The following is a 72,089-nucleotide window of genomic DNA, read 5'->3' on the forward strand; positions in this document are numbered from 1 at the left end:
GCAGTAACCTTTTGTGTGGCACCTTGTCAAATGCCTTTTGGAATTCCAAATACACCACAACCACTGGTTCCCCTTTATCCACACTGTTTGTTACATCCTGAAAGAATTCAAGCAAATTTGTCAAACATGACTTCCCCTTCATGAAACCATGCTGACTCTGTCCGATTAAATTATGCTTATCCAAATGTCCTGTTACTGCTTCCTTAATAATGGACTCCAACATTTTACTAACCACAGATGTTAGGCTAACTGGTCTATATTTTCCTGCCTTATGTCTACCTCCCTTTTTAAATAAGGGCGTTACATTAGCAGTTTTCCAATCTGCTGGAACCTTTCCTGAATCCAGGGAGTTTTGGATTATTACCACCAATTCGTCCGCAATCCCTACCGCTACTTCTCTAAAGACCCGAGGATGTAAACCATCAGGTCCAGGGGATTTGTCCACCTTAAGTCCCATTATCTTACCGAGTACCATCTCCTTTGTGATTGTAATCGTGTTTAGCTCCACCACCCCTATAGCCCCCTGTTTGTCCAGTTTTGGGATAGTTTTTGTGTCCTCTACTGTAATGATTGATACAAAATATTTGTTCAGCGTTTCTGCCATCTCCATGTTCGCCAACACTAATTTCGCGGTCTTGTCCTCTAAGGGACCAACATTCACTTTAGCCACACTTTTTCTTTTTATATAACTGTAGATACACTTGTAATCTGTATTTATATTTTTTGCTAGTTTAATTTCATAATCTATCTTCCCTTTATTAATTAATCTCTTAGTTATTCTTTGCTGGCTTTTAAATGCTTCCCAATCTTCTCTCCTCCCAGTAGATTTGGCTACTTTATATGCCCTTGTTTACAGTCGGATACTATCCATTATTCCTTTCCTTAGCCATGGATGGCTGTCTTTTCTTTTATGCCCCTTTTTCCTCAGTGGAACATATTTTTCTTGAAAGTTGTGAAATATCTCCTTGAATGTACACCACTGCTCACGTACCGTCTTACACCTTAATCTGTTTTCCCAGTCCGCTTTAGTCAACTCTGCTCTCATACCTTCATAGTCTCCTTTACTTAAGCATAGTACGCTGGTTTGAGCTCCAAATGTCTCACCCTCCAACTGAATTTGGAATTCAACCATGTTATGGTCAGTCATTCCAAGGGGATCCTTTACTAGGACATTTTTTATTAATCCTGTCTCATTACACAGGACCAGATCTAAGATTGCCTGCACCCTGGTTGTTTCAGTAACATACTGCTCAAGGAACCCGTCCCTAATACACTCTATGAAATATTCCTCAAGGCTGCCCTGCCCAATTTGATTTGTCCAGTCATTATGAAAGTTAAAATCTCCCATGATTATAGCTGTTCCCTTATTACAAGCCCAAACTATTTCCTGATTTATACTCCGACCAATAGAGATCCCACTGTTAGGAGGCCTATAGACTACGCCCACTAGTGACTTTTTCTCCTTATTATTCCTTATCTCCACCCAAACCGTTCCACTATCCTGAACATTTGACCGAATATCATTTCTCACTATTGCAGTGATTCCATCTTTATTAACACAGCCACCCCACCTCCCTTTTATTCCTGTCTGTCCTTCCTAATAGTCAAGTGCCCCTGGATGTTTAGCTCCCAGTCTTGGTCAACCTGCAGCCATGTCTCCGTAATGGCCAGGAGAACATACCCATGTGTAATTATTTGTACTGTCAACTCGTCTATTTTATTACGAATGCTGCATGCATTCAGATAAAGAACGTTTAAATATGCTTTGTGACAATTTATTCCTGCTTTTACCCCCTTTACCACTTTACCTTTATCTTTATATATTCTGTCCCTTCCTGACACGATCTGGTTTTTAATTCCCCCACTGCTACCTTGCTCTATTGCCTTCTCCGTTGACATTTTTATTTTTCACTCTCTTGAAACATCCCTCCCCCCACTAATTAGTTTAAAGCCCTCTCTGCAGCCCTAGTTTTTCGATTCGCCAGGATTCTAGTACCAGCACTGGCCAAGTGAAGTCCATCCCAACGGAAAAGCTCTATCCTGTCCCAGTACTAGTGCCAGTGTCCTAAGAAGCAAAACCCATTTCTCCCACACCAGTCTTGTAGCCACGCTTTTAACTCTCTGATTTTATTTACCCAAGCCAAATTTGCTCGTGGCTCAGGTAGTAATCCAGAGATTATTACCCTTCTGGTTCTGCTTTTTAATTTGGCCCCTAGCTGCTCATACTCCCTCAGCAGAACCTCTTTCCTTGTCCTATTTATGTCGTTGGTACCAACATGGACCACGACAACTGGATTCTCCCCCTCCCACTCCAAGTTTCTCTCCAGCCCAGAGGAGATGTCCTTAACCCTGGCACTGGGCAGGCAACACAACCTTTGGGGCTCTCGCTCTCGGCTGCAAAGAACCCTGTCTATCCTCCTAATGATGCTATCCCCTACCACTACAACATTTCTATTTACTCCCCCCACTTGAATGGCCCCTCATTCCACGGTGCTGTGGCTAGGTTGCTCATCCTCCCTGCAGTCCCCGTTCCCGTCCTCACAGGGAGTAAGAGCCTCGAACCTGTTGGACAAGAGCAAGGACTGTGGCTCGTCCAGCACTATCTCCTGGTTCCCCGTCCCTGCCTCAATCATAGTCACACCATCCTGCCCGGACCACGGACTACATCTGAAATTGTTAAACTAATTGGTGTGACTACTTCCAGGAAAACAGAGTCCATGTAACTCTCCCCCTCCCTGATGTGTCACAGTGTTTGAAGCTCCACCTCCAGCTCATCAACACGGAGCCAGAACTCCTCGAGCAGCCAGCACTTACTTCAAATGTGATCACTTTGAACATCAATGCTGTCCACCAGCTCCCACATATTGCAGCAGTAACACATCACCTGCTCTCCCATTCTATGTAATTAATTACATTTAAAAATATTATTTTTAAATACCCTCTGCCCCGATTCTAGATGATGAATATCACACCTCTATTTAATTGAACTTATCAACTTATAAAGGTTTCTAAGGGAAGGAAAAGTACTCACGAACCAGCCAATCACCTACCAGCTTGGCTGTGATGTCACTTTTGAATTCTGACGTCCCCTTGGTCTGTTGCCTTTGGAGCCTTTTTAGGCTGCTTCGCCTCGCTGCTCCGACTCGACTCAACACCCACTGTTGCTACCGGCTGCCTCGACTGGGCCTCACCTTGCTGCTCCGCCTCCACGATGTCTGCTAATCCTGAGACTGGCAGGAAAAACAGGGCCAGAAACAAAACAGAAACAGCACCTCACACCCCAATTACCCTAACTCTCTCACTTACCCAATCTCTCACAGCACACTCTGCTGCTCGCACTAGCACTGGCCTTTTTATACTGTTTGTTTGTAGCCAATTGAGTCACCCCTGCTGATTGGTTAGAGCACTGGTTTTCTCTGCCTGCCAATTAACCTTGTTTTACTCTTCTTAAACCAACCGAATCTCAAATATTTAACATTTCCCCTTTACTTAAACTGCTTAAGTAATCTTATCAACAATCTAATGGCAATTGCCACTAACAATTTGCACCACTCCAAATGATTTCAAGAGAAATAACCATTAAAGTACTCTCTCACTTACCCAAACTCTCACAGCACGCTCTGCTACTCGCACTGATCTTTTTATACTGTTTGTTTGTAACCAATTGAATCACCCCTGCTGATTCGTTAGAGAACTGGTTTTCACTGCCTGCCAATTAACTCTGACTGCACTGTTACCTTGCATTACTCTTCTTAAATTAACAGAATCTCAAATATTTAACTTTTCCCCATTACTTAAACTGCTTAAGTAATCTTATCAAGATACGACTGGCAAATGCCACTAACAATTTGCACCACTCCAAATGATTTAAAGAGAAATAACCATTAAAGAACTGTGTCATTTACCCAAACTTTCACAGCACTCTCTGCAACTCGCACTCATTTTGCGCATCTGTACCGAATGATGCACTGCTGATTGTTGAGGCAACAGCAGCGGTGTGGAAAGTTGAAAGGTTCAGAGGTGCATGCAATTTTTCTCACGGTTGCTTTGAATGCTGGTATTACAAACAGCCGAAAAATGCACTGTTCTCTGACCGCGAATGGAACCCGTGCCGCGGCGGTGAAAGCGTCGAATCCTAACCACTAGACCACCAGGGAAGCGTCCTGCCAGCAAGCAGAACAATGCAGTCTTTCCTCCTTGCTGCTTTGAAATTCAGGTCACTTTCACGCCAGGCAAACTTTTCGCACAAGAGGACATTTTTTAGGCGAGATCACAAAGGACATGTTCACGAAACCACAGCATCAAATGCGGGGAGGCGTCCACCTGAAATCTATTTGCTTCTATGCTTTTCTCAGAGACACACAGTCAGTGAAAACCCTTCGGGATATTGAATAATCAGGACTAAAATATCAAGGACAATATAGAGGAAATAGTAATGCAGTGCTTGAGGCAAAGAATCAAACACATACACGAAAATAGATGTGTGCCTCTTTGTGTGCGTATGTCTCAGATATCCTTATGATTCATGGAGGCTTGCAGCACTGTGTGAGGCCATTCGGCCAATCGTGCCAGTGCTGTCTCCTTGAAAGAGCAGACGTGTTTCTTCTGCTGTTATCTACATTTCCCTATCCTCTCTCCTTCTGCAGTACCCCGCACAAAAGACAAGCAGAAAGCGAACACTAACGAGGAATTGATGCAGGAAGTTGTTATTCAGTTCTCAGCCGTTTAAAATTATTTTAGGTTCATTTTTATTCTGTTCTTCTTTTCCAAGGAGCACTTTAATGTGCTGCCCAAAGGTTTAAAATCGGGAATGTTAAAATTCCTCCCCGTTGGGGAATGTAACCCCGGTCTCCCGCGTGACAAGCGGGGATACTCACAACTAATCTAACGGTGAAGTGAGCAATGTTATCTCTGCCAGAGTAAGGATCGAGCCAGTTACACAATAACAGGATGCCATTCAGCCCCTCAAACCTGTTGCACAGGAACAGGAGCAGATCATTCATACCCTTGACCCAGTTGCACAGGTACAGCTAATATATTATTAATGCTTGATGTGATGTGTTTGCTATGAAATAAATTGTTAAAAAAATTACGCTGCATTGACCAGGAATCGAACACAGGTTTTTCGCGTGGCAGTGCGAGAATTCTACCCCTGAAGCACCAATGCACGCAGAGTCAGCGGATTCCATTTTCTGGTAGCTACAATTTAATTTTGATTTTTGTTAATACAAGCGAGGACACTGCATTAACATAAAAAGCAAAATGCAGCAGATGCTGGATCTGGAATTGTTGATTAAATGCTGGAAACACTCCGACGGTCCTGGAAGATCTGTGGACAGAGAAACACAGGGTTAATCTTTCAGGACCATGAGCTCTCGGCAGAGCTAAGATTTTGCGGTTTTGTAGTTCCCGTGTGAGTTTCCATCCAAAGCTTTTAAGCTGCTCAAAAATTAGATAATTAAGAAACTAACCTTCCCCAAAAGAATAAAGAGGTGCAGGATTGGGCCATTCGGCCCCTCGAGCCTAACCCACCATTTAATAAGTTCATGGTTGATGAGATCTCCGACATAACGCCACTTTGCCACCCACTCCCCATAAAGCTTGACTCCCCTGTAGCTGAAATATATGTCTATCTCCTCCAGATATACAGAGCCCGTTTGATCTCTTACAGAGTGGCCCGAGGGATAAGCGACTTCAGTTTTGTTGATAGTGTGGAGAAGCTGGGACTGCTTTCCTCTGAAGGCTAAGAGGAAATGTAATAGAAGCTTGCAAAATTACAAGGGGTTTTGATAGATGAAATAAAAGGAAACGCTTTCCAGTGGCAGGAGGGTTTGTATGCAGAGGGAGAATTGTCCTATGCAGCAAGTGTTAAGGCCTAATAAATATGTGGATAAGTTATCACGGCCCAGGTATTCTCTCATTCCACTCTTGCACACGATGCTAATTTTTCACACTGGCAATGAGTTGACTCACAGCCGTGCTGTGATCAGCTAAGTTTGTTAGGGAGATGCAGTCGGCAAGATAAAACATGGAAGAGGGATAATAACCGTGACTGTTCTGACACAGTTAAATGTGGGCATTTAAAGTGTCTTCTTCCCAATGTCATTTCCTGCTGACTTTGAAACAACAGGCAAGGCAGGAAGTGAATGTTGCACCTCTGTACCGAATGATGTGCTGCTGTCGGTTGAGGCAACAGCAGCGGTGTGAAAAGTTGACGAGGTGCAAGCATTGCTTCGCGCAGGTGCTTTGATTACAAGCATTTCAAACAGCCTGAAAATGCACTTTTTCCTGACCGAGAATCGAACCCGGGTCGCGGACAGTGAAAGGGCCGAATCCTAACCACGAGACGACCAGGGAAGCTGTGGAAAGCGTCCTGCCAACAAGCAGAACAATGCAGTCTTTCCTCCTTGCTGCTTTGAAATTCAGGTCACTTTCACGCCAGGGAAACTTTTCGTACAAGATGACATTTTTTAGGCGAGATCACAATGGACATGTTCGCAAAACCACAGCACAGCACAGTGTGAGGCCAATCGGCCAGTCGTGCCAGTGCTGTCTCCTTGAAAGAGCAGATGTGCTTTCTCCCGCTGTTATCTACATTTCCCTGTCCTCTATCCTTCCACAGTGCCCCGCACAAGAGACAAACAGAAGGAGAACACTAACGAGGAATTGATGCAGGAAGATGTTATACAGTTCTTCACCGTTTAAAATTATTTTAGATTCATTTTTTTTCTGTTCTTCTTTTCCAAGGAGCACTTTGATGTGCTGCACAAAGGTTTAAAATTGGGGATGTTAAAATTCCTCCCCGTCGGGGAATTTAACCCCGGTCCCCCGCGGGACGGGTGGGGATACTCACCACTATTCTAACGAGGAAGTGAGCAATGTAATCTCTGTCAGAGTAAGAATCGAGCTTGTTACACAGGAACAGGACGCCATTCAGCCCCTTAAACTTGTTGCACAGGAACAGGAGCAGTACATTCATACCATTGACCAGTTGCACAGGTACAGCTAATATATTATTAATGCTTCATGTGATGTGTTTGATATGAAATAAATTGTTAAAAAATCTTACCCTGCATTGACCGGAAATCTAACCCGGGTCTCCCACATGGAAGGTGAGAATTCTACCCCTGAACCACCAATGCTCGCATTGACGAAAAATTCCATTTTCTGGTAGCTACAATTTAATTTTGACTTTTGTTAATACAAGCAGGGACACTGCGTTAACATAAAAAGCAAAAGGAAGCAGATGCTGGATATGGAATTGTTGATTAAATGCTGGAAACCCTCCGAAGGTCCTGGAACATCTGTGGACAGAGAAACACAAGGTTAACCTTTCAGGTCCATGAGCTCTCAGCAGAGCTAAGATTTTGCAGTTTTGAAGGTCCCGTGTGAGTTTCCATCCAAAGTTGTTAAGCTGCTCAGAAATTACATAATTAAGAAACTAACCTTCCCCAAAAGAATAAATAGGTGCAGGATTGGGCCATTCGGCCCCTCGAGCCTAACCCGTCATTTAATAAGTTCATGGCTGATGAGATCTCCGACACAACGCCACTTTGCCGCCCGCTCCCCAAAGAGCTTGACTCCCCTGTAGCTGAAATATATGTCTATCTCCGCCAGACATACAGAGCCCGTTTGACGTCTTACAGAGTGGCCCAAGGGATAAGCGACTTCAGTTATGTTGATAGTGTGGAGAAGCTGGGATTGCTTTCCTCTGAACGCTAAGAGGAAATTTAATAGAGGCTTGCAAAATTACAAGGGGTTTTGATAGATGAAATAAAGGCAAACGATTTCCAGTGGCAGGAGGGATGGTAAGCAGAGGGAGAATTGTCTTATGCAGCAAGTGTTAAGGCCTAATAAATATCAGGATAAGTTATCACGGCCCAGGTATTCTCTCACACGTTGCTAATTTTTCACACTGGCAATGAGTTGACTGATAGCCGTGCTGTGCTCAGCTAAGTTTGTTAGGGAGATGCAGTCGGCATGATAACACATGGAAGACGGATAATAACCGTGACTGTTCTGACACTGTGAGGTACAGTTAAATGTGGGCATTTAAAGTGTCTTGTTCCCAATGTCATTTCCTGCTGACTTTGAAACAACAAGCATTTTACAGAAGGCAAGGAAGTGAATGTTGCACCTCTGTACCGAATGATGCGCTGCTGACTGTTTGTCGAGGAAATTAATTATCAGACGGAGACTTCTACGTTCGCTTTAGGAATTTATTACGTGATATCACAGAGAGTCTGCAGCAGTCCCTACTGCCCACCAGCACTCTAAATTACTAATGTTCAGCGCTCATATTTATACAGCAAGGTTAACAACTTCAGGTGATTAGCTTACATTACATTTCAACATAAGGTTTCATAGGTTCCATTGTTCTGAAGAAACAGATTAACATGTTCACATTTTATCACCAGATGTCCTAAGCCAAAATGTCAGCTTGACCTCATTATGGCAGTCAGCATTTCTTTTAGTTTTAACTAGTTTAGTGTCCTTTGTTCAATTAGTAAAGTGTTCAAGTATCCCAGCATGCCTTAATGTTTAATACGTTTTCTCCCACAATTCCCTCCTTGTTGATCTTTACTGATCAACACTGCTTTACGGCATTGTATTCAGTTCGTTTTCATAGGGAGGATAATATCCCTTTGGGAAAGGACGCATTTTTAGACAATCTTCTTCATCATATTCATCCTGGTTTGCTCTTTTTCTTTCCTTTCCCTCTAGTACTTTCGTAGCTCTTTTTACAGATGCTACTGATTCTACTGTTTGCGCTAGCAGATATCTCACTCTTATCCACATTATACAAATTAATATAAATAAAACACCTGTCACTACACAAAATATAACCTTCGGGTGAACAAACAATTCCAGCACTGCGGATGCTTTAGGTGACCATCCTTTAAACACATCCCACCAGTGGTGTACCGTCAAATCTGTTATTTGTGTAGCTATTTGAATCAAACCTTGCTCATCATAATCCATCACTGCTTTTAAATGGTGCAGATCTCTTCCTCTTTTCGCTAAGGATTCTGCTATCTTTTCATTGTTTTTTCAAAAATTTCGTCAGATTAGCCAAATTAACTGTAGGGGGGGCATTTTCTATCCCCAATACAGTTCTTCTTTGCATTACCGTCGCCCATTTTCCCAACTGATATGTTTTGTTGGTATGTGGGTCAAACACAGTATAAACATCTTTTATGCAAGTGTTTAAACGGGGCCGTTTCAAAATCCCGTCGACATATATAGTCCAGGCACTGCTAATACACAGATAGTTCTGGCCTATCTCATGCAAGGTAGTATCATTACAAGGTTTTAAATTCCAAATACATGTACCTCTACTATGTTGCAATGAACAAGGTTCATATATAGGGGTATGCAATGGGCATACTTTTCCAAACGGCCAATCTTGGCAATCCGAGGAATCGTGGGTCTTATTCCCCTGATCTATCCATTTACCATGAAATTCGGGATACCAAAAGTTTTCTCCAAACAGTTGGGGCAATACCAAGAACTGACACCAGGTTTTGGCCTTTGTCACATTTACCACTTTCATTGTAAAATTACATCCCATAAGGTCACATTTAGTATATCTTCGATCAGGTTTTACTTCTAGATTATTTCCTTCAAATCCGAAAATTCTCATCCAACTAGGAGCATGTCCTGACATAGCGATTCGCTCTAGCTCAGCCCTCAGTGACTGCTTGGTAATTTCTTTAAACATACATTGAGTATGATTATTGACTTTCTCTTGTCCTTTTGCAACATTCTCTTGTTCCTTTTCTACCTTATTTACTTGCTTCCAACTCATTGTATCTGATATCCACTGTGTTAACATCGCTGCTGTCAGTCCATTGTCCCAAGCATTTCTTAATTTTATAGCATCTCCTCTCAGCCCTCCTACTTGCTGTATTTTATTCTGCAATGTTTCAATATCTATTGCATTAAGGGCTCCCATACCAGTTCCTACTCCTCCCAAGACCGTTGCTAAGTCCCTTCTCCTTCTCCCGATCCTAACTCTCTTCTTCAATTTGGCTTGTATAGTAGTAATATTACATCCAGTATCTTTTTTATCCTCATATTGTACCTGTACTGTCAAATTTAGAGTATATGGGGAGATCAGGACCAGGGTACAGGTAGAATGCAATCTTTGCAAATGGTCCATAGGACTTTCTATCTGTTTCGTTTTCTTTGCGAAGAATGTTTCCCCATACCAGTGAGGTCTTCCTTCTATAAGAGTTGCATTTATGCATCCGTACGCCTGACCGTCTTTCAAATATATCGGTTGTTCCATGTCTCCGGTTCTTGTGTCATTTTTATACCATTTCCATCATTTAGTATGATTGTTTAATATGTCAGTGTCATTCTCTATCCTACAACTTATGTTCACTCCTTTTTCCCATTTTATACTTAGAGTTATATTAGATCCTTGGTTAAATACTATTTTATCCATCCCAGATTTCATTTCGAACATCCCACAGGCTTCGCAATTAATCGTCCAATTAGCAATTACACAAATGGTGCCATTGTTACAAGTGTAAGTTCCCTGCGATTGGTTACTGTCTCTCGCCTTCCATCCTAACTGGCCTGCCCATTCTGTTTTTTCAGCAGGCAGGATTGTCCAGGCGGCTGTCCTGATTACACTTAGGCCGATTATTATTATCTGGTTTAACATATTTCCTGATTTATCCTAGAAATCTTTAAATTATCCTAATTATTGTTATACAGCATTAAATATAAACATATATAGCAATCCGAAAGTAATCAGTCCTTCAATGGAGTGCCAAATTATGGTGGGCACGGATCTTTTCCCGTTTCTGAAGTGGTGTCTGGTGCAGTATGTTTATACTCCACCTCCGGTGTTTCCTCCGGATGATGCAACTTGCACCTTGTAGCGTGTACCCAATCAGGTTTTTCTTTCAATTTGAGAGCTGTTCGAGTTGCAAGCAGCACCAAATATGGTCCTTTCCACCTAGGAGAAAAAGATTCTTTATTTAGCGCTTTCACATAAACTTGATCTCCGGGTTTAAAGGGGTTCATGTTTCCATCTGTGGGGCGCGTCTGGGCCTGTCTCACTTTCTCATGTATTCTTCCTGCTGTTTCACACATGGCCTGAGCATATTTTAACGATTTTTCATCATTCCAAATTAATGCCACCTTCTCTGGAGTCATGGGTGGGCGTGTGCCTGTTGTCATAGGCCGGCCCATCAAGATCTCATGTGGTGTCAGACCTGTGTTTCTATTTTTCTGATTTCTCAGGGCATACATTACTACTGGCACAGCATCCGACCATTGCAACCCATTTTGCTGGCATACTTTGGTTAGGGCGGCCTTGATTTCCCCATTCAGTCTTTCCACTATTCCTGAGGATTGTGGCTGGTAAGGTATGTGCAATTTCCATTGAAATCCAAGGGCTTCATTTAAGTTTTTTATCTGTTTGCTGGTGAAATGAGTTCCTCTGTCACTGTTTATTCCCATAGGTATTCCAAATCTAGGTATTATTTCTTTTAGCAGATTGCGTACTACTGTTCTGGCATCATCCCTCCGAGTGGGGTATGCCTCTACCCATCTGGAGAACACATCTACTATTACCAGTATATATTTAAATTCTTTTACTGCGGGCATATGTGCAAAATCTATCTGTAGATTCTCAAAGGGCAGCTCTGGTTGGGGTAGGTGATCAAAATTTGTGGGCGATTTCCCTCTATTGTTCTGCTGACATACTAAACACATTATGGCAACTTTTTCAATTGTTACCGTTATTCCTGGTGCATACCATTGTTGGGAAAATGCATGTGCCATCCCTCCTTTGCCCATGTGAGCCTGTCCATGTGCCAGGCGAGACAGAGGCAAAAACAAGCTTCGTGGGCAAACCACTCGGCCATCAGGATGCATCAATATATCATGATCTTGATAGCAACCAGCCTTACTCCAAGTACGTTTTTCTTTGACTGTTGCCTGACTTTGGGCCTGTCGTAGTAGATCAGCATCAATGCTACTAGGAAGTTCTGCTGGAAAGTTACTAACGGTATTTTTGGCGGCTTGAAGCTGTGGGGCCTGCCTCAGTGCGAACTCTTTATCCGCACTATCAGCAAACCTATTTCCACACGCGACTTCATCATCTGCCATGGTGTGGGCCTCACATTTTAGTACTGCAATTTTACTTGGCAACTGAATAGCCTCCAACAAATTTAACATCATTTGCGCATGCTTAATAGATTTTCCTGAGGATGTAATAAAACCTCTGTTTTTCCATAATTGTCCAAAATCATGCACTACCCCAAATGCATAACGGGATTCAGTATAGATATTGATGCTTTGATCTTTAGCCAAAATATAGACTCTGGTTAATGCATATAGTTCAGTTGCTTGTGCAGATGTGTCAGGTGGCAACGTTTAAGCTTCCAATAATTCATGAGGAGTCACCACCGCATAACCTGCTAATAGTTGATCATCACTAGGTCGATGCGAAGAACCATCTGTGAAGAGGATCAAGTCAGGATTATCAATAGGATCACTTAGCAAATCTGGCCTGGGTGTAGTGGTGGCTTCAACAGTTAACAAGCAGTCCTGTTCTGGTTCACCTGGATGTTCTGTTGTTATTGGCACAAAGGTCACCGGGTTGACAGCTGGTGATCTCTGGTAGATATAATTAGAGTGTGACAAGAGGATTATCTCATACCCAGTCCTTCTTGCCGCCGTAAAGTGCTGAGTAGCTGCCGAATTTAATAATAGCAGCACTGCGTGGGGAACAATTACCACACAAGGGTGATCAAGCACAATAAGGATGGATTTTTCCACTATTGTGGCGGTTGCAGCAACGGCTCGTAAGCAGGCTGGCATGCCTCTCACTACGGCTGGTAAGGCTACAGAGTAATATGCTACAGGCCTTTTTCCTCCACCAGGTTCTTGTGCCAATACTTCTGTTGCCAAGCCTTCTCTTTCATTGACGTATAACTGAAAAGGCTTATTATACTTACGTAGTCCTAACGCGGGAGCACTGACCATAGCTTTTTTAAGATCACTGAATGCCTTATCTCGTTCTGGCGTCCATTCAACTATGGGGGGCTCTGTCTGCAGCGTAGCTGATCGTAAGACCGCATCCATTTCTCTGTAGTCATATATCCATTGTCGACAAAAACCCTCCATTCCCAGAAACGACAAAATGTCCTTCTTTGTTCACGGGATCAGCACTTTATCCACTGCTCTTATCCTTTCCAGTCCCAATCTTCGCTGTCCATACTCCAAATGAAAACCCAAATACTGGACAGATGTTTGGCAAAACTGCAACTTCTCAGAGGACACCCTGTGTCCCCTGCTAGCTAGATGCTGGAGCAATTTTATAGTATCTTCTTGGCAGTCTGGCCCCGTTCGGGAGGCAACCAAAAGGTCATCTGCGTACTGGATTAAGGTGGACTGATCCGATAACTGACATTCCTCCAAGTCATTTTTAACCGCTGCCACATACACCGCAGGACTTTCAGTATACCTCTGTGGCAACGTGGTCCAGGTATATTGCTGATTTTTATAAGTAAAGGCAAACAGATATTGACTGCCCTTATGCAGTGGTATGGAGAAGAAAGCAGAACACAAATCGATAACCGAAAAGGTAGTTGCATCAGCTGGTATAGAGGAGAGGATGCTGTTGGTATCTGGCACCAAGGAAGCAATGGGAATGACTATTTTATTGATCGCCCGGAGATCTTGCACAAAACGCCAGTCATTTGGTCTTCCTACTTTCGGGATGGGCACAATAGGAGTATTGCAGGGGCTCTGTGTTTTGACTAAAACCCCTTGCTGCAGTAAAGAATGTATAACCGCTGCTATTCCTTCCTCGGCCTCTGGGGCCAACCGGTACTGCTTTAGACAGCGCAAAACAGCATCCTTCTGTAGCTGGACCCTATGTTCAGCTGCCGAATGCACCTTTCCCACATGATTCTTGTGCTTTGCACATAATTCAGAAGTTACTTTAGTCAATGCCCATGGTAACAATTGTGGATTTTCCTTAGGGGGCTGCTGTCTTTCAAAAATAGTATCCCATTCTTTTCTTAACCAGCGAATTTTTCCCTCTGTTTCATTAAAGTATTCTATCTCCACCTTTCCAGCTTGGATTGGCAACGTGATGGAATAGACTGGCTTGTGGTGTTGTATTCTTTTTATCATCTCCCCCACTTCCTTCGCCTTAGCTGGGGCTCTGACTGCTATATTCAGGTGGGGTTCGGATGTGTGATGCATCCTAAATCTTTCTTTTTGTTCGTGTGTAAGGTGAACCAACATTCCCAGGCCTTTATCTCCAAAGAATAAATAAGGTGAAATCTGCAGCAATTGTGGCTGGTTTAGGTATGAGCAAACCAATTCTTGATAATTGGATGTTTCTTTATGCGTGTACCATGCCGTACAATGGGTCCGTTTCTTTTCTCTACTGGTTTCAATTAGATATTGTAAATACTGCCCCTGAGGATCTTCCAATTCCTGCAAGGATTGGAATACATTTTTTAACAATTGGCCATAAGGATTGCTATTCAGCTGCCAACACTACAAAATGGGGGCTCCTTCTACTTGCTTTTCCTCTATCATTAAATTAATTAGCTGATGAGTTTGTATTTGAGGCAGTTCCATGAACATGCCGTCTCGAGTGCAGTATATAACTGCTCCCAATTTACATAAAGCCTGTCTTCCCAACATAGGGAGAGGGGCGGTCTGAGAAATTATGAGGGTGTCTGTGACGGATTGCCCGTGCACTTGAATTTCGGTAGGTTTGGAGAGGGGTTCTAACATAGGGATACCGGCTACTCCCATGCTTACAACGTTAAATTGACTGGAGGGTATACACACGGAGGGGGTTACAGAGGACATTGTTGCACCGGTATCGACCAGAAGGTCCAAATGGCTATTTCCTATTTTAACTGTAGCCATAGGCTGTTCTTTCATGGATTTGGACAATCTGATCACAGCCGCCTGTACCACCGCTTCTCCGTGGCACCCCTATGCGGATGCATTAGGGTTACTGAAAGAAAAGGAAGTTCCTTCTGCCCCTGGAGCTGGATACCCTCCTTGTTGGGCGTATTCCTGCTGTGGCCTTGTGGGGCATTGGCAATCTCTAGCCCAATGTCCTCTTTTCCCACATTTCCGACATTCATCCTGTGATCTATCTCTCATTTGCCATTGTCCTCTTCCCCTTCCTCTGCCTCTACCATAACCTCCTCTTCGTGCAAATTCTCTTCTATTCTGCTGGAAATATTGTCCCGCTGTTTTTGGCTTTTGCTCTTTCGACTGAGTAAAGAGTCCTTCCCTACCCATATTTACCAGAGCAGTAACTACGTCCACCCAGCGCTGAGTCTGCCAATTTAGATTAATCATTTTAAAGACTTGAGCTTGAAAGGGTAACATGCAGTTTAGCAATGTTTGTACTGCCAAAGGTCCATTGTCTGCTAACGGAACTCCCGCATGTTCCTCCCACTTGCTTTTAAATCGAGCTACAAAATCAGGAATTGTCTCCTCCTTTCTTTGCAGACATCGAGTAACTTCTCCTATGTCACTAGTCTTCTTGGCTCCTCTCATTATAGCCTCTTTACCTCTATGTTCTAACCAGTGAGCAACAGACTCATTTCCCTGGTCCAGTTGTGCATCATCTTGTCGCCAATCTCCATTTTCTCCCGGGGGAACAGAAAATCCGTCCCTTAGGGTCGACCATGAGGACCCATACGCACATTTTAGCAGCATGAGCACATCCCCAGGAAGAGGGCTGTAAATGGTACATATTTGTTCTAGCCAATTATGAAAGGCAGTGGGCTTCTTTAAGGGGACTGGTGCCTCGGCTATCATAGCTCTAGCTTCCGCTGGGGACCATGGATTTAACACTGGCACCTCTCCTATCATGACTCGAGGAAGTTGATGGGTAGTAGTGTCAGGTTGTGTTTGTGACCCAGTTGTAGGTCCGTTACGTGAGGTTAGGTCCTGTACATTACTACGAGGCAGTGCAGCAGCTCCTGCTCCGAGTGCCTCTGCTGGAGGAGGAGTTTCAATTACGGGTTCATCTGCGGGTGGGGGTGGATTGTATGGAGGCAGCGCCGGAAATCGTGCCGGTTGCTGTCTTAGAGCAGCCGCTATCATTAGTAAATTATTTAACTCTTCCCCCATCTCAAGCGGATCTCCTGCTGGGGTTCGGGGATACATTCCCACAACAGGAGCCTTAGGCAGCACCTCTTCCTTTTTCTCACTATCCTCTGCCTCTTCCTGTTTCCCCTTCTTCTTTGGGGGTTGGTGTCTTTTTGCTACTTCCATCCACCGAGCAAAGCACCATAACATATAGGGGGTGTCCCACTCAGGATCCCCTCCTTCATTTCTAGTAATTTCTTCCCATTCTTTTATTAAAGGTATTTTAAAACTTCCCCCAAAAGACCAATCTCCACCCGACCATACATACAGATCACTAATAAAAGTTACCGCATACCGATCGTCTCCTGTTTCTTTTTTTACATTTTCGGCTGGCGAACCCGGTGGAACGATGGGATCTCCTACCTTTTTTCGATGTTGCACGAGCTTTTTTATTCTGTCATTCGTTCTTTTACATATCTTGATTTTATCATTTGCAGCCTCCTGTTCTAGCTTGCCTCGGGCTCCTTTCTTGGCAGGCTTGGATGAATCAGCTCGACTGCCGTTATTTCCCATCTTTTCCTTACTCCTGTAACTTAGTTTTAAACTTACTGGTTATACAACCGCGGGTTATTTTATATACACAAAATACAATGAGCGCTCACCGGTTTTTTCCGCGAGTCTCGAAGTCAACACTTTATTTTCTTTGTAGCTACTTAATTCGGTGCCATAGTATTTTCTCTCTTCTCAGCAGTCTTGCCTCAGCCTGACGGGCTTCTTGGCTCAGCATGAGTCACCGGCCGGATAACTGGGCAACCGTGCGCCCTCCCCCTTTCAGCTGGGACGCGCTAGGTGCTCTCCCCCTTTCAGCTGGGAGGCACCGGGCATTTTCCTTTTATTTTTAGGAGAGTCCCTTTTTAAACTTCCTTTGTCTAATTGGAGCCTAAGTGGGCCAAGTGATATATAAGGTCGACGCTATACCCAACTAAGACCTTCTTAGTTCTTTTGGATCCCGTTGTTAGGGACCCTGCCTGACTACGCCAAATTCTGTCGAGGAAATTAATTATTAGATGGAGACTTCGAGGTTCGCTTTAGGAATTTATTACATGATATTACGGAGAGTCTGCAGCAGTCCCTACTGCCCACCAGCACTCTAAATTACTAATGTACAGCGCTCATAGTTATACAGCAAGTTAAACAGCTTCAGGTGATTAGCTTACATTACATTTCAACATAAGGTTTCATAGGTTCCCTTGCATCTCAAGAAACAGATTAACATGTTCACATTTTATCACCAGATGCCCAAAGCCGAAAGGTCAGCTTGACTTCATTATGGCAGTCAGCAGTTCTTTTAGTTTTAACTAGTTTAGTGTTCTTTGTTCAATTAGTAAAGTGGTTAAGTATCCCAGCATGTCTTCATGTTTAATACGTTTTTCCCACACTGTTGAGGCACAAGCAGCGGCGTGGAAAGTTGATGAGGTGTAAGCGTTTATTTCGCGCGGGTGCTTTGATTGCTGGCATTTCAAACAGCCAGAAAACGCACTGGTTCCACTGACCAAGCATCGAACACAGACCACGGGGGTGAAAGCGCTGAATCCTAACCACGAGACCACCAGGAAAGCTATCGGAAACATCCTGCCAGCAAGCAGAACAATGCAGTCTTTCCTCCTTGCTGCTTTGAAATTCATATCACATTCACGCCAGGCAAACTTTTCGTACAAGATGACATTTTTTATGCGAGATCACATAGGACATGTTCAGGAAACCACAGCATCAAGTGTGGGTAGGCGTCCACCTGAAATTTATTTGCTTCTGCGCTTTTCTCAGAGATACACAGTCAGAGAAAAGCCGTTGGGATATTGAATAATCAGCACCAAATATTAAGGACAATACAGAGGAAATAGTAATGCACTGCTTGAGACAAAGACACAAACACATACACGAACACAGATGTGTGCTCACTTTGTGTGGGTATGTCTCAGATATCCATATGTTTCATGGAGGCTTGCAGCACAGTTTGAGGCCATTCGGCCAATCGTGCCAGTGCTGTCCGCTTAAAAGTTCAGACGTGCTTTCTCCCGCTGTTATCTGCATTTCCTGTCCTCTCTCGTTCTGCAGTGCCCCGCACAAAGGACAAACAGAAGGAGAACACTGTGCTAACGAGGAATTGATGCAGGAGGTTTTTATGCAGTTCCTCACCGTTTAAAATTATTTTAGGTTCAATTTTTCGCTGTTGATCTTTTCCAAGGAGCGCATTAAGGTGCTGCCCAAAGGTTTAAAATTGGGGATGTAAAAATACCTCCCCGTCGGGGAATTTCACCCCGGTCTCCCGCGTGACAGGCGGGGATACTCACAACTATACTAACGAGGAAGTGAGCAATGTAATGTCTGTCAGAGTAAGAATCAAGCCTCTTACACAGGAACAGGATGCCATTCAGCCCCTCAAAGCTGTTGCACAGGAACAGGAGCAGAACATTCATACCCTTTATCCAGTTGCAAAGGTACAGCTAATATATTATTTATGCTCATGTGATGTGTTTGCTGTGAAATGAATTGTTAAAAAAATTAACCTGCCTTGCCCGGGAATAGAACCCGGGTTTCCCGCGTGGGAGGTGAGAATTCTACCCCTGAACCACCAATGCATGCCGAGATCGCAGATTCCATTTCCTCTTTGCTACTACTCATTTTTGACTTTTGTTAATACAAGCGGGGACACTGCTTTAACATAAAAAGCAAAATGCAGCAGATACTGCATCTGGAATTGTTGATTAAATGCTGGAAACACTTAGAATGTCCTGAAAGATCTGTGGACAGAGAAATAAAGGGTTAACCTGTCAGGTGCCTGAGCTCTCGGCAGAGCTAAGATTTTGCACTTTTCTAGGTCCCGTGGGAGTTTCCTTCCAACGTTGTTTAGCAGCTCAAAAATTACATGATTAAGAAACTAACCTTCCGCAAAAGAATAAATAGGAGCAGAATTGGGCCATTCGGCCCCTCGAGCCCCGCCATTTAATGAGTTCGTGGCTGATGAGAACTTCGACACAACGCAACTTTGCCGCCCATTTCCCATAACCTTTGACTCCCCTGTAGCTGAAATATATGTCTATGAGACATACAGAACCCGTTTGATGTCTTACAGTCTGGCCCGAGGGATAGTGTGGAGAAGCTGGGATTGCTTTCCTCTGGAGGCTAAGAGGAAATTTAATAGAGGCTTGCAAAATTACAATGGGTTTTGATATTGGAAATAAAGACAAACGCTTTCCAATGGCAGGAGGGATGGTAACCAGAGGTAGAATTGTCTTATGCAGCGAATGTTAAGGCCTCATGAATATCAGGATAAGTTATCACGGCCCAGTTACTCTGTCATTCGAGTCTTGCACACGTTGCTAATGTGGCATTTTTCACACTGGCAATGAGTTGACTGATAGCCGTGCTGTGATCAGCTAAGTTTGTTAGGGAGATGCAGTCGGCAAAATAATACATGGAAGACGGATAATAACCGTGACTGTTCTGACACTGTGAGGTACACATTGTGGTAAACCACTGTTATTGTTATTCACTGTTGTTGTTGTGGCACACTGTTGTACCTATGCATGCCTCAGCATGTCTCGGCTGGCTCCACCCACAGGCCCAGGTATAAAGGTGATTGACTGATTGACCTGCAGCCCCCTGCCTTCTTGGAACCCTGTCAACCACGAGAGGCATGCTCTTTTCTTTGCTAATAAAAGCATTTAGTTACTCTCCTAACTCTCCGTCTTTTATGAGTAATTGATAGCGCATCAATTTTATTAGCAAAAACAAAATGTCGACAAACGCTGAACAGCAGGCTGCTGCACCATCGCTGAACAGCAGGCTGCAGCACCAAACGCTGAGCAGCAGGAGCTGCTGCGAGCCCTCAGAACAAATTGCCTGGACCTAGACCCCCAAGAAGCGGGTTCGGCTACCAAATTCGCGCATTGGCTGCGTTGCTTCGAGGCCTACCTGCAAGCGTCAACTGTGACCCTGGACGAAAACAAGTTGGAAATCCTGGCCTCAAAGTTGAGCCACCAAGTTTATACAATAATCCAGGACGCGACGACCTACGCGGTGGCTATCGATCTGCTAAAAGGGCAATACGCACGCCCGGTAAATACGGTCTATGCCCGGCACCTCTTAAGATCCTGCAGACAACATCCCGGGGAATCGGTGGAGGCCTTCCTACGGGCACAACGGATACTCGGCCGAGACTGCGGTTGCAAAGAAGTATCAGCCGCAGCACACACAGAGGGACTGATCCGAGATGCTTTCGTTGTGGGTCTAAGGTCCGACTACTCCCGGCAGAGACTGTTGGAAAAGGGAGAAATGGACCTGAGAAAGGCAGTGTCCCTCGCGCTCTCGCTCGATGCGGCCCACAGGAATATGGACGCCTTCTCCCCTAACCGCTCCGCAACGTGGATGCCACAACCTTGGGTCATGGGACCGCCACATTCAACTGCTGCTGCGATGTCCAAGGCACAGAAATGTTATTTTTGTGGCCAGGCAAAACACCCCAGAGCACGCTGCCCGGCGAGAAACGCTACCTGCTCCGGCTGCGGGAAGAACGGACACTATGTCAGCGCCTGCAAAGGTAAAACCGCTAACGCCAGCAGCGCCGCGTGTGAACCATGGGGGCAGCCATCTTGTCTGCCATCTTGGGCTCCCCCAGCCGCGTGGGGATCGGGACCATGGGCGCCGCCATTTTGTTTGCCATCTCGGACGTCTCCAACTTCAACCACGGGGGACCCGGACTCAACCACCGCCTCATCTGACGACCACATCGACTCGCTCGACCATACGCTGGCCTCCGTGATGCTGGACCAATCTCTCCCTCATCAACTGTCCAGGTCCATGATGGACTTTACGGTAAACGGCCACGCCACTACCTGCCTTTTTGACAGCGGGAGCAGGGAAAGCTTTATCCACCCCGACACGGTGCGCAGTTACTCTCTCCCAGTCCTGCCGACGCGACATCGGATCTCTTTGGCTTCCAAAGCCCAGTCAGTGGATGTCGGTGGCTACTGTGTAGTGACCCTTTCAGTAAGGGGCACAGAATACAAAAATTTTAAACTCCTGGTCCTGCCCCATCTTTGCGCTGCCGTTCTACTGGGGTTGGATTTTCACTGCCACCTTAAGAGTGTCACATTAGCATACGATGGACTCCTCCCCCCACTCACAGTCTGCAGCCAGCAGCATTTAAATTGCCCGCCACGCACCATTTGCAGCCTCTCCACCCTTAAAGATCCCCCCTCCTTGTTCGCTAACCTCACCCGCGACTGTAAGCCCATCGCTACCAAAAGCAGGCGTTACAGTGCCGGGGATAGGAGCTTCATTAAATCCGAGGTAGCAAGACTCCTGAAGGAAGGGATTATTGAAAGTAGCACCAGCCCATGGCGAGCACAAGTGGTGGTAGTGAAGACTGGCGAAAAACAGCGCCTAGTTATTGACAACAGCCGGACGATCAATCGCTACACCCAGCTAGATGCATACCCACTCCCCTGCATATCTGACATGGTCAATCAGATAGCACAATACCGGGTGTTCTCGACGATTGATCCGAAGTCGGCATACCACCAGCTCCCCATCAGGGCTGAGGACCACCAGTACACAGCTTTTGAAGCTGACGGTCGTCTCTGCCACTTCCTCAGAGTTCCCTTCGGCGTCACCAACGGGGTTTCAGTCTTCCAACGGGAGATGGAATGGATGGTTGACCAGAACGCGCTCCAGGCCACTTTCCCTTATCTAGACAACGTCACCATCTGCGGCCGCGAGCAGCAGGACCATGATGTTAATCTAGATAAATTCCTCCATACGGCCCAGCGGCTGAACCTAACATACAACAAGGACATGTTTTGTACCAAGCGCCTTGCCATTCTTGGCTGTGTAGTGGAGAACGGAGTCATCGGCTCCGACCCCGACAGGATGTGCCCCCTTATGGAGCTCCCCCTCCCCCACTGCCAAAAAGCACTGAAGAGATGCCTAGGGTTTTTCTCGTACTATGCTCAGTGGGTGCCCAACTATGCAGACAAAGCCAGACCCCTCATCAAGTCCACCTCCTTCCCCCTGACAGCAGAGGCCTGTGCAGCCTTCACTCTCATAAAAGGAGATATTGCGAAGGCCACAATGCACGCAGTGGATGAGTCCATCCCTTTCCAAGTGGAGAGCAATGCATCCGACTTTGCCCTAGCTGCAACCCTTAACCAGGCGGGGAGACCCGTGGCCTTTTTCTCAAGGACCCCCCAGGGACCCGAGATTCGACACTCCTCTGTCGAAATGGAGGCCCAGGCCATTGTGGAAGCTGTGCGACATTGGAGGCATTACCTGGCCGGAAAACGATTTACCCTGCTCACAGAACAGCGTTCAGTAGCTTTTATGTTTAATAATAAGCAGAGGGGCAAAATCAAGAACGACAAGATCTTGAGGTGGAGAATGGAACTCTCCACCTACAATTACGATATCTTGTACCGGCCCGGGAAACTCAATGAGCCCCCATATGCCCTATCACGTGGTACATTCGCCAACGCGCAGGTCGATAGACTGAAGACCCTTCACAATGACCCCTGCCACCCGGGGGTCACCAGGTTTTTTCACTTCATCAAATCCCGTAACCTGCCCGACTCCATCGAGGAGGTCAGGACCATGACCAGGAACTGCCAAATCTGTGCCGAGTGCAAACCGCATTTTTATAGGCCAGACAGAGCAAGCCTGATCAAAGCCACGCGCCCCTTTGAAAGGCTGAGCGTCGATTTTATAGGGCCCCTCCCCTCCTCCGACCGCAATGTGTACTTCCTCAACATAATTGATGAGTACTCCCGTTTCCCATCCCTTGCTCAGACTTGACCAGTACCACGGTCATTAAATGTCTGAACTACTCTTCGCATTGTTCGCTTTCCCCAGCTGTATTCATAGCGACAGGGGCTCATCCTTTATGAGCGACGAACTCCGGCAGTACCTGCTCTCGAGAGGTATCGCTACAAGCAGGACCACCAGCTACATCCCCCGGGGGAATGGCCAGGTGGAAAGGAAGAATGCGACGGTCTGGAAGGCATTCCTTTTAAACTTGAAATCTAAGGGCCTTCCGACCTCTCGCTGGCAGGAAGTCCTCCCTGCGGCGCTCCATTCCATTCGGTCACTGCTCTGTACAGCCACCAATGCTACCCCTCATGAGAGAATGTTCTCCTTCCCCAGGAAGTCCACATCGGTGATCTCGTTACCGACATGGCTGACTTCTCCAGGACCCATCCTACTGTGGAAGCACATGAGGTCCCATAAGACGGACCCCCTAGTCGAGAGGGTGAGCCTCCTCCATGCCAACCCTCAGTATGCTTACATGGTGTACCAGGACGGGCGGGAGGACACAGTCTGCATACGAGACCTCGCACCTTCGGGTGCCCCTGAAACACTACCATTGCCATCCACCACTACCCACAACCCAACCCCGCTAGACGGCATGCCGCAGCCCTAGGACACGTCATTGACCACCCAACCACTCAATGAGACGCCAGATTCAACGTTGGATGCTGCACCATCACCGCCGCCACCACGACGTTCAGGACGGCATACAAGGCCACCTGATAGACTTACTTACACGAACCTTTAGTACACTTCACCCCGCCGGACTCAATTTTAAACAAGGGGTGAATGTGGTAAACCACTATTATTGTTATTCACTGTTGTTGCTGTTGTTGCAAACTGTTGTACCTATGCATGCCTCAACATGTCTCGGCTGGCTCCACCCACAGGCCCAGGTATAAAGGTGATTGACCTGCAGCCCCCTGCCTTCTTGGAACCCAGTCAAGCACGAGAGGCATGCTTTGTTCTTTGCTAATAAAAGCCTTTAGTTACTCTCCTAAATCTCCGTCTTTTATGAGTAATTGATAGCGCATCACACATAAATGTGGGCATTTAAAGTGTCTTGTTCCTAATGTCATTTCCTGCTGACTTTGAAAGAGCAGGCATTTTCCGGAAGGCAAGGAAGCGAATGCTGCACCTCGGTATCGAATGATGCGCTGCTGACTGTTGAGGCAACAGCAGCGGTGTGGAAAATTGAAAGGTTGATGAGGTGCAAGCATTGTTTCGCGCGGGTGCTTTGATTGCTGTCATTTCAAACAGCCAGAAAACGCACTGGTTTCCTGACCGGGAATCGAACCCGGGCCGCGGCGGTAAAAGCGCCGAATCCGAACCACCAGGGAAGCTGCGGGAAGCATCCTGCCAGCAAGCAGAACAAGGCAGTCTTTCCTCCTTGCTGCTTTGAAATTCAGGTCACTTTCACGCCAGGCAAACTTTTCGGACAAGATGACATTTTTTAGGCGAGATCACAAAGGACATGTTCAAGAAACCACAGCATCAAGTGCGTGCAGGCGTCCACCTGAAATCTATTTGCTTTTGTGCTTTTCTCAGAGATACACAGTCAGAGAAAAGCCGTCGGGATATTGAATACTCAGCACCAAAATATCAAGGACAATACAGATGAAACAGTAATCCACTATGCTAACGAGGAATTGATGCAGGAGGTTTTTATACAGTTCCTGACCGTTTCAAATTCTTTTAGGTTCAATTTTTCGCTGTTGATCTTTTCCAAGGAGCGCTTTAAGGTGCTGCCCAAAGGTTTAAAATTGGGGATGTTAAAATTCCTCCCCGTCGGGGAATTTCACCCCGGTCTACCGCGTGACAGGCGGGGATACTCACAACTATACTAACGAGGAAGTGAGCAATGTAATGTCTGTCAGAGTAAGAATCGAGCCAGTTACACAGGAACAGGATGCCATTGCAGCCCCTCAAAGCTGTTGCACAGGAACAGGAGCAGAACATTCATACCCTTGATCCACTTGCAAAGGTACAGCTAATAAATTATTTATGCTCATGTGATGTGTTTGCTATGAAATGAATTGTTAAAAAATTTAGCCTGCATTGGCCGGGAATCGAACCAGTGTCTCACGCGTGGCAGGCGAGAATTCTACCCCGAGAAAGGCCAATGCACGCCGACATAACAGATTCCATTTTCTGGAAGCGATAATTTATTTTTGACTTTTGTTAATACAAGCGGGGACACTGCGTTAACATAAAAAGCAATATGCTGCAGACACTGCATCTGGAATTGTTGATTAAATGCTGGAAACACTTCGAATGTCCTGGAAGATCTGTGGACAGAGAAACACAGGGTTAACCTCTCAGGTGCATGAGCTCTAGGCAGAAATTAGATTTTGCACTTTTCTAAGTCCCGTGGGAGTTTCCTTCCAACGTTGTTTAGCTGCTCAAAAATTACATAATTAAGAAACTAACCTCCCCCAAAAGAATAAATAGGCGCAGGATTGGACCAATCGGCCCCTCGAGCACCGCCATTTAATAAGTTCGTGGCTGATGAGATCTTCGACACAACGCAACTTTGCCGCCCGCTCCCCATAACACTTGACTCCACTTTAGCTGAAATATATGTCTATCAGACATACAGAACCCGTTTGACGTCTTACAGTGTGGCCCGAGGCACAAGCGACTTCAGTTATGTTGATAGTGTGGAGAAGCTGGGATTGCTTTCCTCTGGAGGCTAAGAGGAAATTTAATAGAGGCTTGCAAAATTAAAATGGGTTTTGATAGAGGAAATAAAGACAAACGCTTCCAATGGCAGGAGGGATGGTAACCAGAGGTAGAATTGTCTTATGCAGCGAATGTTAAGGCCTCATGAATATCAGGATAAGTTATCACGACCCAGTTACTCTGCCATTCGAGTCTTGCAAAGGTTGCTAATGTGGCATTTTTCACACTGGCAATGAGTTGACTGATAGCCGTGCTGTGATCAACTAAGTTTGTTCGGGAGATGCAGTCGGCAAAATAATACATGGAAGACGGATAATAACCGTGACTGTTCTGACACTGTGAGGTACACATAAATGTGGGCATTTAAAGTGTCTTGTTCCCAACGTCATTTCCTGCTGACTTTGAAACAGCAGGCATTTTTCGAAGGCAAGGAAGCGAATGCTGCACCTCGGTACCGAATGATGTGCTGCTGACTGTTGAAGCAACAGCAGCGGTGTGGAAAATTGAAAGGTTGATGAGGTGCTAGCATTGTTTCGCGGGGGTGCTTTGATTGCTGGCATTTCAAACAGCCAGAAAACGCACTGGTTCTTTGACCGGGAATCGAACCCGGGCCGCAGCGGTGAAAGCGCCGAATCCTATCCACTAGTCCACCAGTGAAGCTGCGAAAAGCGTCCGGCCAGCAAGCAGAACAAGGCAGTCTTCCCTCCTTGCTGCTTTGAAATTCAGGTCACTTTCACGCCAGGCAAATTTTTCGTACAAGATGACATTTTTTAGGCGAGATCACAAAGGACATGTCCAGGAAACCACAGCATCAAGTGCGTGTAGGCGTCCACCTGAAATCTATTTGCTTCTGTGCTTTTCTCAGAGATACACAGTCAGAGAAAAGCCGTCGGGATATTGAATAATCAGCACCAAAATATCAAGGACAATCCAGAGGAAACAGTAGTGCACTGCTTAAGACAAAGACTCAAACACATGCACGAACACAGATGTGTGCTCACTTTGTGTGAGTATGTCTCAGATATCCATATGATTCATGGAGGCGTGCAGTACAATGTGAGGGCATTCGGCTAATCGTGCCAGTGCTGTCCACTTGAAAGATCAGACGTGCTTTCTCCCGCTGTTATCTGCATTTCCCTGTCCTCTCTCGTTCCGCAGTGCCCCGCACAAAAGACAAACAGAAGGAGAACACTATGCTAACGAGGAATTGATGCAGGAGGTTTTTATACAGTTCCTCACCGTTTAAAATTATTTTAGGTTCAAACTTTCGCTGTTGATCTTTTCCAAGGAGCGCTTTAAGGTGCTGCCAAAACGTTTAAAATTGGGGATGTTAAAATTCCTTCCCGCCGGGGAATTTCACTCCGGTCTCCCGCGTGACAGGCGGGGATACTCACAACGAGACTAACGAGGAAGTGAGCAATGCAATGTCTGTCAGAGTAAGAATCGAGCCTGTTACACAGGAACAGGATGCCATTCAGCCCCTCAAAGCTGTTGCACAGGAACAGGAGCAGAACATTCATACCCTTAATCCACTTGCACAGGTACAGCTAATAAATTATTTATGCTCATGTGTTGTGTTTGCTATGAAATGAATTGTTAAAAAAATTAGCCTGCATTGGCCGGGAATCGAACCCGGGTTTACCCGCGTGGCAGGCGAGAATTCTACTCCTGAACCACCAATGCACGCCGACTTAATCGATTCTATTTTCTGGTAGCTACAATTTATTTTTGGCTTTTGTTAATACAAGCGGGGACACTGCGTTAACATAAAAAGCAAAATGCAGCAGATACTGCATCTGGAAGATCTGTGGACAGAGAATCACAGGGTTAACCTCTCAGGTGCATGAGCTCACGGCAGAGCTAAGATTTTGCACTTTACTAGGTGCCGTGGGAGTTTCCTTCCAACGTTGTTTAGCTGCTCAAAAATTACATAATTAAGAAACTAACCTTCCCCAAAAGAATAAATAGGAGCAGGATTGGGCCATTCGGTCCCTCGAGCCCCGCCATTTAATAAGTTCGTGGCTGATGAGATCTTCGACACAACGGAACTTTTCCGCCCGCTCCCCATAACCCTTGACTCCCCGACATACAGAACTCGTTTGACGTCTTACAGTTTGGCCCGAGGGACAAGCGACTTCAGTTATGTTGATGGTGTGGACAAGCTGGAATTGCTTTCCTCTGGAGGCTAAGAGGAAATTTAATAAAGGCTTGCAAAATTACAATGGCTTTTGATAGAGGAAATAAAGACAAACGCTTTCCATTGGCAGAAGGGATGGTAACCAGAGGTAGAATTGTCTTATGCAGCGAATGTTAAGGCCTCCTGAATATCAGGATAAGTTATCACGGCCCAGGTACTCTGTCATTCGAGTCTTGCACACGGCATTTTTCACACTGGCAATGAGTTGACTGATAGCCGTGCTGTGATCAGCTAAGTTTGTTCGGGAGATGCAGTCGGCAAAATAATACATGGAAGGCGGATAATAACCGTGACTGTTCTGACATTGTGAGGTACACATAAATGTGGGCATTTAAGGTGTCTTGGTCCCAATGTCATTTCCTGCTGACTTTGAAACAGCAGGCATTTTAAAGAAGGCAAGGAAGTGAATGTTGCACCTCGGTACCGAATGTTGCGCTGCTGATTGTTGAGGCAACAGCAGCGTGGAAAGTTGAAAGGTTGATGAGGTGCAAGCATTGTTTCGCGCGGGTGCTTTGATTGCTGGCATTTCAAACAGCCAGAAAAAGCACTGGTTCTGCTGACCGGAAATCGAACCCGGGCCGCGGCGGTGAAAGCGCCGAATCCTAACCACTAGACCTCCAGGGAAGCTATGGAAAGCATCCTGCCAGCAAGCAGAACAATGCAGTCTTTCCTCCTTGCTGCTTTGAAATTCAGGTCACTTTCGCGCCAGGCAAACTTTTCGTACAAGATGACATTTTTTAGGCGAGATCACAAACGACATGTTCAAGAAACCACAGCATCAATTGCGGGTAGGCGTCCAACTGAAATCTATTTGCTTCTGTGCTTTTCTCAGTGATACACAGTCAGAGAAAAGCCGTCGGGATATTGAATAATCAGCACCAAAATATCAAGGACAACACAGAGGAAATAGTAATGCACTGCTTGAGACAAAGACTCAAACACACTTTGTGTGGGTATGTCTCAGATATCCATATGATTCATGGACGCTTGCAGTACAGTGTGAGGCCATTCGGCCAATCGTGCCAGTGCTGTCCCCTTGAAAGATCAGACGTGCATTCTCCCGCTGTTATCTGCATTTCCCTGTCCTCTCTCGTTCCGCAGTGCCCCGCACAAAAGACAACCAGAAGGAGAACACTATGCTAACGAGGAATTGATGCAGGAGGTTTTTATACAGTTCCTCACCGTTTGAAATTATTTTATTTCAATTTTTCGCTGTTGATCTTTTCCAAGGAGCACGTTAAGGTGCTGCCCAAAGGTTTAAAATTGGGGATGTTAAAATTCCTCCCCGTCGGGGAATTTCACCCCGGTCTCCCGCGTGACAGGTGGGGATACTCACAACTACACTCACGAGGAAGTGAGCAATGTAATGTCTGTCAGCGTAAGAATCGAGCCTGTTACACAGGAACAGGATGCCATTCAGCCCCTGAAAACTGTTGCACAGGAAGAGGAGCAGAACATTCATACCCTTGATCCAGTTGCACAGATACAGCTAATATATTATTTATGCTCAAGTGATGTGTTTGCTATGAAATGAATTGTTTAAAAGGTTAACCTGCACTGGCCGGGAATCGAACCCGGGTCCCCCGCGTGGCAGGCGAGAATTCTACCTCTGAACCACCAATGCACGCCGAGTTAACAAATTCCATTTTCTGGTAGCTACAATTTATTTTTGGCTTTTGTTAATACAAGCGGGGACACTGCGTTAACATAAAAAGCAAAATGCAGCAGATACTGCATCTGGAAGATCTGTGGACAGAGAATCACAGGGTTAACCTCTCAGGTGCATGAGCTCACGGCAGAGCTAAGATTTTGCACTTTACTAGGTGCCGTGGGAGTTTCCTTCCAACGTTGTTTAGCTGCTCAAAAATTACATAATTAAGAAACTAACCTTCCCCAAAAGAATAAATAGGAGCAGGATTGGGCCATTCGGCCCCTCGAGCCCCGCCATTTAATAAGTTCGTGGCTGATGAGATCTTCGACACAACGCAACTTTTCCGCCCGCTCCCCATAACCCTTGACTCCCCGACATACAGAACTCGTCTGACGTCTTACAGTGTGGCCCGAGGGACAAGTGACTTCAGTTATGTTGATGGTGTGGACAAGCTGGAATTGCTTTCCTCTGGAGGCTAAGAGGAATTTTAATAAAGGCTTGCAAAATTACAATGGCTTTTGATAGAGGAAATAAAAACAAACGCTTTCCAATGGCAGAAGGGATGGTAACCAGAGGTAGAATTGTCTTATGCAGCGAATGTTAAGGCCTCCTGAATATCAGGATAAGTTATCACGGCCCAGGTACTCTGTCATTCGAGTCTTGCACACGGCATTTTTCACACTGGCAATGAGTTGACTGATAGCCGTGCTGTGATCAGCTAAGTTTGTTCGGGAGATGCAGTCGGCAAAATAATACATGGAAGGCGGATAATAACCGTGACTGTTCTGACACTGTGAGGTACACATAAATGTGGGCATTTAAGGTGTCTTGGTCCCAATGTCATTTCCTGCTGACTTTGAAACAACAGGCATGTGAAAGAAGGCAAGGAAGTGAATGCTGCACCTCGGTACCGAATGATGTGCTGCTGACTGTTGAAGCAACAGCAGCGGTGTGGAAAATTGAAAGGTTGATGAGGTGCTAGCATTGTTTCGCGGGAGTGCTTTGATTGCTGGCATTTCAAACAGCCAGAAAACGCACTGGTTCTTTGACCGGGAATCGAACCCGGGCCGCAGCGGTGAAAGCGCCGAATCCTATCCACTAGTCCACCAGTGAAGCTGCGAAAAGCGTCCGGCCAGCAAGCAGAACAAGGCAGTCTTCCCTCCTTGCTGCTTTGAAATTCAGGTCACTTTCACGCCAGGCAAATTTTTCGTACAAGATGACATTTTTTAGGCGAGATCACAAAGGACATGTCCAGGAAACCACAGCATCAAGTGCGTGTAGGCGTCCACCTGAAATCTATTTGCTTCTGTGCTTTTCTCAGAGATACACAGTCAGAGAAAAGCCGTCGGGATATTGAATAATCAGCACCAAAATATCAAGGACAATACAGAGGAAACAGTAGTGCACTGCTTAAGACAAAGACTCAAACACATGCACGAACACAGATGTGTGCTCACTTTGTGTGAGTATGTCTCAGATATCCATATGATTCATGGAGGCGTGCAGTACAATGTGAGGGCATTCGGCTAATCGTGCCAGTGCTGTCCACTTGAAAGATCAGACGTGCTTTCTCCCGCTGTTATCTGCATTTCCCTGTCCTCTCTCGTTCCGCAGTGCCCCGCACAAAAGACAAACAGAAGGAGAACACTATGCTAACGAGGAATTGATGCAGGAGGTTTTTATACAGTTCCTCACCGTTTAAAATTATTTTAGGTTCAAACTTTCGCTGTTGATCTTTTCCAAGGAGCGCTTTAAGGTGCTGCCAAAACGTTTAAAATTGGGGATGTTAAAATTCCTTCCCGCCGGGGAATTTCACTCCGGTCTCCCGCGTGACAGGCGGGGATACTCACAACGAGACTAACGAGGAAGTGAGCAATGCAATGTCTGTCAGAGTAAGAATCGAGCCTGTTACACAGGAACAGGATGCCATTCAGCCCCTCAAAGCTGTTGCACAGGAACAGGAGCAGAACATTCATACCCTTAATCCACTTGCACAGGTACAGCTAATAAATTATTTATGCTCATGTGTTGTGTTTGCTATGAAATGAATTGTTAAAAAAATTAGCCTGCATTGGCCGGGAATCGAACCCGGGTTTACCCGCGTGGCAGGCGAGAATTCTACTCCTGAACCACCAATGCACGCCGACTTAATCGATTCTATTTTCTGGTAGCTACAATTTATTTTTGACTTCTGTTAATACAAGCGGGGACACTGCGTTAACATAAAAAGCAATATGCAGCAGATACTGCATCTGGAATTGTTGATTAAATGCTGGAAACACTTCGAAGGTCCTGGAAGATCTGTGGACAGAGAAACACAGGGTTAACCTCTCAGGTGCATGAGCTCTCGGCAGAGCTAAGATTTTGCACTTTTCTACGTCCCGTGGGAGTTTCCTTCCAACGTTGTTTAGCTGCTCAAAAATTACATAATTAAGAAACTAACCTTCCCCAAAAGAATAAATAGGAGCAGGATTGAGCCATTCGGCCCCTCGAGCCCGCCATTTAATAAGTTCGTGGCTGATGAGATCTTCGACACAACGCAACTTTGCCGCCCGTTCCCCATAACCTTTGACTCCCCTGTACCTGAAATATATGTCTATCAGACCCCGTTTGACGTCTTACAGTGTGGCCCGAGGGATAGTGTGGAGAAGCTGGGATTGCTTTCCTCTGGAGGCTAAAAGGAAATTTAATAGAGGCTTGCAAAATTACAATGGGTTTTGATAGAGGAAATAAAGACAAACGCTTTCCAATGGCAGGAGGGATGGTAACCAGAGGTAGAATTGTCTTATGCAGCGAATGTTAAGGCCTCATGAATATCAGGATAAGTTATCACGGCCCAGTTACTCTGTCATTCGAGTCTTGCACACGTTGCTAATGTGGCATTTTTCACACTGGCAATGAGTTGACTGATAGCCGTGCTGTGATCAGCTAAGTTTGTTAGGGAGATGCAGTCGGCAAAATAATACATGGAAGACGGATAATAACCGTGACTGTTCTGACACTGTGAGGTACACATAAATGTGGGCATTTAAAGTGTCTTGTTCCCAACGTCATTTCCTGCTGACTTTGAAACAGCAGGCATTTTATAGAAGGCAAGGAAGCGAATGCTGCACCTCGGTACCGAATGATGCGCTGCTGACTGTTGAGGCAACAGCAGCGGTGTGGAAAATTGAAAGGTTGGTGAGGTGCAAGCATTGCTTCGCGCGGGTGCTTTGATTGCTGGCATTTCAAACAGCCAGAAAACGCACTGATTCCACTGACCGGGAATCGAACACGGGCCGCGGCGATGAAAGCGCCGAATCTTATCCACGAGACCACCAGGGAAGCTGCGAAAAGCGTTCTGCCAGCAAGCAGAACAAGGCAGTCTTTCCTCCTTGCTGCTTTGAAATTCAGGTCATTTTCACGCCAGGCAAACTTTTCGTACAAGATGACATTTTTTAGGCGAGATCACAAAGGACATGTTCAGGAAACCACAGCATCAAGTGCGTGTAGGCGTCCACCTGAAATCTATTTGCTTCTGTGCTTTTCTCAGAGATACACAGTCAGAGAAAAGCCGTCGGGATATTGAATAATCAGCACCAAAATATCAAGGACAATACAGAGGAAACAGTAATGCACTGCTTGAGACAAAGACACAAACACGAACACAGATGTGTGCTCACCTTGTGTGAGTATGTCTCAGATATCCATATGATTCATGGAGGCGTGCAGTACAGTGTGAGGCCATTCGGCCAATCGTGCCAGTGCTGTCCACTTGAAAGATCAGACGTGCTTTCTCCCGCTGTTATTTGCATTTCCCTGTCCTCTCTCGTTCCGCAGTGCCCCGCACAAAAGACAAACAGAAGGAGAACACTATGCTAACGAGGAATTGATGCAGGAGGTTTTTATACAGTTCCTCACCGTTTAAAATTATTTTAGGTTCAATCTTTCGCTGTTGATCTTTTCCAAGGAGCGCTTTAAGGTGCTGCCAAAACGTTTAAAATTGGGGATGTTAAAATTCCTTCCCGTCGGGGATTTTCACCCCGGTCTCCCGCGTGACAGGTAGGGATACTCACAACGAGACTAACGAGGAAGTGAGCAATGTAATGTCTTTCAGAGTAAGAATCGAGCCTGTTACACAGGAACAGGATGCCATTCAGCCCCTGAAAGCTGTTGCACAGGAACAGGAGCAGAACATTCATACCCTTGATCCAGTTGCACAGATACAGCTAATATTTTATTTATGCTCAAGTGATGTGTTTGCTATGAAATGAATTGTTTAAAATGTTAACCTGCATTGGCCGGGAATCGAACCCGGGTCACTCGCGTGAGAGGCGAGAATTCTACCCCTGAACCACCAATGCACGCCGAGTTAGCAAATTCCATTTTCTGTTAGCTACAATTTATTTTTGGCTTTTGTTAATACAAGCGGGGACACTGCGTTAACATATAAAGCAAAATGCAGCAGGTACTGCATCTGGAATTGTTGACTAAATGCTGGAAACACTTCGAAGGTCCTGGAAGATCTGTGGATAGAGAATCACAGGGTTAACCTCTCAGGTGCATGAGCTCACGGCAGAGCTAAGATTTTGCACTTTTCTAGGTGCGGTGGGAGTTTCCTTCCAACGTTGTTTAGCTGCTCAAAAATTACATAATTAAGAAACGAACCTTCCCCAAAAGAATAAATAGGAGCAGGATTGGGCCATTCAGCCCCTCGAGCCCCGCCATTTAATAATTTCGTGCCTGATGAGATCTTCGAGACAACGCAACTTTTCCGCCCGCTCCCCATAACTCTTGACTCCCCGACATACAGAACTGGTTTGACGTCTTACAGTGTGGCCCGAGGGACAAGCGACTTCAGTTATGTTGATGGTGTGGACAAGCTGGAATTGCTTTCCTCTGGAGGCTAAGAGTAAATTTAATAAAGGCTTGCAAAATTAAAATGGATTTTGATAGACGAAATAAAGACAAACGCTTTCCTACGGCAGGAGGGATGGTAATCAGAGGTAGAATTGTCTTCTGCAGCGAATGTTAAGTCCTCATGAATATCAGGATAAGTTATCACGGCCCAGGTACTCTGTCATTCGAGTCTTGCACACGTAGCTAATGTGGCATTCTTCACACTGGCAATGAGTTGACTGATAGCCGTGCTGTGAACAGCTAAGTTTTTTAGGGAGATGCAGTCGGCAAAATAATACATGGAAGGTGGATAATAACCGTGACTGTTCTGACACTGTGAGGTACACATAAATGTGGGCATTTAAGGTGTCTTGTTCCCAATGTCATTTCCTGCTGACTTTGAAACAGCAGGCATTTTACAGAAGGCAAAGAAGTGAATGTTGCACCTCGTGTACCGAATGTTGCGCTGCTGACTGTTGAGGCAACAGCAGCGTGGAAAGTTGAAAGGTTGACGAGGTGCAAGCATGGTTTCGCGCGGGTGCTTTAATTGCTGGCATATCAATCAGCCAAAAAACGCACTAGTTCTCTGACCGGGAATCGAACCCGGGCCGCGGCGGTGAAAGCGCCGAATCCTATCCACTAGACCACCAGGGAAGCTGCGAAAAGCGTCCTGCCAGCAAGCAGAACAAGGCAGTCTTTCCTCCTTGCTGCTTTGAAATTCAGGTCATTTTCACGCCAGGCAAACTTTTCGTACAAGATGACATTTTTTAGGCGAGATCACAAAGGACATGTTCAGGAAACCACAGCATCAAGTGCGTGTAGGCGTCCACCTGAAATCTATTTGCTTCTGTGCTTTTCTCAGAGATAAGCCGTCGGGATATTGAATAATCAGCACCAAAATATCAAGGACAATACAGAGGAAACAGTAATGCACAGTAATGCTTGAGACAAAGACACAAACACAGATGTGTGCTCACTTTGTGTGAGTATGTCTCAGATATCCATATGATTCATGGAGGCGTGCAGTACAGTGTGAGGCCATTCGGCCAATCGTGCCAGTGCTGTCCACTTGAAAGATCAGACGTGCTTTCTCCCGCTGTTATCTGCATTTCCCTGTCCTCTCTCGTTCCGCAGTGCCCCGCACAAAAGACAAACAGAAGGAGAACACGATGCTAACGAGGAATTGATGTAGGAGCTTTTTATACAGTTCCTCACCGTTTAAAATTATTTTAGGTTCAATCTTTCGCTGTTGATCTTTTCCAAGGAGCGCTTTAAGGTGCTGCCAAAACGTTTAAAATTGGGGATGTTAAAATTCCTTCCCGTCGGGGAATTTCACCCCGGTCTCCCGCGTGACAGGCGGGGATACTCACAACGAGACAGTGAGCAATGTAATGTCTGTCAGAGTAAGAATCCAGACTGTTACACAGGAACAGGATGCCATTCAGCCCCTGAAAGCTGTTGCACAGGAACAGGAGCCGAACATTCATACCCTTGATCCAGTTGCACAGATACTGCTAATATATTATTTATGCTCAAGTGATGTGTTTGCTATGAAATGAATTGTTTAAAATGTTAACCTGCATTGGCCAGGAATCGAACATGGGTCCCCCGCGAGTTAGGCGAGAATTCTACCCCTGAACCACCAATGCACACCGAGTTAACAAATTCCATTTTCTGGTAGCTACAATTTATTTTTGGCTTTTGTTAATACAAGCCGGGAAACTGCGTTAACATAAAAAGCAAAATGCAGCAGATACTGCATCTGGAATTGTTGACTAAATGCTGGAAACACTTCGAAGGTCCTGGAAGATCTGTGGACAGAGAATCACAGGGTTAACCTCTCAGGTGCATGAGCTCACGGCAGAGCTAAGATTTTGCACTTTTCTAGGTGCCGTGGGAGTTTCCTTCCAACGTTGTTTAGCTGCTCAAAATTACATAATTAAGAAACTAACCTTCCCCAAAAAGAATCAATAGGAGCAGGATTGGGCAATTCAGCCCCTCGAGCCCCGCCATTTAATAAATTCCTGGCTGATGAGATCTTCGACACAACGCAACTTTTCCGCCCGCTCCCCATAACCCTTGACTCCCCGACATACAGAACTCGTTTGAAGTCTTACAGTGTGGCCCGAGGGACAAGCGACTTCAGTTATGTTGATGGTATGGACAAGCTGGAATTGCTTTCCTCTGGAGGCTAAGAGGAAATTTAATAAAGGCTTGCAAAATTACAATGGCTTTTGATAGAGGAAATAAAAACAAACGCTTTCCAATGGCAGAAGGGATGGTAACCAGAGGTAGAATTGTCTTATGCAGCGAATGTTAAGGCCTCCTGAATATCAGGATAAGTTATCACGGCCCAGGTACTCTGTCATTCGAGTCTTGCACACGGCATTTTTCACACTGGCAATGAGTTGACTGATAGCCGTGCTGTGATCAGCTAAGTTTGTTCGGGAGATGCAGTCGGCAAAATAATACATGGAAGGCGGATAATAACCGTGACTGTTCTGACACTGTGAGGTACACATAAATGTGGGCATTTAAGGTGTCTTGTTCCCAATGTCATTTCCTGCTGACTTTGAAACAGCAGGCATTTTACAGAAGGCAAAGAAGTGAATGTTGCACCTCGTGTACCGAATGTTGCGCTGCTGACTGTTGAGGCAACAGCAGCGTGGAAAGTTGAAAGGTTGATGAGGTGCAAGCATTGTTTCGCGCGGGTGCTTTGATTGCTGGCATTTCAAACAGCCAGAAAAAGCACTGGTTCCCTGACCGGGAATCGAACCCGGGCCGCGGCGGTGAAAGCGCCGAATCCTAAACACTAGACCACCAGGGAAGCTATGGAAAGCATCCTGCCAGCAAGCAGAACAATGCAGTCTTTCCTCCTTGCTGCTTTGAAATTCAGGTCACTTTCGCGCCAGGCAAACTTTTCGGACAAGATGACATTTTTTAGGCGAGATCACAAACGACATGTTCAAGAAACCACAGCATCAATTGCGGGTAGGCGTCCAACTGAAATCTATTTGCTTCTGTGCTTTTCTCAGTGATACACAGTCAGAGAAAAGCCGTCGGGATATTGAATAATCAGCACCAAAATATCAAGGACAACACAGAGGAAATAGTAATGCACTGCTTGAGACAAAGACTCAAACACAGATGTGTGCTCACTTTGTGTGGGTATGTCTCAGATATCCATATGATTCATGGAGGCGTGCAGTACAGTGTGAGGCCATTCGGCCAATCGTGCCAGTGCTGTCCCCTTGAAAGATCAGACGTGCATTCTCCCGCTTTTATCTGCATTTCCCTGTCCTCTCTCGTTCCGCAGTGCCCCGCACAAAAGACAACCAGAAGGAGAACACTATGCTAACGAGGAATTGATGCAGGAGCTTTTTATACAGTTCCTCACCGTTTAAAATTATTTTAGGTTCAATTTTTCGCTGTTGATCTTTTCCAAGGAGCACGTTAAGGTGCTGCCCAAAGGTTTAAAATTGGGGATGTTAAAATTCCTCCCCGTCGGGGAATTTCACCCCGGTCTCCCGCGTGACAGGTGGGGATACTCCCAACTACACTGACGAGGAAGTGAGCAATGTAATGTCTGTCAGAGTAAGAATCGAGCCTGTTACACAGGAACAGGATGCCATTCAGCCCCTAAAAACTGTTGCACATGAAGAGGAGCAGAACATTCATACCCTTGATCCAGTTGCACAGATACAGCTAATATATTATTTATGCTCAAGTGATGTGTTTGCCATGAAATTAATTGTTTAAAAGGTTAACCTGCATTGGCCGGGAATCGAACCCGGGTCCCCCGCGTGGCAGGCGAGAATTCTACCTCTGAACCACCAATGCACGCCGAGTTAACAAATTCCATTTTCTGGTAGCTACAATTTATTTTTGGCTTTTGTTAATACAAGCGGGGCACTGCGTTAACATAAAAAGCAAAATGCAGCAGATACTGCATCTGGAATTGTTGACGAAATGCTGGAAACACTTCGAAGGTCCTGGAAGATCTGTGGACAGAGAATCACAGGGTTAACCTCTCAGGTGCATGAGCTCACGGCAGAGCTAAGATTTTGCACTTTTCTAGGTGCCGTGGGAGTTTCCTTCCAACGTTGTTTAGCTGCTCAAAAATTACATAATTAAGAAACTAACCTTCCCCAAAAGAATAAATAGGAGCAGGATTGGGCCATTCGGCCCCTCGAGCCCCGCCATTTAATAAGTTCGTGGCTGATGAGATCTTCGACACAACGCAACTTTTCCGCCCGCTCCCCATAACCCTTGACTCCCCGACATACAGAACTCGTTTGACGTCTTACAGTGTGGCCCGAGGGACAAGCGACTTCAGTTATGTTGATGGTGTGGACAAGCTGGAATTGCTTTCCTCTGGAGGCTAAGAGGAAATTTAATAAACGCTTGCAAAATTACAATGGCTTTGATAGAGGAAATAAAGACAAACGCTTTCCAATGGCAGAAGGGATGGTAACCAGAGGTAGAATTGTCTTATGCAGCGAATGTTAAGGCCTCCTGAATATCAGGATAAGTTATCACGGCCCAGGTACTCTGTCATTCCAGTCTTGCACACGGCATTTTTCACACTGGCAATGAGTTGACTGATAGCCGTGCTGTGATCAGCTAAGTTTGTTAGGGAGATGCAGTCGGCAAAATAATACATGGAAGGCGGATAATAACCGTGACTGTTCTGACACTGTGAGGTACACATAAATGTGGGCATTTAAGGTGTCTTGGTCCCAATGTAATTTCCTGCTGACTTTGAAACAGCAGGCATTTTAAAGAAGGCAAGGAAGTGAATGTTGCACCTCGGTACCGAATGTTGCGCTGCTGACTGTTGAGGCAACAGCAGCGTGGAAAGTTGAAGGGTTGATAAGGTGCAAGCATTGTTTCGCGCGGGTGCTTTGATTGCTGGCATTTCAAACAGCCAGAAAAAGCACTGGTTCCGCTGACCGGAAATCGAACCCGGGCCGCGGCGGTGAAAGCGCCGAATTCTAACCACTAGACCTCCAGGGAAGCTATGGAAAGCATCCTGCCAGCAAGCAGAACAATGCAGTCTTTCCTCCTTGCTGCTTTGAAATTCAGGTCACTTTCGCGCCAGGCAAACTTTTCGGACAAGATGACATTTTTTAGGCGAGATCACAAACGACATGTTCAAGAAACCACAGCATCAATTGCGGGTAGGCGTCCAACTGAAATCTATTTGCTTCTGTGCTTTTCTCAGTGATACACAGTCAGAGAAAAGCCGTCGGGATATTGAATAATCAGCACCAAAATATCAAGGACAACACAGAGGAAATAGTAATGCACTGCTTGAGACAAAGACTCAAACACATACACGAACACAGATGTGTGCTCACTTTGTGTGGGTATGTCTCAGATATCCATATGATTCATGGACGCTTGCAGTACAGTGTGAGGCCATTCGGCCAATCGTGCCAGTGCTGTCCCCTTGAAAGATCAGACGTGCATTCTCCCGCTGTTATCTGCATTTCCCTGTCCTCTCTCGTTCCGCAGTGCCCCGCACAAAAGACAACCAGAAGGAGAACACTATGCTAACGAGGAATTGATGCAGGAGGTTTTTATACAGTTCCTCACCGTTTAAAATTATTTTAGGTTCAATTTTTCGCTGTTGATCTTTTCCAAGGAGCACGTTAAGGTGCTGCCCAAAGGTTTAAAATTGGGGATGTTAAAATTCCTCCCCGTCGGGGAATTTCACCCCGGTCTCCCGCGTGACAGGTGGGGATACTCACAACTACACTAACGAGGAAGTGAGCAATGTAATGTCTGTCAGCGTAAGAATCGAGCCTGTTACAAAGGAACAGGATGCCATTCAGCCCCTGAAAACTGTTGCACAGGAAGAGGAGCAGAACATTCATACCCTTGATCCAGTTGCACAGATACAGCTAATATATTATTTATGCTCAAGTGATGTGTTTGCTATGAAATGAATTGTTTAAAAGGTTAACCTGCATTGGCCGGGAATCGAACCCGGGTCCCCCGCGTGGCAGGCGAGAATTCTACCCCTGAACCACCAATGCACGCCGAGTTAACAAATTCCATTTTCTGGTAGCTACAATTTATTTTTGGCTTTTGTTAATACAAGCGGGGACACTGCGTTAACATAAAAAGCTAAATGCAGCAGATACTGCATCTGGAATTGTTGACTAAATGCTGGAAACACTTCGAAGGTCCTGGAAGATCTGTGGACAGAGAATCACAGGGTTAACCTCTCAGGTGCATGAGCTCACGGCAGAGCTAAGATTTTGCACTTTACTAGGTGCCGTGGGAGTTTCCTTCCAACGTTGTTTAGCTGCTCAAAAATTACATAATTAAGAAACTAACCTTCCCCAAAAGAATAAATAGGAGCAGGATTGGGCCATTCGGTCCCTCGAGCCCCGCCATTTAATAAGTTCGTGGCTGATGAGATCTTCGACACAACGGAACTTTTCCGCCCGCTCCCCATAACCCTTGACTCCCCGACATACAGAACTCGTTTGACGTCTTACAGTTTGGCCCGAGGGACAAGCGACTTCAGTTATGTTGATGGTGTGGACAAGCTGGAATTGCTTTCCTCTGGAGGCTAACAGGAAATTTAATAAAGGCTTGCAAAATTACAATGGCTTTTGATAGAGGAAATAAAGACAAACGCTTTCCATTGGCAGAAGGGATGGTAACCAGAGGTAGAATTGTCTTATGCAGCGAATGTTAAGGCCTCCTGAATATCAGGATAAGTTATCACGGCCCAGGTACTCTGTCATTCGAGTCTTGCACACGGCATTTTTCACACTGGCAATGAGTTGACTGATAGCCGTGCTGTGATCAGCTAAGTTTGTTCGGGAGATGCAGTCGGCAAAATAATACATGGAAGGCGGATAATAACCGTGACTGTTCTGACATTGTGAGGTACACATAAATGTGGGCATTTAAGGTGTCTTGGTCCCAATGTCATTTCCTGCTGACTTTGAAACAACAGGCATGTGAAAGAAGGCAAGGAAGTGAATGTTGCACCTCGGTACCGAATGTTGCGCTGCTGACTGTTGAGGCAACAGCAGCGTGGAAAGTTGAAAGGTTGATGAGGCGCAAGCACTGTTTCGCGCGGGTGCTTTGATTGCTGGCATTTCAAACAGCCAGAAAAAGCACTGGTTCCCTGACCGGGAATCGAACCCGGGCCGCGGCGGTGAAAGCGCCGAATTCTAACCACTAGACCACCAGGGAAGCTATAGAAAGCATCCTGCTAGCAAGCAGAACAATGCAGTCTTTCCTCCTTGCTGCTTTGAAATTCAGGTCACTTTCGCGCCAGGCAAACTTTTCGTACAAGATGACATTTTTTAGGCGAGATCACAAACGACATGTTCAAGAAACCACAGCATCAATTGCGGGTAGGCGTCCAACTGAAATCTATTTGCTTCTGTGCTTTTCTCAGTGATACACAGTCAGAGAAAAGCCGTCGGGATATTGAATAATCAGCACCAAAATATCAAGGACAACACAGAGGAAATAGTAATGCACTGCTTGAGACAAAGACTCAAACACACTTTGTGTGGGTATGTCTCAGATATCCATATGATTCATGGACGCTTGCAGTACAGTGTGAGGCCATTCGGCCAATCGTGCCAGTGCTCTCCCCTTGAAAGATCAGACGTGCATTCTCCCGCTGTTATCTGCATTTCCCTGTCCTCTCTCGTTCCGCAGTGCCCCGCACAAAAGACAACCAGAAGGAGAACACTATGCTAACGAGGAATTGATGCAGGAGGTTTTTATACAGTTCCTCACCGTTTGAAATTATTTTAGGTTCAATTTTTCGCTGTTGATCTTTTCCAAGGAGCACGTTAAGGTGCTGCACAAAGGTTTAAAATTGGGGATGTTAAAATTCCTCCCCGTCGGGGAATTTCACCCCGGTCTCCCGCGTGACAGGTGGGGATACTCACAACTACACTAACGAGGAAGTGAGCAATGTAATGTCTGTCAGCGTAAGAATCGAGCCTGTTACACAGGAACAGGATGCCATTCAGCCCCTGAAAACTGTTGCACAGGAAGAGGAGCAGAACATTCATACCCTTGATCCAGTTGCACAGATACAGCTAATATATTATTTATGCTGAAGTGATGTGTTTGCTATGAAATGAATTGTTTAAAAGGTGAACCTGCATTGGCCGGGAATCGAACCCGGGTCCCCGGCGTGGCAGGCGAGAATTCTACCCCTGAACCACCAATGCATGCCGAGTTAACAAATTCCATTTTCTGGTAGCTACAATTTATTTTTGGCTTTTGTTAATACAAGCGGGGACACTGCGTTAACATAAAAAGCAAAATGCAGCAGATACTGCATCTGGAAGATCTGTGGACAGAGAATCACATGGTTAACCTCTCAGGTGCATGAGCTCACGGCAGAGCTAAGATTTTGCACTTTACTAGGTGCCGTGGGAGTTTCCTTCCAACGTTGTTTAGCTGCTCAAAAATTACATAATTAAGAAACTAACCTTCCCCAAAGAATAAATAGGAGCAGGATTGGGCCATTCGGCCCCTCGAGCCCCGCCATTTAATAAGTTCGTGGCTGATGAGATCTTCGACACAACGCAACTTTTCCGCCCGCTCCCCATAACCCTTGACTCCCCGACATACAGAACTCGTTTGACGTCTTACAGTGTGGCCCGAGGGATAAGCGACTTCAGTTATGTGGATGGTGTGGACAAGCTGGAATTGCTTTCCTCTGGAGGCTAAGAGGAAATTTAATAAAGGCTTGCAAAATTAAAATGGCTTTTGATAGAGGAAATAAAGACAAACGCTTTCCAATGGCAGAAGGGATGGTAACCAGAGGTAGAATTGTCTTATGCAGCGAATGTTAAGGCCTCCTGCATATCAGGATAAGTTATCACGGCCCAGGTACTCTGTCATTCGAGTCTTGCACACGGCATTTTTCACACTGGCAATGAGTTGAGTGATAGCCGTGCTGTGATCAGCTAAGTTTGTTAGGGAGATGCAGTCGGCAAAATAATACATGGAAGGCGGATAATAACCGTGACTGTTCTGACACTGTGAGGTACACATAAATGTGGGCATTTAAGGTGTCTTGGTCCCAATGTCATTTCCTGCTGACTTTGAAACAGCAGGCATTTTAAAGAAGGCAAGGAAGTGAATGTTGCACCTCGGTACCGAATGTTGCGCTGCTGACTGTTGAGGCAACAGCAGCGTGGAAAGTTGAAAGGTTGATGAGGCGCAAGCATTGTTTCGCGCGGGTGCTTTGATTGCTGGCATTTCAAACAGCCAGAAAAAGCACTGGTTCCCTGACCGGGAATCGAACCCGGGCCGCGGCGGTGAAAGCGCCGAATCCTAACCATTAGACCACCAGGGAAGCTATAGAAAGCATCCTGCCAGCAAGCAGAACAATGCAGTCTTTCCTCCTTGCTGCTTTGAAATTCAGGTCACTTTCGCGCCAGGCAAACTTTTCGTACAAGATGACATTTTTTAGGCGAGATCACAAACGACATGTTCAAGAAACCACAGCATCAATTGCGGGTAGGCGTCCAACTGAAATCTATTTGCTTCTGTGCTTTTCTCAGTGATACACAGTCAGAGAAAAGCCGTCGGGATATTGAATAATCAGCACCAAAATATCAAGGACAACACACAGGAAATAGTAATGCACTGCTTGAGACAAAGACTCAAACACGAACACAGATGTGTGCTCACTTTGTGTGGGTATGTCTCAGATATCCATATGATTCATGGACGCTTGCAGTACAGTGTGAGGCCATTCGGCCAATCGTGCCAGTGCTGTCCCCTTGAAAGATCAGACGTGCTTTCTCCCGCTGTTATCTGCATTTCCCTGTCCTCTCTCGTTCCGCAGTGCCCCGCACAAAAGACAACCAGAAGGAGAACACTATGCTAACGAGGAATTGATGCAGGAGGTTTTTATACAGTTCCTCACCGTTTAAAATTATTTTAGGTTCAATTTTTCGCTGTTGATCTTTTCCAAGGAGCACGTTAAAGTGCTGCCCAAAGGTTTAAAATTGGGGATGTTAAAATTCCTCCCCGTCGGGGAATTTCACCCCGGTCTCCCGCGTGACAGGTGGGGATACTCCCAACTACACTAACGAGGAAGTGAGCAATGTAATGTCTGTCAGAGTAAGAATCGAGCCTATTACACAGGAACAGGATGCCATTCAGCCCCTAAAAACTGTTGCACAGGAAGAGGAGCAGAACATTCATACCCTTGATCCAGTTGCACAGATATAGCTAATATATTATTTATGCTCAAGTGATGTGTTTGCTATGAAATGAATTGTTTAAAAGGTTAACCTGCATTGGCCGGGAATCGAACACGGTTCCCCCGCGTGGCAGGCAAGAATTCTACCCCTGAACCACCAATGCACGCCGAGTTAACAAATTCCATTTTCTGGTAGCTACAATTTATTTTTGGCTTTTGTTAATACAAGCGGGGACACTGCGTTAACATAAAAAGCAAAATGCAGCAGATACTGCATCTGGAATTGTTGACTAAATGCTGGAAACACTTCGAAGGTCCTGGAAGATCTGTGGACAGAGAATCACAGGGTTAACCTCTCAGGTGCATGAGCTCACGGCAGAGCTAAGATTTTGCACTTTACTAGGTGCCGTGGGAGTTTCCTTCCAACGTTGTTTAGCTGCTCAAAAATTACATAATTAAGAAACTAACCTTCCCCAAAAGAATAAATAGGAGCAGGATTGGGCCATTCGGCCCCTCGAGCCCCGCCATTTAATAAGTTCGTGGCTGATGAGATATTCGACACAACGCAACTTTTCCGCCCGCTCCCCAAAACCCTTGACTCCCCGACATACAGAACTCGTCTGACGTCTTACAGTGTGGCCCGAGGGACAAGCGACTTCAATTATGTTGATGGTGTGGACAAGCTGGAATTGCTTTCCTCTGGAGGCTAAGAGGAAATTTAATAAAGGCTTGCAAAATTACAATGGCTTTTGACAGAGGAAATAAAAACAAACGCTTTCCAATGGCAGAAGGGATGGTAACCAGAGGTAGAATTGTCTTATGCAGCGAATGTTAAGGCCTCCTGAATATCAGGATAAGTTATCACGGCCCAGGTACTCTGTCATTCGAGTCTTGCACACGGCATTTTTCACACTGGCAATGAGTTGACTGATAGCCGTGCTGTGATCAGCTAAGTTTGTTCGGGAGATGCAGTCGGCAAAATAATACATGGAAGGCGGATAATAACCGTGACTGTTCTGACACTGTGAGGTACACATAAATGTGGGCATTTGAGGTGTCTTGGTCCCAATGTCATTTCCTGCTGACTTTGAAACAACAGGCATGTTAAAGAAGGCAAGGAAGTGAATGTTGCACCTCGGTACCGAATGTTGCGCTGCTGACTGTTGAGGCAACAGCAGCGTGGAAAGTTGAAAGGTTGATGAGGCGCAAGCATTGTTTCGCGCGGGTGCTTTGATTGCTGGCATTTCAAACAGCCAGAAAAAGCACTGGTTCCCTGACCGGGAATCGAACCCGGGCCGCGGCGGTGAAAGCGCCGAATCCTAACCATTAGACCACCAGGGAAGCTATAGAAAGCATCCTGCCAGCAAGCAGAACAATGCAGTCTTTCCTCCTTGCTGCTTTGAAATTCAGGTCACTTTCGCGCCAGGCAAACTTTTCGTACAAGATGACATTTTTTAGGCGAGATCACAAACGACATGTTCAAGAAACCACAGCATCAATTGCGGGTAGGCGTCCAACTGAAATCTATTTGCTTCTGTGCTTTTCTCAGTGATACACAGTCAGAGAAAAGCCGTCGGGATATTGAATAATCAGCACCAAAATATCAAGGACAACACAGAGGAAATAGTAATGCACTGCTTGAGACAAAGACTCAAACACGAACACAGATGTGTGCTCACTTTGTGTGGGTATGTTCAGATATCCTTATGATTCATGGACGCTTGCAGTACAGTGTGAGGCCATTCGGCCAATCGTGCCTGTGCTGTCCCCTTGAAAGATCAGACGTGCTTTCTCCCACTGTTATCTGCATTTCCCTGTCCTCTCTCGTTCCGCAGTGCCCCGCACAAAAGACAGCCAGAAGGAGAACACTATGCTAACGAGGAATTGATGCAGGAGGTTTTATACAGTTCCTCACCGTTTAAAATTATTTTAGGTTCAATTTTTCGCTGTTGATCTTTTCCAAGGAGCACGTTAAGGTGCTGCCCAAAGGTTTAAAATTGGGGATGTTAAAATTCCTCCCCGTCGGGGAATTTCACCCCGGTCTCCCGCGTGACAGGTGGGGATACTCACAACTACACTAATGAGGAAGTGAGCAATGTAATGTCTGTCAGAGTAAGAATCGAGCCTGTTACACAGGAACAGGATGCCATTCAGCCCCTGAAAACTGTTGCACAGGAAGAGGAGCAGAACATTCATACCCTTGATCCAGTTGCACAGATACAGCTAATATATTATTTATGCTCAAGTGATGTGTTTGCCATGAAATGACTTGTTTAAAAGGTTAACCTGCATTGGCCGGGAATCGAACCCGGGTCCCCCGCGTGGCAGGCGAGAATTCTACCCCTGAACCACCAATGCACACCGAGTTAACAAATTCCATTTTCTGGTAGCTACAATTTATTTTTGGCTTTTGTTAATACAAGCGGGGACACTGCGTTAACATAAAAAGCAAAATGCAGCAGATACTGCATCTGGAATTGTTGACTAAATGCTGGAAACACTTCGAAGGTCCTGGAAGATCTGTGGACAGAGAATCACAGGGTTAACCTCTCAGGTGCATGAGCTCACGGCACAGCTAAGATTTTGCACTTTTCTAGGTGCCGTGGGAGTTTCCTTCCAACGTTGTTTAGCTGCTCAAAAATTACATGATTAAGAAACTAACCTTCCCCAGAAGAATAAATAGGAGCAGGATTGGGCCATGCGGCCCCTCGAGCCCCGCCATTTAATAAGTTCGTGGCTGATGAGATCTTCGACACAACGCAACTTTTCCGCCCGCTCCCCATAACCCTTGACTCCCCGACATACAGAACTCGTTTGACGTCTTACAGTGTGGCCCGAGGGACAAGCGACTTCAGTTATGTTGATGGTGTGGACAAGCTGGAATTGCTTTCCTCTGGAGGCTAAGAGGAAATTTACTAAAGGCTTGCAAAATTGCAATGGCTTTTGATAGAGGAAATAAAGACAAACGCTTTCCAATGGCAGAAGGGATGGTAACCAGAGGTAGAATTGTCTTATGCAGCGAATGTTAAGGCCTCCTGAATATCAGGATAAGTTATCACGGCCCAGGTACTCTGTCATTCGAGTCTTCCACACGGCATTTTTCACACTGGCAATGAGTTGACTGATAGCCGTGCTGTGATCAGCTAAGTTTGTTAGGGAGATGCAGTCGGCAAAATAATACATGGAAGGCGGATAATAACCGTGACTGTTCTGACACTGTGAGGTACACATAAATGTGGGCATTTAAGGTGTCTTGGTCCCAATGTCATTTCCTGCTGACTTTGAAACAACAGGCATGTTAAAGAAGGCGAGGAAGTGAATGTTGCACCTCGGTACCGAATGTTGCGCTGCTGACTGTTGAGGCAACAGCAGCGTGGAAAGTTGAAAGGTTGATGAGGTGCAAGCATTGTTTCGCGCGGGTGCTTTGATTGCTGGCATTTCAAACAGCCAGAAAAAGCACTGGTTCCACTGACCGGGAATCGAACCCGTTCCGCGGCATTGAAAGCGCCGAATCCTAACCACTAGACCACCAGGGAAGCTGTGGAAAGCATCCTGCCAGCAAGCAGAACAATGCAGTCTTTCCTCCTTGCTGCTTTGAAATTCAGGTCACTTTCGCGCCAGGCAAACTTTTCGTACAAGATGACATTTTTTAGGCGAGATCACAAACGACATGTTCAAGAAACCACAGCATCAATTGCGGGTAGGCGTCCAACTGAAATCTATTTGCTTCTGTGCTTTTCTCAGTGATACACAGTCAGAGAAAAGCCGTCGGGATATTGAATAATCAGCACCAAAATATCAAGGACAACAAAGAGGAAATAGTAATGCACTGCTTGAGACAAAGACTCAAACACACTTTGTGTGGGTATGTCTCAGATATCCATATGATTCATGGACGCTTCCAGTACAGTGTGAGGCCATTCGGCCAATCGTGCCAGTGCTGTCCCCTTGAAAGATCAGACGTGCATTCTCCCGCTGTTATCTGCATTTCCCTGTCCTCTCTCGTTCCGCAGTGCCCCGCACAAAAGACAACCAGAAGGAGAACACTATGCTAACGAGGAATTGATGCAGGAGGTTTTTATACAGTTCCTCACCGTTTAAAATTATTTTAGGTTCAATTTTTCGCTGTTGATCTTTTCCAAGGAGCACGTTAAGGTGCTGCCCAAAGGTTTAAAATTGGGGATGTTAAAATTCCTCCCCGTCGGGGAATTTCACCCCGGTCTCCCGCGTGACAGGTGGGGATACTCCCAACTACACTAACGAGGAAGTGAGCAATGTAATGTCTGTCAGAGTAAGAATCGAGCCTGTTACACAGGAACAGGATGCCATTCAGGCCCTAAAAACTGTTGCACAGGAAGAGGAGCAGAACATTCATACCCTTGATCCAGTTGCACAGATACAGCTAATATATTATTTCTGCTCAAGTGATGTGTTTGCTATGAAATGAATTGTTTAAAAGGTTAACCTGCATTGGCCGGGAATCGAACCCGGGTCCCCCGCGTGGCAGGCGAGAATTCTACCCCTGAACCACCAATGCACGCCGAGTTAACAAATTCCATTTTCTGGTAGCAACAATTTATTTTTGGCTTTTGTTAATACAAGCGGGGACACTGCGTTAACATAAAAAGCAAAATGCAGCAGATACTGCATCTGGAATTGTTGACTAAATGCTGGAAACACTTCGAAGGTCCTGGAAGATCTGTGGACAGAGAATCACAGGGTTAACCTCTCAGGTGCATGAGCTCACGGCAGTGCTAAGATTTTGCACTTTTCTAGGTGCCGTGGGAGTTTCCTTCCAACGTTGTTTAGCTGCTCAAAAATTACATAATTAAGAAACTAACCTTCCCCAAAAGAATAAATAGGAGCAGGATTGGGCCATTCGGCCCCTCGAGCCCCGCCATTTAATAAGTTCGTGGCTGATGAGATCTTCGACACAACGCAACTTTTCCGCCCGCTGCCCATAACCCTTGACTCCCCGACATACAGAAATCGTTTGACGTCTTACAGTGTGGCCCGAGGGACAAGCGACTTCAGTTATGTTGATGGTGTGGACAAGCTGGAATTGCTTTCCTCTGGAGGCTAAGAGGAAATTTAATAAAGGCTTGCAAAATTACAATGGCTTTTGATAGAGGAAAAAAAGACAAACGCTTTCCAATGGCAGAAGGGATGGTAACCAGAGGTAGAATTGTCTTATGCAGCGAATGTTAAGGCCTCATGAATATCAGGATAAGTTATCACGGCCCAGGTACTCTGTCATTCGAGTCTTGCACACGTTGCTAATGTGGCATTTTTCACACTGGCAATGAGTTGACTGATAGCCGTGCTATGATCAGCTAAGTTTGTTAGGGAGATGAATTCGGCAAAATAATACATGGAAGGCGGATAATAACCGTGACTGTTCTGACACTGTGAGGTACACATAAATGTGGCCATTTCAAGTGTCTTGTTCCCAATGTCATTTCCTGCTGACTTTGAAACAGCAGGCATTTTACAGAAGGCAAGGCAAGTGAATGTTGCACCTCGATACCGAATGATGCGCTGCTGACTGTTGAGGCAACAGCAGCGGTGTGGAAAGTTGAAAAGTTGGAGCATTGTTTCGCGTGTGGGCTTTGATTGCTGGCATTTTAAACTGCCAGAAAACGCACTATTTTCCTGACCGGGTTATCGAATTCGGGTCGCGGTGGTGAAAGCGCCGAATCCGAACCACTATACCACCAGGGAAACTGCGAAAAACGACCTGCCAGCAAGCAGAACATTGCAGTCTTTCCTCCTTGCTTCTTTTAAATTCAGGTCACTTCCACGCCAGGCAATCTTTTCGTACAAGATGACATTTTTTAGGCGGGATCACAAAGGACATGTTCAGGAACCCACAGCATCAAGTGCGGGTAGGCGTCCACCTGAAATCTATTTGCTTCTAACCCACTGACCACAAGCTGACCGATCACAAAGAAAGTGACCAAATGATCACAATCTGAAAGAACACACAGAACCTGACCCATTGACCAAAACCTGATGGAACAAACACTGAAACTCTCACATTGGCCACAAACTGACCTAAGACACCGAAAGTGACCCATTGACCACAACCTGGACAAACACACAGAAAGTGACCAACTGAACAAATCATGACTGAAGTAACAGAAACTGACCCACTGACAACAAATTAACCGAACACACAGAAACTGTACCACTGATCAAACACTGATGGAACTGACAGAAAATGATCCACTGACCACAAACTGACCGAAAACAAAGAAACAAACCCACTGACCACAAACTGACCGAGCACACAAAGACTGGCACAATGAGCTCAACCTGAACAAACTCACAGAAACTGACCCATCGGACACAACATGACCGAACTCACAGAATCTGACAAAATGACAACAACCTTACTGAGCACACAGGACTGACCCACTGACCAAAACTTGAACAAACACAAAGAAACTGAACCACTGAAGACAACCAGACGTAACACACATAAATTGGCTCACTTACCACAACCTGACCGAACACAAAGTAACTGACACACTTACCACAACCTGATCGAACATACTGATTCTGATACACTAACCACAACGTGACTGAACACACATAAACTGACATACTGACCGCAAAGTGACCGAACACACAGAAACGAACCCACTGACCACAACCAGACCGAAAGCACAGAAACTGACCCACTGACCACAACCTGGCTGATCACACATAAACTGACACAGTGACCAAGTCCTGACTGAACACACAGAAACTGACCCACTGACCACAACCTGACAAAACACACAGAAACTGGCCCACTAACCACAACATGACCAAACACACAGAAACAAAACCACTGACCACAACATGTCCGATCACACATAAACTGACCCACTGACCACAAATTGACCGAACACACAGAAACTGACCCACTGACCACAACCTGACAGACCACACAGCAACTGACACACTGACGGCAACCTGTACGATCACACAGAAACTGACCCACTAACCACCACCTTTCCAAACAAACAGAAACTGATCCACTGACCACATACTGACCAAAGTCAAGCAAACTGAACTACTGATCACAGCCTTCCCAAAACTCAGAAACTGACCTTCTGATGATAACCTGGCCGGACATGCAGAAACTGGCCAACTGAACACAACCTGACCGAACACACAGAAACCGACCAACGGACCAGAACCTCATCAAAAACACAGAAACTGACACTCTGACCACAGCCTTACCAAACACAAAGAAACTGACCCACTGACCACAACCTGACTGAACACACAAAAACTGTCCCACTGACCACAACCTGACCAAAGACACTGAAACTGACACACTGACCACAAATTGAACGAGCACACAGAAATTGAGCAACTGACCACATCCTGACCAATCACATAGAAACTGACCCACTGACCACAATCTGACTGAACACACAGAAACTGACCCACTGAGCAGAACCTGACTGAACACACAGAAACTGACCCACTGACAACACATGACAGAACAAATAGAAACTGGCCCATTGACCACAACCTGACCGAACTGAACCAGACTGAGCCACTGACCACAACCTGACAAAACATGCAGAAACTGACCTTCTGACCATGACCTGAGTGAAGACACAGAAACTGACCGACTGACCACAACATGACCAAACACAAAGTACCTGACCCACTGTCAACAACCTGGCTGAACACACAGAAACTGACCCACTGACCACAACCTGACAGAAAACACGGAAGCTGACACAATGACCACAACCTGAACGAGCACACAGAAACTGACACACTGAACAAATACTGAACGAACACAGTGAAACTGACCCACTGAGCACAACCTGAGAGAGCACGCAGTAACTGAGCAACTGGCCACAAACTGACCAATCACACAGAAACTGACCCACTGACCACAACCTGATCGAACAAACAGAAACTGGCCCACTGACCACATACTGACCGAACTCAACCAGACTGAGCAACTGACCACAACCTGACCGAACATGCAGAGTATCAAACACTGACATATCCAGACCGAAAACACAGGATATGATCCACTGACCACAACCTGACCGAACACACAGAAGCTGACCCATTGACCACAACCTGACCGAACAATCACTGAAACTGACCCACTGACCAAATCATGAGAGAGCACACAGAAACTGACCTTCCAACCACAACCTGAGTGAACACAAAGCAACCGACCCATTGACCACAACCTGTACAAGCACACAGAAACTGACCAACTGAACAAATCCTGACAACTTGGCTGAACACACAGAAATTGATCCACGGACCACAAACTGACGGAACTGACAGAAAATTATCCACTGACCACAACCTGACCGAACACACATAAACAAACCCACTGGGCACAAACTGACCGAGCACACAGAAACTGACCCACTGACCACAACCTGACCAAACACACAGAATCTGACAAACTGATGACAACCTGAACGAACAAACAGAAGCTGACACATTGACCACAACCTGACCGAAAAAACACTGAAACTGACCCACTGACCATAACATGACCAAGCACACAGAAACTGACCTACCTACCACAAGCTACCGAACACACAGAAACCGACCCATTCACCGAAACCTGGCCAAACACACAGCAACTGACCAAATGAACAAATCCTGACAGAACACACAGAAAATGAACATCTGACAACAACTTGACGGAACAGACAGAAACTGACCCACTCACCACACAATGACGGAACCCGCAGAAACTGATCCGCTGACCACAAACTGACTGATCACACAGAAACTGACTAACTGACCATATTTGGACCAAACACACAGAAATTGACAAACTGACCACAATTTGTCCGAACAGAGAAACACTGACCCATTGACCACAATCTGACCAAATACACTCACAGTGACCAAATGACCACAACCTGACCGAGTACACCAAAACTGAACCACTGATACAACCTGACGGTGCACAGAGAAACTGACTCACTGACCAGAACATGACCGAACACACAGAAACTGACCCATTGACCACAACCTGACCGAACAAACACTGAAACTGACCCACTGATCAAAACATGATAGAGCACAAAAAACTGACCTTCAAACCACAACCTGAGCGAACACAGAGTAACCGACCCATTGACCGCAACCTCTACAAACACACAGAAACTGACCAACTGATAAAATCCTGACAACTTGACTGAACACACAGAAACTGATCCACGGAACACACTGACGAAACTGACTGAAATATATCCACTGACCACAACCTGACCGAACACACATAAACAAACCCACTGGGCACAACATGACCGAGAACACAGAAACAGACCCACTGACCACAATCTGACCAAACACACAGAATGTGACAAACTGACGACAACCTGACCGAACAAACAGAAACTGACACATTGACCACAACCTGACCGAAAAAACACTGAAACTGAACCACTGACCATAACATGACCAAGCACACAAAAACTGACCATCCTAGCACAACCTGACCAAACACAAAAACCGACCCATTGACCGCAACCTGGCCAAACACACAGCAACTGACCAAATGAACAAATCCTGACAGAACACACAGAAATTGAACATCTGACAACAACTTGACGGAACAGACAGAAACTGACCTACTGACCACACAATGACGGAACCCACAGAAACTGATCCGCTGACCACAAATTGACTGAACACACAGAAACTGACCAACTGACCATATTTGGACCAAACACATGGAAATTGACACACTAAAAACAACTTGTCCGAACAGACAAACACTGACCCATTGACCACAATCTGACCCAATACACTCAAAGTGACCAAGTGACCACAACCTCACCGAGTACACCAAAACTGAACCACTGACAACAACCTGACGGTGCACAGAGAAACTGACGCACTGACCAGACCCTGACCGAACACACAGAAAGTGGCCAAATGACCACAACCTGAGCAAACACACAGATAATGATTCACTGACCACAACCTGACAGAACACACAGAAACTGACTTACTGATCACCGCCTCTCCGAACACACAGAAGCTGACCCACTGACCACCACCTGTCCAAGCACACAGTAAGTGACCCACTGATAACAGTTTGACCACACACACAGAAACTTACGCATGGAACACATCCTGACCGATCAGACAGAAACTGAAACACTGACCAAATCCTGACTCACAATACAGAAACTGACCCATTGACCACAGCCTGTCCCAACACAGAGAAACTAACCCACTGACAACAACCTGACTGAACACACCGAAACTGACAAAATAACCACAACCTGAGTGAATAAACAGAAACTGACCCATTGACCACAACCTGACCGAACACACAGAAACTGATACAATGACCAACTCCTGGCTGAGCACACAGAAACTGACACACTGACCACAACTTGAATGAACACACAGGAATTGACCCACTGGCGACAACCTGACCAAACACGCAGAAAGTGACCCATAGACCAGCACCTGTCAAAACACACAGATACTGACCCACTGACAACAACCTGGCTGAAGACACAGAAACTGACTCATGAACACAACCTGGCCGAACACACACAAACTGACCAATGACCACAAACTGACCGCACAAACAGAAACTGACCCACTAACCACAACCTGATGGAACACAGATAAACTGGCCCACATACCACAGCCAGACAGAGCACACAGAAACTGTCCCACTGACCAGAACCTGACAGAACACATAGAATCTGACCCACTGAACAAATCCTGGCCGAACACACAGAAACTGACCCACTGACAACGTTTTGACGATACACACAGAAACTGACCCACTGACCAGATCCTCTCCGAACAGACAGAAATTGACCCATTGAACACAACCTGACCGAGTACATAGGAACTGACACACTGGGCAAATCCTGACCGAACACACAGAAACTGGAACACTAATAAAAACTTGACTGAACACACAGAAACTGACCCACTGACCACAAACTGAAGGAATCGACAGAAATTGTTCCACTGACCACAACCTGACTGAACACACAGAAACTGACCCACTTAACACATTCTGAACGAACTCACAGAATATGACCCACTGACAAAAATCTGACCGAGCACACAGTAACTGACCCAGTGACCACAACCTGACCAAACACACACAAACTCACCCACTGACCACAACCTTACCGAACACACAGCTCCTGACTCACTGACCACAACCTGACCAAACACACAGAAACGGACCCACTGACCACAACCTGATCGACCACAAAGAAACTGAGCAACTGACCACAAACTGACCGAACACACAGAAACTGACACACTGACCACAACTTGAATGAACACACAGGAATTGACCCACTGACGACAACCTGACCAAACATGCAAAAAGTGACCCGTAGACCAGCACCTGTCAATACACACAGAAACTGACCCACTGACAAAAACCTGGCTGAAGACACAGAAACTGACTCATGAACACAACCTGACCGAACACACACAAACTGACCAATGACCACAAACTGACCGAACACACAGAAACTGATCCACTAACCCCAACCTGATGGAACACAGAGAAACTGGCCCACATACCACAGCCAGACTGAGCACACAGAAACTGTCCCACTGACCAGAACCTGGCAGAACACATAGAATCTGACCCACTGAACAAATCCTGGCCGAACACACAGAAACTGACCCACTGACAACATTCTGAAGATACACACAGAAACGGACCCACTGACCACAACATGACCGAACACACAGAAACTGACGCACTGCCCACAACCTGACCGAAAACAGAGAAACTGTCAACCTGACCTCACCCTGACTGAACACGCAAAAACTGACACAGTGATCAAGTCCTGACTGAACAGACAGAAAATGACCCACTGACCACATCCTGACAAAAGACACATAAACTGACACAATGACCACAACCTGAACAAACACACAGAAAGGGACCCACTGACGACAATCTTATCTAGCACGCCAAAACTGATCCACTGTACACATCCTGACCTAACACATAGAAACTGACCCATTGACCACAACTGACCAATCACACAGAAACTGCCACGCTGGCCACTACCTGAACGAACACACAGAAACTGACGCAGTGAACAAATCCTGATTGACCACACATAAACTGACCCACTGACTACATCTTGGCCAAACACACAGAAACAGACCCACTGACCAAATCCTGACTGAACACACAGAAGCTGACCCACTGACCACAACCGGACCGAGCATACATAACTGGACCCACAGACCACAAACTGACCGAACACACAGAAGCTGACCCACTGAACACAACCTGATCGATCACGCAGGAAACGACCCACTGACCACAACCTGACCGAATGCACTGATAATGTCACACTGAGCACAAACTGACCGAACACACAGAAACTGACCCATGGAACACAACGTGACTGAACAAACTATGAAACTGACCCACTGACCACAAACTGAATGAACAAAAACTGTAAGTAACCCACTGACCACAAACTGACCGAGCTCACAGAAAAGGTCCTTCCTACCAAAACCTGACCCAACACAACGAAACTTACCCATTGACGACAACCTGGCCGAAAACACAGAAACTGACCAACTGAACACATCCTGACCGAACACACAGAAACTGAACCACAGAAACAACTTTACCAAACAAACAGAAACTGACCCACTGACCACACACTGATGGAACCCACAGAAACGTATCCACTGACCATAAACTGACTGAATACACTGAAACTGACTAACTGACCACAACCTGACCGAGCAAACAAACATTGACCCACTGGCGACAACCTGACCGAACACACAGAAACTTCCCCATTGACCACAACATGAACGAACACACAGAAACTAACCCAGTGAAATTAACATGAATGCACACACAGGAACTGACCCACTGACCACAACCTGACTGTACACAACAAAATTGAACCATTGACCACAACCTGGCCAAACACTCAGAAAGTGGCCAGCTGAACAAATACGGACCGAACACACAGAAATTGACCCAATGACAATAACTTGAACGAGCATACAGAAACTGTCCGACTGACTACACACTGACGGAACCCACAGAAACTGATCCACTGAAAACATCATGACTGAACAGACAGAAACTGACCCACTGTTCACCTACTGCCCGAAAACACAGAAACTGACCCACTGATCACCACCTTTCCGAGCACACATAAACTGACCCACGGTCCACATACTTACTGAGAACCAGAAATTGACCCACGGACCAAATACTGACCAAACACACAGAAACTGACCCACAGAACTAAAAATGCCCAAGCACACAGACACTGACGCGTTGACCACAACCTGACTGAACAAACACTGAATCTCACACACTGACCACTATCTCACAGAGCACACTGAAACTGACCCATTGGCCACAACCTGGCCAAACACACAGAAATGATCAACTGAACAAATCCTGACCGAACACACATGACCTGGAACACTGACAATTACATGACTGAACACACAGAATCTGTCCCACTGACCACAAACGGAAGGAATCGACAGAAATTGATCCACTGACCACAACCTGACTGAACGCACAGAAACTGACCCACTGAACACCTCCTGAACGAACTCATAGAATCTGACACACTGACCAAAACCTGACCGAGCACACAGTAACTGACCCACTGACCACCACCTGACCAAACACACACAAACTCACCCACTGACCACAACCTGACCGAACACACATGACCTGACTCGCTGACCACACCTGATGAAACACACAGAAAATGACACACTGCCAACAACCTGACCGAACATGCAGAAACTGTCACACTGATCTTAACCTGACTGAACACACAAAAATTGACTCAGTGACCTAGACCTGAGTGAACACATAGAAAATGACGACTGACCACAACCTGACAAAACACACAGACACTGACGCAATGACCACAACCTGAACAAACACACAGAAAGAAACCCACTGACCACAACCTGATCTAGCACACAGAAACGGACCCACTGAACAGATCCTGACCAACCATAAAGAAACTGATCCACTGACCACAACTGACCGATCACACAGAAACTGGCACACTGACCACAACCTGAACGAACACACAGAAACTGACCCACTGACCACAACCTGACCGAAGACTCAGAAATTGACCCACTGACCAAATCCTTACCGAACACACATAAACTTAACCACTGACCACAACCAGTCCGAGCAAACAGAATCGGACCCACTGAACACAAGCTGACCGATCACACAGAAGCTGACCCACTGACATAACCTGACCGAAAGCACTGATAATGTCCCACTGAGCACAATCTGACCGAACACAAATAAACTGACCCATGGACCACAACCTGACTGAACAAACACTGAAACTGACCCACTGACCACAACCTGAATGAAAAAAACTGAAACTGACTCACTGACCAGAACCTCTCCGAGCTCACAGAAAAGGGACTTCATACCAAAACCTGACCCAACACACCGAAACTGACCCATTGACCACAACCTGGCCAAACACAGATAAACTGACGAACTGAACAAATCCTGACCGAACACACAGACACTGAACCACTGAAACAACTTGACCGAACGAACAAAAACTGACCCACTGACTACACACTGATGGAACCCACAGAAACTTGAACACTGACCATAAACTTACTGAAAACACTGAATCTGACTTACTGATCACCACCTGACAGAGCAACCAAAAATTGACCCTCTGGCGAAAACCTGACCGAACACACAGAAACTGACACAGAGACCAACACCTGTCCTAACACACAGAAACTGACCCATTGACCACAACCTGGCTGTTTTTTAGTATTCTACTGTTTAGTATTTAGCATTCTAGTTTTATTATTAATAGTTTAGTTGTTTTAAAAAAAATATTCTTCTGATTAAACGACCTGTATGGTTCATGAGGGTAGCCGCTGTTTTACGAACTCATCCACAATTTTCCACTTTATTAATTATTTTATTGTTATTATTAAACAATTCTGTCAGTACTGTTTCTTCACTTATCTGCTACGACAGTCAATCACTTCTGGATATAAGATCGTCCGGAGATATAGGACTTACCCCCGATTTTTCGAACTGTGATTCTGCTGCTACTACCATCAACCCTCCCACCTGCTTACCTGACTTCATTCCTGTGATCAGGACGCGACGACGGCACAAGCGGGGCAGACGAGCAGGTGCATTAGTGAAGCTGATGCGACATGAACACCACCCCACCCCTCCGATTATTCTCCTGGTGAATGTGCAGTCACTGGACAATAAGCTGGATGAAGGAGGGAGGCTCACCTTACAGCGAGACATTAAGAACTGCAATGTCTTGATTTTTACTGAGACTTGGCTTGATCCATCGACACAAGCTTCGGACATTCAACCAGAGAGATTCAACATTCACCGGCTAGACCAAACAAAAGACTCGGGGAGGAATAGAGGGGGTGGAGTATGCTTTATGATCAACAATTCTTGGTGTTCCAACGTGGAACTACTTACATCTTCTTGTTCGCCCGATCTTGAACACCTGATGATCAAATGCCGACCATTCTACCTCCCGAGAGAGTTCTCATCCGTGATAATTACAGTGGTGTATATTCCACCACTAGGCCAACGCAAATAGGGTACTAAACGAGCTGTATGGGATCATTAGCAGGCTTGAAAGTTCCCATCCAGAGGCTGCATTCATCGTGGCTGGCGATTTCAACAAAGCCAAGCTGAGGAAAGTACTGCCTAAATACCATCAGCATATCACCTGCCCAACTCGAGCCAAGAACACACTAGATCACATTTACACTCCATTCCGGAATGGATACAAGGCCCTCCCCCGCCCTCCCTTCGGCAAATCAAATCACAACTCCATCCTGCTGCTACCCACCTATAGGCAGAAACTGAAACAGGAAAAGCCTGTGATGAGATCTCTACAACGCTGGTCGTATCAATCAGACGCTATGTTACAAGACTGCTTTGATTCCACTGACTGGGATATGTTCCGGAATGCCTTGGACAATGACATCAACACATATACAGATTCAGTCATTAGTTTCATAAACAAGTGCATAGACGACGTTGTTCCGAGGATTGTTGTACGAACATTTCCCTACCAGAAACCATGCGTAAATGGCAATATCCGTGCTATGCTAAAAGCACGGTCCTTCGCATTCAACTCTGGGGACATGGACGAGTACAAGAAATCAAGGTACGACCTCAGAAAAACCATCAAAAATGCAAAAAGACAATACACGGACAAAGTGGAGTCACACTATCACAGCACAGATTCGCGTAGGATGTGGAGTGGACTACAATCTATTACAGACCACAAAGGGAAACCCAACTGTGTCATGCCCAGCAATGCCTCTCTCCCAGATGAGCTTAACACTTTTTACGCCCGGTTTCAGGCCAACAACAACTGGCCTGTTACAAGGGCGCCCGCGGCTCATGACGACCGGGTCTTGTCAAACTCTATGGCTGACGTGAGCAATACCTTTGAGAGAGTGAACACCCATAAAGCACCCGGTCCAGATGGAATCCCTGGGCGTGTCCTTAGAGCAGGCGCTGCCCAGCTGGCAGCCGTGTTTAAGGATGTATTCAACCATTCACTGTACCAGTCTGTAGTCCCCACAACTTCAAGATGACATCGGTTATTCCAATCCCCATAAAATCAAAAGTAACCTGTTTAAACGACTACCGCCCCATAGCACTCACTTCTGTCATCATGAAGTGCTTTGAGAGGCTTGTCAAAACCCACATCAACTCGTTACTACCTGACACACTGGACCCACTCCAATTTGCCTACCGCCCAAACAGATCTAGCGATGATGCCATCGCCACTGTACTGCACACTGCCTTATCAGCGCTGGATAAGAGGAACACTTATGTGTGAATGTTGTTCATTGATTATAGTTCAGCATTCAATACCATTATCCCCTCCAATCTTGTCAATAAGCTCAGTGAGCTAGAACTTAACACCTCCCTATGCAACTGGATCCTGGACTTCCTGACAGGAAGGCCCCAGGTGGTGAAAATAGACAGCAACACCTCCCCCACAATGATCCTGAACACGGAACTCCCCAGGGTTGTGTGCTCAGTCCCCTTCTGTACTCCCTGTTTACTCACGATGGGGTGGCCACACACAACTTCAACTCCATCATCAAGTTTGCTGATGCCACTACCGTTGTAGACCTGATCACAGATGGAGACGAGACAGGCTACAGGGAGGAGGTAAGAGCCCTAGGGGAATGGTGCATGTACAGCAAACTCTCCCTCAACATCAGCAAAACAAAGGAGATTATCGTGGATTATAAGAAGCGGCAGGGGGAGGGACACACCCCAATCTACATCGAAGGGGCTGAGGTGGAGAGGGTCAGCAACTTCAAATTCCTGGGTGTATTCATTACGGAGGACTTAAGGTGGTCCCATCACATCGACGTTGTAACCAAGAAGGCATGCCAACGCCTGTTCTTCCTCAGGAGACGGAAGAAATTTGGAGTGGCCCCCCAGATTCTCACCAACTTCTACCGGTGCACCATCGAGAGTATCCTGTCCGGTTTGCATCACTACCTGGTATGGCAACTGCACCGCCACAGAGCGCGAGGCTCTACAGATGGTAGTGAAAGCTGCACAACACACTATAGGAATTAAACTACCTGCTGTGCAGGATATCTACCCGAGAGGTGCCGGGGGAAGGCCCTGAGAATCATTAAAAACGTGAGTCACCCCAGCCACAACCTCTTCGTCCTGCTCCCGTCTGGTAAGAGATACTGAAGCATACGGTCTCGTACCAAGAGGTTTCGAAACAGCTTCTACCCACAGGCCATAAGATACATGAACGATTAATTTATTATTATTTATTACTGTTGTTTTATTTATTATTACTGTCTTTCTATTAGTATTTCCATTAGTATTTTTATCATTGTATGCCATATTTATTCCAATGTTGAGAGAACTCGTAAAAATCAACATTTCATTGTGCAGTACACAAGTCTGCTGCATATATGACAAATGAAATTGAATTGAATTGAATTGAATTGAGCACACGGAAACTGACACAATGAAAACACACCTGACCGAATACACACACACTGACCCGCTGACCTCAAACTGACCAAACACACAGGAACTGACCCAGTGACCAGAACTTCATGGAACACACAGAAACTGGCCCACCGAACACAACCTGACCGAGCACACAGAAACTGACCCACTGACCAAAACCTGACCGAGCACACAGATACTGAACCACTGACCAAATCCTGACCAAACACACAGAAAATGACCCACTGACAACAGTATGACGAAACAAATAGAAACTGACCCACTGACCAGATCGTTTCCGAACAGACAAAAACTGACCCACTGATCACAACCTGACCGAACACAAAAAAAATGACTCAATGACCTCAACCTGACCGAACACACATAAACTGACCCACTGATCATAACCTTACCAAACACAAAGAAACTGACCCACTGACCACAACCTGACCGAACACAATAAAAATGACCCATTGACCAAAACCTGGCCAAAAACACATAAAGTGGCCAGCTGAACAAATACGAAACGAACACACAGAAACTTACCCATTGACCACAAGCTGGCCAAAAACACAAAAGTGGTCAACTGAACAAACAGGGACCGAACACACTGAAACTGACCCAATGACAACTTGACCAAACACACAGCAACTGACCCACTGACCGCACACTGACGGAACCCACAGAAACTGATCCACTGACCACAACCTGACTGAACAGACAGAAATTCACCCACTGTCCACATCCTTACTGAGCACACAGAAACTAACCCGCGGGCCAAATCCTGACATAACACATAGAAACTGACGGATAGAACATAACCTGCCCAAGCACACAGAAACTGACCCATTGACCACAACCTGACCGAAAAAACACTGAAACTGACAAACAGATCACAGTCTGACTGAGCACACCGAAACTGACCCATTGATTACAAAATGGCCAAACACACAGAAAGTGACCAACAGAACAAATCCACACCGAAAACACAGAAACTGTCCCACTGACCACAAACTGAAGGAAACGACAGAAACTGATCTACTGACAACAACCTGACCGAGCACAGAAAGACTGACACAATGACCACAACATGACCGAACACAAAGAAACTGACCCACTGAACACATCCTGAACGAACTCACAGAATCTGACCCACTGACCAAAACCTGACCGAGCACACAGAAACTGACCCACTGACCACAAACTGACCAAACACACAGAAACTGACACACTGACCACAACCTGACAGAACACAAATAAACTGGCTCACACACAACAACCTGACGGACAACACAGAAACTGACACAGTGATAAGTCCCGACTGAACACACAGAAACTGACCCACTGACCGCAAGCTGACAAAATGCACAGACACTGACACAATGAACAGAACTTGAACAAACACACAGAAAGTGACCCACTGACGACAACAGGACCTAGCACACAGAAAGTGACCCACTGACCACAACCTGAACAAACACACAGAAACTGACACAATGACCACAACCCGACCGTACACACATAAACTGGCTCACCCACAACCACCTGACCGACCACACAGGTACTGACACAGTGACCAAGACCTGACTGAACAAACAGAAACTGACCCAAACACCACCACATTTCTGAACAAAAAGAACCTGATCTCCGTACTGCAACATGAACAAATACGCATAAACTGAACCACTGAACAAAAATTAACCGAACACACAGAAACTGAGACAAGGAACACAAACTGACCAAACACTCAGTAACTGACCCACTGACCACAACCTGACAGCACACATATAAACTGAGAAACTGACCACCACCTGTCCGAGCACACAGAAACTCACACACTGACCACCACCTGTCCGAGCACACAGAAACTGACACATTGACAACAGTCTGACCGATCGCACAGAAATTGACACACTGACCACAACCTGACCGAACACACAGAAACTGACCCACTGAACACATCCTTACCGAATCAACAGAAACTGACCCACTGACCACAACCTGACTAACAAATAGAAACTGACACAATGACCACAACCTGAACGAACACACAGGAACCAAAAGACTGACCAAATCCTGTCCGAACACAAAAAAACTGCCCCACTGAACACAACCTGACCAATCGCACCCAAACTGACCAATTGGCTACACCTGACCGAAGAAAGAGAAACTGGCCCACTGACCGCATCCAGACCGAACACACAGAAATTGACACACTGACCACATCCTGACCGAATTCAACCAAACTGATGCACTGACGTAAACTGACCAAACAGACAGAAACAGACCCACTGACCACCACCTGACTGAACACACAGATACTGAACCTCTGACCACATAATGTTCGAACAAACATAAACTGACCCACAGACCACAAACTGACGGTGCACAAAGAAACTGACACACTGACCGCATCCTGACTGAACACACTGAAACATACCCACTGACCACAACTTGACTGAACACACAGAAACTGTCTCACTGACCACAACCTGACAGAACACACATTAACTGACCCACTGACGACAACCTGATGGTGCACACATAAACTGTCCCACTGACCGCAACCTGACAGAACACACAGAAACTTACCCACTGGTCACAACTGACTGAACACACAGAAACTGACCCACTGACCTATTTCGTGTGTCTAATTTTGTTAGATTCAGGATATGGTTCTGGGATAGTGGATTGGCGGTTAGGATCAGATCAGCCATGATCTTATTGAATGGCGGAGCAGGCTCGAGGGGCCGATTGGCCTACTCCTGCTCCTATTTCTTATGTTCTTATGTAACATGACTGAAGACAAAATAACTGACCCACTGACCACAAGCTGACGGTGCACACAGAAACTGACCAACTGATCACAACGAGGACGAACACACAGAACCTAACCCACAGAACACAACCTGAATTAGCACACAGAAACTGTCCCACTGACCACAACCTGGCCTTGCACACAGAAATTGAACTAATGACCACAACCTGATGGTGCACATTTAAACCGACCCACTGACCTCAACCTGACCAAACACACAGAAACTGACCCATTGACCACAAGCTGACTGAACACAAAGAAAGTGACCAAATGATCACAATCTGACAGAACACACAGAAACTGACCCATTGACCATAACCTGACGGAACAAACACTGAAACTCACGCACTGACCACAAACAGACCTAAGACACCGAGACTGACCCATTGACCACAACCTGGACAAACACACAGAAAGTGACCAACTGAACAAATCCTGACTGAACACACAGAAACTGACCCACTGACAACAACTTGACCAAACACACAGAAACTGTACCACTGATCATGCACTGATGGAACTGGCAGAAAATGGTCCACTGACCACAACCTGACCGAACACACAGAAATAAACACACTGACCACAACCTGACCGAACACACGAAGACTGACAAAAAGAGCTCAACCTGACCAAACTCACAGAAACTGACCCACTGGACACATCATGACCGAACTCACAGAATCTGACAAACTGACCACAACCTTATTGAGCACACCGAACTGACACACTGACCACAACCTGACCAAACACAAAGAAACTGACCCACTGACAACAACCAGACGGAACACACATAAACTGGCTCACTGAGAGCAAAGTGACCGAACACAGAGAAACTAACCCACTGAACACATCCTGAACGAACTCACAGAATCTGACCCACTGACCAAAACCTGACCGAGCGCACAGAAACTGACCCACTGACCACAAACTGACCAAACACACAGAAACTGACACACTGACCACAACCTGACCGAACACAAATAAACTGGCTCACCCACAACAACCAGACCGAACACAAATAAACTGGCTCACCCACAACAACCTGACCGACAACAAAGAAACTGACACAATGATAAGTCCCGACTTAACACACAGAAGATGACCCACTGGCCACAAGCTGACAAAATACACAGGCACTGACACAATGAACACAACCTGAACAAACACACAGAAGGTGACCCACTGACGACAAAAGCACCTAGCACACAGAAAATGACCCACTGACCACAACTTGAACAGACAGAAACTGACACAATGACCACAACCTGACCGAACACACATAAACTGGCTCACCCACAACAACCTGACCGACCACACAGGAACTGACATTGTGACCAAGACCTGACTGAACACACAGAAACTGACCCAAACACCACCACCTTTCTGAACACATAGAAACTGATCTCCGTACCGCAACATGAACAAATACGCATAAACTGATCCACTGAACAAAAACTGACCAAACACACAGAAACTGACCCACTGACCACAACCTGACAGCACACACATAAACTGAGAAACTGACCACCACCTGTCCGAGCACACAGAAACTGACACATTGACAACAGTCTGACCGAGCACACAGAAATTGACACATTGACCACAACCTGACCGAACACACAGAAACTGACCCACTGAGCAGATCCTTACCGAAGCAACAGAAACTGACCCACTGACCACAACCTGACTAACAAACAGAAACTGACACAATGACGACAACCTGAACGAACACACAGGATCTGACAGACTGACCAAATCCTATCCGAACACAAAGAAACTGCCCCACTGAACACAACCTGACCAATCGCACCCAAACTCACCAACTGGCTACAACTGACCGAAGAAAGAGAAACTGGCTTACTGACCACTTCCAGACCAAACACACAGAATTGACACACTGACCACATCCTGACCGAATTCAACCAAACTGATCCACTGCCCATATACTGACCGAACAGACAGAAACAGACCCACTGACCACCGCCTGACTGAACACACAGAAACTGAACCTCTGACCACATAATGTTCGAACAAAGATAAACTGACCCACAGACCACAAACTGACGGTGCACAAAGAAACTGACACACTGACCACATCCTGACTGAACACATTGAAACATACCCACTGACCACAACTTGACAGAACACAGAGAAACTGTCTCACTGACCACAACCTGACAGAGCACACAGAAACTGACCCACTGACCACAACCTGATGGTGCACACAGAAACTGACCCACTGACTACAACCTGACCGAACACACAGAAACTGACCCACTGACCACAACCTGACCAAACACACAGCAACTGACCCACTGACGACAACCTGATGGTGCACACATAAACTGTCCCACTGACCACAACCTGACAGAACACGCAGAAACTTACCCACTGGTCACAATTGACTGAACACACAGAAACTGACCCACTGACAACAACCTGACTGAAGACACAAAAACTGATCCACTGACCACAAACTGACGGTGCACACAGAAACTGACCCACTGATCACAACGAGAACGAACACACAGAACCTGACCCGCTGAACACAACCTGAACAAGCACACAGAAACTGTCCCACTGACCACAATTTGGCCTTGCACACAGAAACTGAACTACTGACCGCAACCTGATGGTGCATACTGAAACCGGCCCACTTATCTCAACCTGACCAAACACACAGAAACTGACCCATTGACAAAAAGCTGACCGAACACAAAGAAAGTGACCAAATGATCACAATCTGACTGAACACACAGAAACTAACCCATTGACCATAACCTGACGGAACAAACACTGAAACCCAAACACTGACCACAACCTGTCTGATCATACATAAACTGATCCACTGACCACAAGCTGACCGAACACACAGAAACTGAGCCAGTGACCACAACCTGACGTACCACACAGAAACTGACCCGCTGATGACAAACTGTACGATCACACAGAAACTGAGCCACTGACCACCATCTGCCCAAACAATCAGAAACTGACCCACTGACCACAACCTGACCGAACAAATGGAAACTGACCTACTGACCACAACCTGACAGAACACACAGAAACTGACACACCTGATCGAACAAACAGAAACTGGTCCACTGACCACATACTGAACAAAGTCAACCAAACTGAACCACTGATCCCAAACTGACCAATATGCAGAAACTGACCTTCAGACGATAACTTGACTGAACACACAGAAACTGACCCAGGGACCACAACCCGAGCATATACACAGTACCATCACACAGAAACTGACCCACTGACCACCACCTGCACAAACAAACAGAAACTGATCCACTGACCACAACCATACTGGTTACATAGAAATTGAAACACTGACCGAATCCTGACCGAACACATGTAAAGTTACCCACTGACCACAGCATGACCAAACACAAATAAACTGACCCACAGACCACAACCTGACTGATCACACAGAAACTGACCCACTGACTACAACCTGAACGAGCACACAGAAACTGACACACTGACCAAATACTGACCGAACACAGTGAAACTGACCCAGTGACCACAACCTGACTGAACATGCAGCAACGGACCATAACCTGACCGAGAACACAGGAATTGCCCCACCGACCAAATCCTGAATGAACAAACAGAAACTGACCCACTCACCATAACCTGACTGAGTACAGAGGTACTGACCCACTTACCACAACCTGATCGAATACACAGAATATCATCCACTGACATATCCTGAGCGAAAACAGAGAAAATGACACACTGACCACAACCTGACTGAACATACAGAAACGGACCCATTGACCACAACCTGACTGAACAAACACTGAAACTGACCCACTGACCATATTGTGACCGAGCACACAGAAGCTGACCTTCGAACCACAACCTGAGGGAACACACAGAAACTGACACATTGACCACAACCTGGCCAAACACACAGAAACTGACCAACTGAACAAATCTTGACAGAACACACAGAAACTTAACCTCTGACAACAACTTGACCGAACTAGCAAAAACTGATCTTCTGACCACACAAAAATGGAGCGCACTGAAAGTGATCCACTGGCCACAAACTGACTGAACACAGAGAAACTGACTAACTGATCAAATCTTGACTGAACACACAGAAAATGACCCACTGAACACAACTTGTCCAAATACACAGAAACTTTCCCATTGACCACAATCTGACCGAAGACACTGAAAGTGAACAAATGAACACATCCTGACCGAACACACCAAAACTGAACGACTGACCACTATTTGACGGTGCACACAGACACTGACGCACTGACCAGAACCTGACCGAACACACAGAAAGTGACCAAATGACCACAACCTGACCAAACACACAGAAACGGATCCACTGACCACAACCTGACAGAACAAACAGAAACTGGGCCACTGATAAAAACCCAACCAAACACGCAGAAACTGACCATCTGACCATAACATGACCGAACACACAGAAACTCACACAATGACCAAAACATTACTGGTCACACAGAAATTGACACACTGACCAAATCCTGACCAAACACACATAAACTTACACTCTGACCACAACATGACCAAACGCAAAGAACCTGACCGCCTGTCCACAACCTGGCTGAACACACAGAAACTGACCCACTGACCACAACCTGACAGAAGACACAGAACCTGACACACTGACCACAACCAGGACGAGCACACAGAAACTGACACACTGAACAAATACAGACGAAACACAGTGAAACTGACCCACTGACCACCACCTGACCAATCACACAGAAACTGACACACTAACCATGACCTGACCGAACACACATAAGAACATAAGAACATAAGAAATAGGAGCATGAGTAGGCCAATCGGCCCCTCGAGCCTGCTCCGCCATTAAACAAGATCATGGCTGATCTGATCCCAACCGCCAATCCACTACCACAGAAGCATCCCCTGAATCTAACATAATTAGACACACGAAATAGGAGCAGGATCAGGCTACACGGCCCCTGGGCTCGCTCTGCTACCCAAAGGGCCATGACCGATCGGAACCTAGACTCATGTCCAAATTCCTGCCCGCTCCCCGTAACCCTTAATTCCCTTTACTTCTAGGAAACTGCCTATTTCTGTTAAAAATTTATATAATGATGTAGCTTCTACAGCTTTTTGGGGCAGCATATTCCATGAACCTACCACCCTCTGAGTGAAGTAGTTCCTCCTCATCTCAGTTTTGAAAGAGCAGCCCCTTATTCTAAGACTATGCCCCCTAGTTCTATTTTCACCCATCATCGGGAACATCCTCCCCGCATCCAGCCGATCCAACCCCTTCACAATATTATATGTTTCAATAAGATCGCCTCTCATTATTCTGAACTCCAATGAGTAGAGTCGCAATCTACTCAACCTCTCCTCATATGTCCATCCCCTCATCCCCGGGATTAACCGAGTGAACCTTCTTTGTACTGACTCGAGAGCAAGTATGTCCTTTCTTAAGTATGGACACCAAAACTGTACGCAGTATTCCAGGTGCGGTCTCACCAATACCTTGTACAACTGAAGCAATACCTCCCTATTTTTATATTCTACCCCCTAGCAATGAAAGCCAACGTTCCATTGGCCTTCTTAATCACTTACTGCACCTGTATACTAACCTTTTGAGTTTCGTGCACCAGGACCCCCAGATGCCTTTGTACTTCAGTAATTTCCAGTTTCTTGCCATTAAGATAATAACTTTCTCGACGATTTTTCCTGCCAAAGTGCATAACCTCACACTTTCCAGTATTGTATTCCATCTGCCAAATCTCTGCCCACTTACTTAGCCTGTCTATGTCCCCTTGCAGGTTTTTTATGTCCTCCTCACTCACTACTTTCCCTCCCATCTTAGTATCATCTGCAAACTTTGATATGTTACACTCGGTCCCCTCCTCCAAATCGTTAATAAAAATTGTAAAGAGTTGGGGACCCAGCACTGACCCCTGCGGAACACCACCAGTTACTGATTGCCAGTCTGAGAATGAAACATTTATCCCAACTCTCTGCCATCTGTTAGATAGCCAATCCTCTATCCTTGCCAGAATATTACCACCAATTCCGTGATTTTTTATCTTAAGCAATAACCTTTTTTGTGGCACCCTGTCAAATGCCTTTTGTAAATCTAAATACACTGCCTCTACTGGTTCCCCTTTTATCCACCCTATATGTAACTTCCTCAAAGAACTCCAGCATATTTGTCAAACATGACTTCCCCTTCATAAAACAATGCTGACTTTGTCCTATTAAATTATGATTATCCAAATGTCCTGTTACTGTCTCCTTAATAATGGACTCCAAAATTTTACATACCACAGATGTTAGGCTAAACGGTCTATAGTTTCCAGCCTTCTGTCTACTGCCCTGTCTACATTAGCTGTTTTCCAGTCTGCCGGGACCTTTGCCGAGTCCAGGGAGTTTTAGAAAATTATTACCAAGCATCCACAATCCCGACCGCCACTTCCCTCAAGACCCTAGGATTTAAGCCATCAGGTCCAGGTGATTTATCCACCTTGAGTCCCATTATTTTACCGAGTACCAATTCCTTAGTGATTTTGATCGTGTTTAGCCCCTCCCCCGATTTAGCCCCCTGTTTGTCCAGTGCTGGGATATTCTAAGTGTCTTCTACTGTAAAGACTGATATGAAATATTCAT

General features: G+C 45.9%; 1 protein-coding gene and 3 non-coding genes across 4 annotated transcripts; all 4 read right to left on the reverse strand.

Moving 5' to 3' along the window:
• Window positions 1-8,865: 8,865 nt before the first annotated feature.
• LOC147085335 (uncharacterized) lies at window positions 8,866-10,124 on the reverse strand. Its single transcript, XM_085979096.1, has one exon. It carries the CDS (start codon window positions 9,953-9,955, stop codon window positions 9,041-9,043), a length of 915 nt encoding a protein of 304 aa, XP_085835222.1. The 5' UTR covers window positions 9,956-10,124; the 3' UTR covers window positions 8,866-9,040.
• Window positions 10,125-33,758: 23,634 nt separating this feature from the next.
• On the reverse strand, window positions 33,759-33,829 carry trnae-cuc (transfer RNA glutamic acid (anticodon CUC)). The gene has a single exon. It is a non-coding gene; the product is annotated as a tRNA-Glu (tRNA).
• A 9,818-nt stretch (window positions 33,830-43,647) lies between these two features.
• trnae-uuc (transfer RNA glutamic acid (anticodon UUC)) lies at window positions 43,648-43,719 on the reverse strand. Its single transcript has one exon. It is a non-coding gene; the product is annotated as a tRNA-Glu (tRNA).
• Window positions 43,720-45,843: 2,124 nt separating this feature from the next.
• On the reverse strand, window positions 45,844-45,915 carry trnae-uuc (transfer RNA glutamic acid (anticodon UUC)). Its single transcript has one exon. It is a non-coding gene; the product is annotated as a tRNA-Glu (tRNA).
• Window positions 45,916-72,089: the final 26,174 nt, after the last annotated feature.

The sequence above is a fragment of the Somniosus microcephalus genome, unplaced genomic scaffold, assembly GCF_052327205.1.
Source record: "Somniosus microcephalus isolate GS21.2 unplaced genomic scaffold, FLI_Smic_1.0 unresolved_chr8, whole genome shotgun sequence".
Lineage (NCBI taxonomy): Eukaryota > Metazoa > Chordata > Chondrichthyes > Squaliformes > Somniosidae > Somniosus > Somniosus microcephalus.

What these genes read in the sequence shown, in the direction of transcription:
- LOC147085335 (XM_085979096.1), bottom strand. Translation starts at nt 9,955, where the DNA reads ATGGGAGCCCTTAATGCAATAGATATTGAAACATTGCAGAATAAAATA.